The following is a 72,089-nucleotide window of genomic DNA, read 5'->3' as shown; positions in this document are numbered from 1 at the left end:
GCCCATGTTGACCCAAATGCTTCCCACGGTTTTGTCAAGTTGGCTGGATGTCCTTTGGGGTGGTGGGTCATTCTTGATACACACGGGAAACTGTTGAGTGTGAAAACCAAACCCCGTTCAAAGGCACTTCAATCTTTTGTCTTGCCCATTCACCCTCTGAATGGCACACATACACAATCCATGTCTCAATTGTCTCAAGGCTTAAAAATCCTTCTACAACCTGTCTCTTCCCCTTCATCTACGCTGATTTTGAAGTGGATTTAACAAGTGTCATCAATAAGGGATCATTGCTTTCACCTGGATTCACCTGTGTCAGTCTATGTCATTGAAAGACACTCAGTGTGTGATTGGGATCTAAAGTTGTCTTGTTATTTTACCTCGCAGGTCCCAAAGTTGTGTCTCCATACAGCGGCTATAGTGGTCAGATCCACCGTTCTGTCTACCAGCCGACTGAGCTGGCTCTCATCAGCAGGGGAATGGGGAATGTGAGTACTGGCCGTCAATTGTTTGTCCATGCACACACACGCACACACACACACGCACACACACACGCACACGCACACACACACACACTGCCACAGATTGTTGTCGTTGTGTTTTTCTGTTATTTCATTAAAAGAAAGAGGAACCTTTATTCATATCCATTGTGTTTAAATATTCTTCCATTCTCTTCTGTATGGATCATGATGAGCATGTTGTGTTCCTTGTGTATCTCTGGTTGCAGCAGGAAATGTCTCACATCCCCCGAGCCTCCACCAACAACAGCTCCGTGGCCCACAGCGGGGGCAGTATCCTGTCGGTACGCACCGACCAGACAGCAAACGCAGAGACGCAGCAGGGCCACAGTGTAGGTGGAGATAGAAAGACCCTGTGATGCGTTCCAAAAATGGCACCCTATTCCCTTTGTAGTGCACTACTTTTCACCAGAGCCCTGGACAAAAGTAGTGCACTAAATAGGGAATAGGGTGCCATTTGGGACTCGCACCCGCTGTCCTCTGACATATTCTCCTCACCTCTCTCTGTCCATTCTCCTCTTCTCCTCTGAGAATGGTGGAAAATACAGTCCTCGTCTCACTCTCTTAGTATGGGGGGTATTTTGGTTACAAAGGTGGATACTGTTTACAGTAAACACACACAATCACAATGCATTCCTTCTCGGTCTACGTTTCACCTTGACAAGCCTGTCACCTAAGTTTCTTCCTGGTCTTGTACTGTCGTCTTGTCTTATTGGACGGTTTCTATCTCTACATTCCTAGGAAATATGTTGTTGTTTTTTGTCCATCCATCTGTTTCTCTTATTGCTTTGGATCAGTCGCCTCTTTCGCTTCATTCGTCCTGTGGGTTTCTGACTTTTTTCCGGTGTTAACGGTCTTTCCTTTGACCTTCTTTCAGCTCAGTTTTTTTCTTCACACGCATATTGCGTTAGCGCTGTCATTACACTATGCCTATTTATATGACATTAGGTCTATATCGTTTTTTTAACAATATCTCTCCATCTTTTTCTGTTTTCAGGGGAATGGACTGCAGAAGATGTCCCAGTGGTGAACATAGACGACTTTACACCTCTCTCCTCAAGACATTTTTATTGATACAGTTTCCTCATGTTGACTCTATTTTGCTGTTGTCCATTGCATCCTTGATATGAGCTGGTTTTAACGGGACCCATCATAATGAGGCCTACCTGAACTCTGACCTATCAGCCAATCAGACTCCAGAGGTGATGTTTAGGTGAATGACACAAACAGTTTGCCCTTTGTAAAACCCCTAAAGATGGACAGTCCTGTGTACGACATAACCCTCTATCGATAGATGGACTGTGCCTACAGGTCTGTCTGTCCCTGTTCCAGTCCCTGCCCATCTGTCTGTCTGACAGAAGTCAAAGCAACCCACAGAGTGGAGAGCAGGCCCATGGCGTTGAGAGAGAACAATACCTTTTGTAGAGGTCACCTCTGACTATGAGCTGAGCTCTCCGCTGGACACACTGTGACAGATGAAATGTGAGCATGCTAACAGCATGGAATGCTACTCTCACTCTCTCTTAGCATGTGGGGGTGTATTTAGGCTACAAAGATAGATATATATATATACACACACACACACACTCACTCACTCACAATAGTGACATACACAGTAGTCACGTGGAAGTGCAGCCAACAACAGGATCAGTCAAGCGAGGGGGCAACTGATGTAGTGGGATAAACCTGTCATCCCAGTGTTCTCAGAAGAGGACCCCTTAACAGTGGAACATTCCATACCTGGTTCCATGGAATCTTGGAAAAGGACTCGTCTGTCACGGGGGGATACCTACCTAACACTAAGGCACTCAGTTATAGGTTTAGCATACTGAAAGCTTGCACTTTCGAGCTTTCGATTGAAGTAAGTGTCGATATTATTATGTCCATGTTTAGCGCCTGGCTTGTGAATAGGTATCACTTTCAGAAAGTTGAAATTGCTATTTAAATTTGTAGCTAAAGGTTGTTGAATGACTTAATGTTAATACCATGTCAATGAATGGCTTCTCACTACATATGTAACGAAGCACTTGTTGTATGAATTGTTGTATGAATTTGGAAATATGATATTTAAAACATAGCTATTTACAGTAATTACTTTTCTTGTAGTCAGTTTTGAGCCAACGCCTGTAATTGCAATCCTGAATGTTCAATCTAATATGAAGTTGTAAAGCAACAGTGAGTGAATTGATTGGTTGAACATACTCTATCAACAGCCATCAATGGCTGTTATGGAATGGAATGGAATGGAGAAAAAATAAATAACATCTAAATAAACATTTAATGGTGAAGTACATACAGTCCAGAGAATCTGTCATAATAAATCAATAGTATACCTAATACTGTTAATACCTAATACTGTTAATACCTAATATTGTTATTTACACTAATACTGTTATTTACCCTAATACTGTTAATACCTAATACTGTTATTTACACTAATACTGTTAATACCTAATACTGTTATTTACACTAATACTGTTAATACCTAATACTGTTATTTACCCTAATACTGTTATTTACCCTAATACTGGTATACTGTTATAACCCAAATCAGATAACACATAATATAACATAATATATAACACATTTATTTTATAGTTGTCAACAGGGCTGTTAGTTACGGTGTGTGGCGTGCAAATGAGAAGTAATGGGACAGCAAGGCTGTGACCCAGGCCTGTAAGTTCACTGGTCTGTTGCCACTGTGTGAAGATAGATACAGAGCATTCAGAAAGTATTCAGACCCCTTGACTTTTTCCACATTTTGTTACGTTACAGCCTTGTTCTAAAATGGATGAAAGTGTTTTTTTCCCCTCAAACTACACACAATACCACATAATGACAAAGCAAAAACAGATTTTACAAGCTACAAGCTTGCCACACCTGTATTTGGGGAGTTTCTCCCATTCTTCTCTGCATATCCTCTCAAGCTCTGTCAGTTTGGCCGAGCAGCCAGCTCTAGGAAGAGTCTTGGGTGTTTGAAACTTCTTCTATTTAAGAATGATGGAGGCCACTGTTTTCTTGGGTACCTTCAATGCTGCAGAAATGTTTTGGTCCCCTCTCCCCACATCTGTGCCTTGACACAGTCCTGTCTTGGAGCTCCACAGACAATTCCTTCAACCGCATGGCTTGGTTTTTATTCTGACATGCACTGTCAACTGTGGGACCTTATACAGACAGGTGTGTGCCTTTCCAAATCCTGTCCAATCAATTGAATTTACCACAGGTAGACTCCAACCAAGTTGTAGAAACATCTCAAGGATGATCAATGGAAACAGGATGCACCGGAGCTCAATTTCAAGTCTCATAGCAAAGGGTCTGAATAAGGGACTGTAAATAAGGTATCTTTTTTTTAATATATATACATTTGAAAAAATATCTAAAACCTGTTCTTGCTTTTTCATTGTGGGGTATTGTGTATAGATTGCTGAGTTTCTTATTTTATTTAATCAAATTTAGAATAAGGCTGTATCGTAACAAAATATGGAAAAAGTCAAGGGGTCTGAATACTTTCCGAAAACACTGTATATGCTAGTCTGCCTATGCAGATGGGTTGCCTCTCATGTTAACAATGTTCCAACATACTGTTGCCCTAGGTATGGGATTTACCAGACTAGATACAGGTACAGTATCTGCCAAAATAAAAGGAAACCCCAACATAAAGCGTCTTGATAGGGCGTTGGGTCACCACGAGCCAGAACAGCTTCAATGCACCTGGCATATATTCTACAAGTGTCTGGAAATCTATTGGACGGATGTGACACCATTCATCCACAACAAATTCCATAATTTGGTGTTTTGTGGATGGTGGTGGAAAACGCTGTCTCTTAAGCCACTTCAGAATCTCCCATAAGTGTTCAATTCGGTTGAGATCTGGTGACTGAGACGGCCATGGTATATGGTTTACATCGTTGTCATGCTCATCAAATCATTCAGTGACCACTCGTGCCCTGTGAATGGGGGCATTGTCATCCTGGAAGAGAACACTCCCATCTGGATAGAAAATGATTCACCATAGATTAAAGGCGATCACTCAGACTGACTGTGTATTTATTGGCATTTACCTTGCCCTGTAAGGGGTTGAATGGACCTAAACCATACCAGGAAAACACACCCCACACTATAACAGCCGTCAGAACACTAACTCATCATTTCCATAGCCACCTGTGATAAGGGCCTCTGTGGAACTCCCCTCCGGGTCTCTGCTTCAGACTGAGTATGCCTTCTAAATGGCCCCCTATTCCCTATATAGTGCACTTCTTTTGACCAGAGTCTTCATGTGCTAGAAGGCTCCAACATCAGGTCAGTTAAGGCAGAACAGAGAGAGAGTCCAAAATAAACACGACCTGTTTTTTAAGTTATGTTTAAAGGGAGAGTGATATAGTGAGATTGCTAAAAGGATGTAGGGCAGTGTGTTGCGTTCACAGCCAAGAATGTGCTTTTGTTTGTAAGAGAGCCTCTGTTGACTTTCGCTCCCCTCATTTGTTTTGCCAGTAATTTTACTAAACCATAAATCTCCCATGAAGAGTCGGTGTGTATTTGAATAGAACAGATAAGTTCCTATACTGCACAGTCAGTGAGTTGCTAGTCTCTTGTTATAGACTGTTAATATTATCGAGTAGCTGGGACAGCGGCATGGGAAATGTGGTTATGTTAGGTTAGGTTGTTGTGGAAAAGGATAACACAAAAGGTCATTTTGGGAGAAGGTCATTTCTGCAACATTATTTTCCAGGTGTGTATTACCGATACCCAGACGGTCTGATCCACCGGTGGAGAGAGAGAATTGGAAAAGCAGTCGTGGTTATTTTCATAATAGCGTGTCATTACATAATGTACCGTACCATACGTGGTCATAGCAATGTGTCAGTTAAACTGACTGGTATTAGATGGATGGAACGATACCAGTCATCAAAGGGGATGGAAATAATTCATCTAGGTTTGTATAATCCTTTTTCTGCCTTTGATATGAAAGATACCATACATCTATCCATAGTTCTCTCCCTGGTTGTATTATGACAACATAAGAGCCGCCTAAAGTAAGACAGGATATAGTAAAGTACTGGTTTAAGGTCCAGAATATCCACTTGTGTGTTGATATACTCTGTGGAGGGATAGGGTTCTACCAAGAACCATTTTCATCTGAAAAACCTTTTTGGAAAACGAGGGTTCTTTAAAAGGCAAAGGGTTCTACCTAGAATCTTTAACATCCTAAGAACCCTTTTTTGGAATGAATGGGTTCTTTGATAATTCTTTGGAAGGCAAGAATGGTTCTACGTATTTTCTTCTTCTTTTAAATAGTGCCTGAACATTTAGTGTTTACCTCAGTGTTTCAACTTTAACATCAGGAGTTGAGTACTCTGATCAGTTTAAAAAGATACGTGTGAGAAAACTGTATCTGTATGGGAATATTTGTGCATGTATCTAGTACTCCCTTAATACTTTTACATATTCAGCACTGACAGTACTAGTTGATATAGTTGATTTCTTTGCATGATTTCTGTTTTTTAAATTTGTATTTTCTGGGATTTTATTGAGCAGTGTAGGAGAATAGAAGGGCGTATGAGTGAACCAGAAATGTACACAGCAAATTGACAAGTTTTACAGTGTTGATTTTTCAGTGTAACATTTTTTGTGTTGATTTAGGAGTTAAATTAACACTCAGTGGTGTAAAAGAACCCCAGTGTTGATGTTAATAATCAGAGTTGAGAGTGATTGAGTAAAACACAAAGCCATGCCCCAGTTGTTTATCTGTTATCCTTGGCAGTGTCAGTGGAGATATTTCTGTATCTGGGCTACTTATGTCTGTTATGCTGGCACCACCCTATACAGGGCTATAGTCTCAGGTCTATAAAGGATAGGGATCGACTGAGAGGAGGGTATGAATGAGTTTGAATGTGTTGTCTGTCCTCTATCTTCGTCCCCATGTCAACGTGGCATAAACTGACTTTTACTCTGCTGCCTCCTCATTCTTGAAACCATGGAAACTAAAACGAATCAACACAAGCCTTAAAGTATGGTAGCACCTTCACTCACTCACACACACACACACACACACACCCCTCACACAAACTCTCACACTCACACCACTCCGACTTGACAAGCACTTTCACCCCACCCCAGCCCCCTTAAAACCAAGGCTTGTATTTCACTGTCCCTCAATTATCCCTGGTTTACTGTGCACCTCTTATTGGCAAGAATGCATTTTCGCACTTTGCTAAAAGCTGCCTAGAATCAAGTAAATAATTGTCCAATTATCACCATCAACGTAAAACTAGCTGTGCTCAAGGGCACTTGAAGTAAAGTATGCAGTGTCACCAGCGTCATTCTAATTGCTTGGAACATATTAACACACTCTCATACAATAAGGGTATGGTTAGGGTACATTACAGTGTTGTTCCCCGCGGTACACAAAGGTCAAATGGTACACTTCACATGAACACACATGGTACAGTTTGGTACCTTGTAGTTAGAATGAGACATTTTTATACCCAGAGTATCATATGCCAGCTGAGTATAAATGCTTCAATTGTGGTGGTGAACATGTGCCCCTGTCAGGGTGAAGGAGACGGTTCATTGCATTGGTTATCAACTGCACAGCGCAAACAGAGAGGAAATCTGAGAAACAGGCATCGTTGTGAGTGAGGCTGAGTGTTTTTTGGGACTGTGTTCCGTCACCTCAGACTGTCGATAAAGGCTCTGTCCTCACAGGCACCTGAGACTGTCGATAAAGGCTCTGTCCTCACAAGGTACCTGAGACTGTCGATAAAGGCTCTGTCCTCACAGGCACCTGAGACTGTCGATAAAGGCTCTGTCCTCACAGGTACCTGAGACTGTCGATAAAGGCTCTGTCCTCACAGGTACCTGAGACTGTCGATAAAGGCTCTGTCCTCACAGGTACCTGAGACTGTCGATAAAGGCTCTGTCCTCACAGGTACCTGCGACTGTCGATAAAGGCTCTGTCCTCACAGGTACCTGAGACTGTCGATAAAGGCTCTGTCCTCACAGGTACCTGAGACTGTCGATAAAGGCTCTGTCCTCACAGGTACCTGAGACTGTCGATAAAGGCTCTGTCCTCACAGGTACCTGAGACTGTCGATAAAGGCTCTGTCCTCACAGGTACCTGAGACTGTCGATAAAGGCTCTGTCCTCACAGGTACCTGAGACTGTCGATAAATGTTCCGTCCTCACAAGGTACCTGAGACTGTGTAGTGATGTGATTTGAACTGTGATGGAAAGAGTGGGATGTATATATTTCATTTTTTTATTCCAAAAGAAGTTAAATGTCACATGTGACTTTCCGTAAGGGAATATAACGTGATAAGCTTTGTCATTCTCATCTTTGATGGGCAGAGAGGATGGAAAACCAAATATTTCAAGGAGGATCCAATGTCAGGTTATAAAAACCCATTCTGTGACACATGTACAGACACGGAGTTTTAACAATAGCTGATATAGCTGATATATCATGTAAGAGCAGGGAGGTTAAATAGAGAGATGTGGTTCTTTGTCTCAGCGCCGCCCACACACGATGACTCTGTTACACAATGGATACATCTCAAATGATACCATATTCACTACAGAGTGGAGTGCACTACATAGGTAATAGAGTTCCATTTGGAATGCTATCAGTGCTCTCTTTCTGAGGCCAAGAGGAGTCTCCTACATATTGTCAAGAGGAGTCTCCTACATATTGTCAAGAGGAGTCTCCTACATATTGTAAAGAGGAGTCTCCTACATATTGCCAAGAGGAGTCTCCTACATATTGTAAAGAGGAGTCTCCTATGTATTGTCAAGAGGAGTCTCCTACATATTGTAAAGAGGAGTCTCCTACGTATTGTCAAGAGGAGTCTCCTACATATTGTAAAGAGGAGTCTCCTACATATTGCCAAGAGGAGTCTCCTACATATTGTAAAGAGGAGTCTCCTACATATTGCCAAGAGGAGTCTCCTACATATTGTCAAGAGGAGTCTCCTACATATTGTAAAGAGGAGTCTCCTACATATTGTCAAGAGGAGTCTCCTACATATTGCCAAGAGGAGTCTCCTACATATTGCCAAGAGGAGTCTCCTACATATTGTCAAGAGGAGTCTCCTACATATTGTAAAGAGGAGTCTCCTACATATTGTCAAGAGGAGTCTCCTACATATTGTAAAGAGGAGTCTCCTACATATTGTAAAGAGGAGTCTCCTACATATTGTCAAGAGGAGTCTCCTACAAGAGGAGTCTCCTACATATTGCCAAGAGGAGTCTCCTACATATTGTAAAGAGGAGTCTCCTACGTATTGTCAAGAGGAGTCTCCTACATATTGCCAAGAGGAGTCTCCTACAAGAGGAGTCTCCTACGTATTGTCAAGAGGAGTCTCCTACATATTGTCAAGAGGATTTACACATTTGTAGTAAAAAATCTACACTTGAGATCAGACCATAAACTCAGAGGAAGAGAGAGGGAACCTTCCGATCAATGTGAAAACCCCTGTCTGTGAACACAAGGTCACAGGAGCCATATCGATGCAGTAGTGTTCCATTCTGTGGTCATTCCGTGGTCAGAGTATTCAGAAAGGCATCTCTACCCTCATTTCATCTGTGTTCTATGTCCATTGAGGTTGCATTGATGTCACACGATTGTTTGCCCTTCCCGAACAGAGCATTGTTGGATGTATTAACAACATCTTAAAGCGGCAATCAGCAGGTGAAACAATAACAAAGCCCATCTTTCGGTAAAAATGTAACCACTCTAAAATTCATAGATAGAGCTATGGATACAAGGACTAACCGTCTATGAAATCAAAATGATAGTTTTAACCTTGTTGAAGTTATATAGTATTTGTTTACATTTACTTTGTGTACACACATTGGAGTAAAACATGCATATCTTGAGCTCTGATGGGGTACAACAGTTCAACTAAGCTAATGAGGAATTTCTAAGTTATATTCTTAAAGAATCAATGGGTTCAAAAATGGATGTAGAAACTGCAGATTGCCCCTTCAAGGCTGTGTCATACACCTTTAACTGCACCTTCAAGGCTTTGTCATACACCTTTAACTGCACCTTCAAGGCTTTGTCATACACCTTTAACTGCACCTTTAAGGCTGTGTCATACACCTTGAATTGCCCCTTTAATGCTGTGTCATACACCTTTAACTGCACCTTTAAGGCTGTGTCATACACCTTGATTGATTTGTGTTATGACCTTGTCTGTGTCCTGCTGACATCTGGGTCTGTATCTGACTAGTCGTGGGAAATGTTGTCCTTGTTTTTGTACTCAGTCGGAGTCATCTGAATCATAGGTAACTACTGTAACTACTGGTCAATAGGTAACTACTGGTCCGTATGTAAATACTGGTCCGTAGGTAAATACTGGTCCGTAGGTAACTACTGGTCCATAGGTAACTACTGGTCCATAGGTAACTACTGGTCCATAGGTAACTACTGGTCCATAGATAACTACTGGTCCATAGGTAACTACTGGTCCATAGATAACTACTGGTCCATAGATAACTACTGGTCCATAGATAACTACTGGTCCATAGGTAACTACTGGTCCGTAGGTAAATACTGGTCCATAGGTAAATACTGGTCCGTAGATAACTACTGGTCCATGGGTAACTACTGGTCCATAGGTAACTACTGGTCCGTAGGTAAATACTGGTCCTATCGACTGAGCTGAGAAATAGAACAACATAATGCCTTACTGGTCAGTAATACCACGTCAGTGAAAAAAAGCAACACCATTTCCGGATATGCTTGTATTACTAGGAAGAAGAAGTGACTGTGTGTATTCTGGTCACTGAAGCCTTAGTTTCGCTCACATCAACAGAAACAATATGCAAATGTCTGTGTTCCCATGAAAGGTAAGGTGTCAGTCTACTGTATTACATCACAGCTCACTGTACCACATGCAAAGGGATAAATGGCTTGCTAAACAACTTTTGTCTATGTTAATGATATCCTCATTTGAATCCACAATCACTTGATACCGTTTGAACACAGACTTTGATTGAAAACATTTGCGATATGAGCTCAAACACTTGGACACCATATCACACACCACATTGGACACACTTTGGATAAAAGCAGCTGCAAAATGACTTCAAATAGGGTACATTTATTTGTAGCCTAGGCCTACGTGAGAGAGGACATAAGCATTAGCCTCTGCAGAGCTTTGTTCTCTCTCTGACAGACTGAGATGAGAGTAAGACAGGTACAACACTCACACACACACACACACACACACACACACACACACACACACACACACACACACACACACACACACACACACACACACACACACACACACACACACACACACACACACACACGCACTTGCACAAACAGGCAAACGCACACAAATACACACACAAATACACACACAAATACACACATACACACACACACACACACACACACACACACACACACACACACACACACACACACAATCTCTGGCAGTGCAAGGCCAGACTTCCTATCAAAGGCCCTCTGTCCCAGTGCAATAACAGTCCCTTCTAGGCCAGCCTCCCTTCAGCCAGCCTCAAGCCCACCTCTCGTCCTCTGCCACAGGCTTAACACCAGTGCCGAGGTCCCCTCAGCAAGCAAACTGAGAAACACCCGCAGCCAGGACAAACTCCAGCCATTGATGAGTGTGGTCACATCAGTAGCTAGCTGGCTAACACATTTCCGGAGCTTTTTGGAAGGACAGACAGTCCTACCCTGCAACTTTAAACATGGGCATAATGGACTGAATACATGGGCATAATGGACTACAAACATGGGCATAATGGATTACAAAGATGGCCATAATGAACTACAAAGACGGCCATAATGAACTACAAACATGGGCATAATGGACTACAAACATGGACATAATGGATCTATCAAATAAAGCCAGGCAATAAACTAAGTGGCACAATCTGGACATATAAATCACTGATTACGAGAAATTGATTGTAGTGTTTTTGTTATTGTTTATTGAAGCTATAACTCTCTCCCTGCTTTTCTATGACATTCATTAACATTTAAAGTGGTGTTTGACAGATTGTCTTCCTGAACCTCAGCTACGTGGTTCAGGAAGCCTCTCATTTTGGACTCATGAACCTGTGCTGAACCTCTGTCATGTTAACCAACGAGCTTACACCCCTACTGCTAGCAGATCCACTGGGCCCCTGCCCTGCCAGAGGCCCCTTCTAACTGACTGACAGCGTTGCCATGCAGCGTCACTATGCGGTCACCGGTCAGTAAGGTTATACAGTCCATAACAGGAGAAACATAGGCTGCTTGCCAAATGGCATCATATTCCCTACAGTATATAGTGCACAAGTTTTGACCAGAGCCATTGGCCCATGAGCTACATCATAGGGAATAGGGTATCGTTTAGAATACACGTTTACAGTGAGTTTTAGCCACTCTCAGTGCAAGTTACTATATCAACATGGGGATCGGTTTAGAATTCAGTTATGACCTAGATCATGGGGTGGGCAACTCCAGTCCTCGAGGGCCTGATTGGTGTCACACTTTCCCCCATTCCTAGCTAACACAGCTGATTAATCTAATTGCATTCTAAACTGAAGATCATGATTAGGTGATTATTGGAGTCAGGTGTGTTAGCTGGGGCAAAACTGTGACACCAATCAGGCCCTCATGGACTGGAATTGCCCCCCCCCCGACCTAGAGGGAAGGTGACCTCTCTCACTCAGGAATGATTTACCAGCAGTTTGCAAAAAGCTGGGGACAGTTACATCTCTTTTTTATTTATTTTTATTCACCTTTACTTAACCAGGTAGGCCAGTTGAGAACATGTTCTCATTTACAACTGCGACCTGGCCAAGATAAAGTAAAGCAGTTCGACACAAACAACAACACAGAGTTACACATGGAATAAACAAACATACAGTCAATAACACAATAGAAAAGTCTGTATACAGTGTGTGCAAATGAGGTAAGATAGGGGACGTAAGGCAAAAAATAGGTCACAGTGGCAAAATAATTACAATTTAGCAATTAAACACTGGAGTGATAGATGTGCAGAAGATGAACGTGCAAGTTGAGATACTGGGGTGCAGAGGAGCAAAAAATAAACAACAGTTTGGGGATAAGGTAGTTGGATGGGCTATTTACAGATGGGCTATGTACAGGTGCAGTGATCTGTGAGCTGCACTGATAGCTGATGCTTAAAGTTAGTGAGGGAGATATGAGTCTCCAGCTTCAGTGATTTTTGCAATTTGTTCCAGTCATTGGCAGCAGAGAACTGGAAGGAAAGATATGCTGGAGCGCGTGCTGCGGGTGGGTGTTGCTATGGTGACCAGTGAGCTTTACCTAGCAAAGACTTATAGATGACCTGGAGCCAGTGGTCAAAGCAAACAGAGAGAGACCTGTTGAGTGGTGCAGCGGTCTAAGGCACTGCATCTCAGTGCTTGAGGCGTCACTACAGACACCTTGGTTTGATTGGTTTGTTTCACAACTGGCCGTAATTGGGAGTCCCATAGGGCGGCGCACAATTGGCCCAGTGTTGTCCGAGTTTGGCCGGTGTAGGCAGTCATTGTAAATAAGAATCTGTTCTTAATTGACTTGCCTAGTTAAAATAAAGGTTAAATAAATTAAATTAAATAAAATACAGTACAGACTCGCCTCACAACTACAGTCATTAATGGTCCATATCAGAGCCCTGTTGTATACTGCAAACAAATCTATACGGCTGTTTCTGTGTACATCTACGTGGCATTATGTATTGTGTTGATTGTATGGTAGGGTTATGTCAAGGGCACTCCATTCACTGTATCAGTAAACATTAGCACTGTGAGGAACAGTTAATTCCCTGAGGAAACATTAGCAGCAGTTAATTCACTGAGGAAACCATAGCAACATTAGCAGCAGTTAATTCACTGAGGAAACCATTCCTCAGTTAATTCACTGAGGAAACCATAGCAACATTAGCAACAGGTAATTCACTGAGGAAACCATAGCAACATTAGCAACTGTGATACTGATTAATTCGGTATAGATGACAGTGAAGGCAAATGTTTGACATGAGTAAAAATAGAGACCAAATAAACATGGTCTATTTTCATTCATCTCTGAACCCAGAACCAAATCTCACGTGTGAGACTACTTTTTCATAAGTGAACTCTTCATTATCCACCGGATGCTTTTCCACATAGATATTCTGGGGAATAGAACACCTATCACTGAGGGTTACTTGGCTGTCTACTACCTATCCCTGAGGGTTACTTGGCTGTCTACTACCTATCCCTGAGGGTTACTTGGCTGTCTACTACCTATCCCTGAGGGTTACTTGGCTGTCTACTACCTATCACTGAGGGTTACTTGGCTGTCTACTACCTATCACTGAGGGTTACTTGGCTGTCTACTACCTATCCCTGAGGGTTACTTGGCTGTCTACTACCTATCACTGAGGGTTACTTGGCTGTCTACTACCTATCACTGATGGTTACTTGGCTGTCTACTACCTATCACTGAGGGTTACTTGGCTGTCTACTACCTATCCCTGAGGGTTACTTGGCTGTCTACTACCTATCACTGAAGGTTACTTGGCTGTCTACTACCTATCCCTGAGGGTTACTTGGCTGTCTACTACCTATCCCTGAGGGTTACTTGGCTGTCTACTACCTATCACTGAGGGTTACTTGGCTGTCTACTACCTATCCCTGAGGGTTACTTGGCTGTCTACTACCTATGACTGAGGGTTACTTGGCTGTCTACTACCTATCACTGAGGGTTACTTGGCTGTCTACTACCTATCACTGATGGTTACTTGGCTGTCTACTACCTATCACTGAGGGTTACTTGGCTGTCTACTACCTATCACTGAGGGTTACTTGGCTGTCTACTACCTATCACTGAGGGTTACTTGGCTGTCTACTACCTATCACTGAGGGTTACTTGGCTGTCTACTACCTATCACTGAGGGTTACTTGGCTGTCTACTACCTATCACTGAGGGTTACTTGGCTGTCTACTACCTATCACTGAGGGTTACTTGGCTGTCTACTACCTATCACTGAGGGTTACTTGGCTGTCTACTACCTATCACTGAGGGTTACTTGGCTGTCTACTACCTATCACTGAGGGTTACTTGGCTGTCTACTACCTATCACTGAGGGTTACTTGGCTGTCTACTACCTATCACTGAGGGTTACTTGGCTGTCTACTACCTATCACTGAGGGTTACTTGGCTGTCTACTACCTATCACTGAGGGTTACTTGGCTCTCTACGACTTAGGGTTGTCTCTCTACTCATGTGCTTAATTGGAGTGTTCTGACGACTCCCTCCTTTGTTTACCTCATCTGCTCTGCGCACTACCTCCCTGTGGAGAAGGGCATTGTTGTTTCAGGTCATCACCGCCACAGTCATTAACATGACAGACAACAGCTTCACACTACTGATGTACAACTGTGGGGTGATAACCACAGAGTTATACCACATCAACATATCTATGGCATGGTCTTGAGGCATGAGAAGAATATAGTAGAAAAATCCAAACAGCGGCGCTAGATGCAAAAAAGTATGTTTTTGATGCACTTCTATAAATAAATAAGTCCAACTGCAGTAGGAACAGACATGCTCAAATGACCCTCTCAGGACAGGTCTCTGTCCTCCTCTTCCCCTAATTCTGTCTACCCTCCCTCTGCGTTCTCTTCACACTGTAGCATGTGGCCATCCAGATTCCTGTCAGGTGAGGAGTCTGGGGTGTCACTAAGATGTCATTTTGGATCCGTAGCGGTGGCTGCTGGACTGCCAGAGGAGATGAACAGTCTGGTCTTTGTGTGTCTGGGACAGAGCTGGTCCTGTGAGAGAGGAGAGTCAGAGGAAGGCAGGGCCAGGGAAGATATTCCACAACAGCCCCCTGTCCTGCGGACAACCACAGTGTCATCCCCTGAACAGATAATCTCGTAACCCAAAACCTTAGATGTTCAGCTTGTAGGCTACATCCTTTCAAAGCATCAACCAATGCCAATAGAAAAAGTCAGGTGACCTGAAGAGTCAGGTGATCTGAAGAGTCAGGTGATCTGAAGAGTCAGGTGATCTGAAGAGTCAGGTGAACTGAAGAGTCAGGTGATCTGAAGAGTCAGGTCATCTGAAGAGTCAGGTGAACTGAAGAGTCAGGTGATCTGAAGAGTCAGGTGATCTGAAGAGTCAGGTGATCTGAAGAGTCAGGTGAACTGAAGAGTCAGGTGATCTGAAGAGTCAGGTGATCTGAAGAGTCAGGTGAACTGAAGAGTCAGGTGATCTGAAGAGTCAGGTGATCTGAAGTGTCAGGTGATCTGAAGAGTCAGGTGAACTGAAGAGTCAGGTGAACTGAAGAGTCAGGTGATCTGAAGAGTCAGGTGATCTGAAGAGTCAGGTGAACTGAAGAGTCAGGTGAACTGAAGAGTCAGGTGATCTGAAGAGCCAGGTGATCTGAAGAGTCAGGTGAAGAACACATTTAGAGACATGGAAAACTCCTTGACAACAACCTTCGAATCACTCATTGTGATTCCTAGAAGTAGGTGGTATGAGTAGGAGTGAATAGAAGTAGGAGTGAGTGGGTAGGATTGAGTGGGTAGGAGTGGGTAGGTGTGAGTGGGTGGGTAGGAGTGGGTAGGAGTGAGTGGGTAGGAGTGGGTAGGAGTGAGTGGGTAGGAGTGAGTGGGTGGGTAGGAGTGGGTAGGGGTGAGTGGGTAGGAGTGAGTGGGTGGGTAGGAGTGGGTAGGGGTGAGTGGGTAGGAGTGAGTGGGTAGGAGTGAGTGGGTGGGTAGGGGTGAGTGGGTAGGAGTGAGTGGGTAGGTGTGAGTGGGTGGGTAGGAGTGGGTAGGAGTGAGTGGGTAGGAGTGGGTAGGAGTGAGTGGGTAGGAGTGAGTGGGTGGGTAGGAGTGGGTAGGGGTGAGTGGGTAGGAGTGAGTGGGTAGGAGTGAGTGGGTGGGTAGGAGTGGGTAGGAGTGAGTGGGTAGGAGTGAGTGGGTGGGTAGGAGTGGGTAGGGGTGAGTGGGTAGGAGTGAGTGGGTGGGTAGGAGTGGGTAGGAGTGAGTGGGTAGGAGTGAGTGGGTGGGTAGGGGTGAGTGGGTAGTAGTGAGTGGGTAGGAATAGGTGGGTAGGAGTGAGAGGGTAGGAGTGAGTGCAAGGGAAAGAGCTTGATGAGTCAGTAATACTGTGTTACCCAGTAATGTTCCTCTGACTATCCCGTTTGAGCGACCAGGAGAGCTCTGCAGGTGTTTTCCCAGCCTGTTGACACAGATGCAGTGGGCTACCCTCTTCCTTCAGGAACTACACTGTCAGACTGTCATGGGAAGGCTACATCAGAGTAGGTAGAACTACAGCTAATGCATGCCATGCGAACGCATAGAAGTACCCCTTGAACCTCTTTTGCCAGTCATAGAGGAACACAGCGGCTTCGCCAACTGTTGAAGGGGAGGGAAACTGAGATTTTCTCAGCCTCAGTTTAAGACCCTCTGTCTTTGGTCACGGCGTGCTCTATTGTCACTAGAGCGGGGATGTTTTCCCTCTGAAGAGGGACAGGGACATTGCAGAACGGCCACCAGGACAAAAGGAAATTGTCAGAAAGGCTGCCAGCCAGGCCCATTGTGTAGCCCACAGTCAGAAGGCTTCAAACACAAGGACAGCTAAAGCTCTTTATCCTGTAACTTGTAGCCACATGTGTAACATGATGGTCATGTGTATTGTAACAGACATATATTTTTTCTTTGTTAAAGTCCACTTCTAAATTTTTCTCGTGTTACCATGCATATGTCTCGGCCAATCAGACCCACATTCTGAGCCGAGAGCCCTAAGGAAATACCTGCCTGAGGTAAACTGAGGTTCCTTGGTTTCCAAGGGAACAGGTGTGGAGAGAAACTCTATCCAGCTGGGTGGAGGGGGGGGGGGGGGGGGGGGGGGCTATGGCAGTGTGAGAGAACGAGTACCCTTCTCCTCCCCCTTTTACTAGAGACATATCTGGCATTCTTACAGGGTTTCTCTCTCTCCCTCTCTCTCTGGAGTAACTCTCTGGACAGCACTTCACTGGAGTATGTCTGCTCACTTGAAAGTTATGGCTCTTTAAACACAGACATGTCCTGGGTTACTCTGTCCCAGAACCTGATCCTTTGTATCCAAATATAAATACTTTCATTACTAAGTTGACAGATTGTGGCAGATGTAGTAATCAAAAGTAATGGCTACCCCATCTCTGTTATTGTGCAACAGGTGGAGAGTTGTGGAACGCAACTGCATTACCATTCAGGTTGACCAGCCCATGATAAGTAACCTATCCTCTCTGACCAACCCATGATAAAGAACAACGTGAGGCGCCACCTCTAACTGATAAACCTAAATGACAGACCCCACCCGACAACAGATATCTGTCCGTACATTCCAGAGTCATTGTGACTGTACTACACTACTACTAATAACACTAAACGGTCAGTCCGCAGTCCACTTGTTATCTCCCACAGTCTGACAAGTGACTTCATCATGTGTTGACATTGACACTGTTACCGTCCCATGATACATTTGAGTACCTTTTAACCTGTGGAATGAATCAGGATAGAACATGTGAATCACAGACAGCCTCTCCCTAGATGAGTGGCTCCATCATGTCTCAAGACCTTTCCCAGGTAGGTGACACACCTGTAGGTGACACACCTGTAGCTGACACACCTGTAGGTCACCTGGTATCTCAGATAGAGGCCCAGTCAGGCATCTGACTAGAGTGTTTCCATGCTACAGAGTCTCCATGGAAGTGGCTTGCAAACATTAAGCCCCCCCCCCCCCCCCCCCCCCCCCCCCCCACACACACACACACACACACACACACACACACACACACACACACACACACACACACACACACACACACACACACAACACTACTAACATACTTCGTCATGCATCGCCGAAGTGGTCAAATAGAGTAACAAAGCATGGGCTGTGGCCACAGGCCTGCCTACAGTCACAGAGAATAAACACATCAAAGAAACATATTATCACACATGAACATTATGAAGCCATTTATTAGTGACCAAATCTGAACCAGTAAAACTCTAATGCTCTTAATAAAATGTATAAGATTAGCCAGTCAGCGAACTCCTCTCAGGGAGTTAAAAAAGAATGACTGACCTTTTGGTCTTGTCCCAAATGGCCTCCTATTACCCACACAGCATAGCCACGGGTAGTAGTTGGGTGGTGGGGGTGTGGGGTTATTTTCTGTGTGTGTGTGTGTGTGACAAAGTGAGAGAGAGAGAGAGAGAGAGAGAGAGAGAGAGAGTGAGAGTTTTAACATTAGTTAAATGTGAGCCTTCAGTCCCATGCAATGGATATGCAGGGGCAGAGGCTTCAATAAGTTTCACGTGACAACATGCCCCGAAATCATGACAAATTCCCCCTGCCCATAGCCGCGGGAAGTAGTTTGGGAGTGTGGGAGCTGTGATTTTTGTTCTCCAACAGGGGGCTGGACAAATGTCTTTGTCCACAATGGCCATTAATACAGGACTAGTAAAGGCCCTGTTCACTACTTTTGTGAAAAAAAAATATTTTTTCAAGATTTTTACATTTATTGAATATATATATTTTTTATCAGATTTTTCAGGTGGTGCTGCAGCACCCTCAGGTCACCTAATGCAATACTATTGACCTGGGCCCATTAAGGAAATAGAATGACATTTGGGATGCAACCTATGAGTAACGAAGAGTCTTGAGATTATTTCAGCAAGCCTCGAAGGCTACAGACACTATGACGAAATAACAGACATATCACCTTTGTGCAGAGACCCTGAACATATTTACTTCAGTCATGTCACACAGAGGTAATACCGGTCTACAGACCTCTCGGTGTGTGGCACAAATGTGCTTATGTTTGCCAACCATCCTTATCTCAGCTCACTGGTCACCATAGCAGCACCCACCCGTAGCACGCGCTCCAGCAGGTATATCTCACTGGTCACCCCCAAAGCCAATTCTTCCTTTGGCCGCCTTTCCTTCCAGTTCTCTGCTGCCAATGACTGGAACAAACTGCAAAAATCACTGAAGCTGGAGACTCATATCTCCCTCACTAGCTTTAAGCACCAGCTGTCAGAGCAGCTCACAGATCACTGCACCTGTACATAGCCCATCTAACTACCTCATCCCCATACTGTATTTATTTATTTATCTTGCTAATTTGCACCCCAGTATCTCAACTTGCACATTCATCTTCTGCACATCTACCATTCCAGTGTTTAATTGCTATATTTTAATTACTTCGCCACCATGGCCTATTTATTGCCTTACCTCCCTTATCCTACCTCATTTGCACACACTGTATACAGACTTTTCTACTGTATTATTGACTGTATGTTTGTTTATTCCATGTGTAACTCTGTGTTGTTTGTGTCGAACTGCTTTGCTTTATCTTGTCCAGGTCGCTGTTGCAAATGAGAACTTGTTCTCAACTAGCCTACCTGGTTAAATAAAGGTGAAATAAAAAAATTACAAAATTAAAAATCAGGTTGTTACTATATGCCGTAGTAGGTTAGGCTGTATGGAGAAATACCTGCACTTATTGTAGTCTTTAGGCTGGCTATACAGTGAGAGAGAATCCTGTTGGTGTAATATTGACTTCCATGATTCACGGTCACACACAGAAGTAGGCTAGTATTCTAATGCCAACAGACCTCTGGACAAGATGTACAATTGTGCTGCATATGTTTGCCAACCATTGTAACGCAGTCAAAGGAAATCATTTTCTTTTGGAGGTGTGAGTAATCGCAAGGAAGTGAATCAGTGAAGGGCTGGCATCAGGATATTAGGTTGTTGGCATACTTTAGAACAGAGGAGACTTGTTGGTGTGCTGCAACAAAATGTAATACTTAAATAACACCATCCCAGTGAGCACGAGACAAAAAAAATATGTATTTTACTCAGAAATAAATATTTTCAACGGCTTTTGCTCAAAGGGATATCCCTCTACATAAAGCATTATATATGACTTCGAACTGAAACTATTTTTTTTTACAAAGCTGAACCATACAGCTTATAATATGATGTTCTAATTATTTTAATCTAACACTTAAAAGTGGAATCAAATGATGTCATGGCGAAATGTTTTAGACTCCTTTCTCATTCACTAATGAGAGAATCCTGACAGGGCAGATGTACAGCTCTTCAACTCTCTGAGCAGGTAGTCCTTGGCAACAAGACGTCCATCGGGTAATATTCACACCCTCCATCCATCCTCAGCTTGATGTGGTAGTGATGAAACACGAATCTCTCTTTGTTGGAAGTACAAATGCATTGATGTAGCCTACAGCCAGCAGGGCATATAAAACATGTATCTAACATCTTCAATACAAATCTGTTGAAATATCCGTTGTTTATAAATGTACTTTTATGCTGTACATTCGTTTGCTCCGTTTTTTTTTTCTTTACAAAAATCAGACAGTGAGGGACGTTTTAACTGAATGACATGCTTTAATGACATCTGCTGGACACAAGATGACCATGCAGTAGGTTTTCTTTCAGCCAATCAGCAACGTTGCTTACAGCCACTGAAGGTCATAGTTCATTCCAACATGGCGGAAGCTCACGGCTAGCTAGTTAGCCAAGTAGCTGAAACACTTGTGGAGGAGGGGAAATAGATGTGTGGATTGTACTCTACATAGGAAATTAAGTCTTCAGATATGTAGTAACATATACATCAGAAAGATGTTTCGTTTGAGAGGAAATATCATGGGATCATCGTCGTCTTTACAGAAGGTTGGTTATCCGCAGAAGCACTGTCCCTTAGTCATGATTTTCAGTACCGTTATCCGTTAGCCGTTCGACGAAGGCGTCTTCATCCGCGTCGCTCGGTCTGAAGATTAAAACGCATCGCTTGCTGTACGGGTTTGGAACCATGAGGACCTTATCTTTTATATCAGCGAGAAAAAAAAAAATATATATATATATATATATATATATATATATATTTTTTAACTGTTTATTAAATTGATACAGACCGTTAACAGGGTTCGTGTTCCCCACGCGACCATATCTCCATGTTACAGCGTTTGTTTACGGAAACCCGATGACTACCTATCTGTATCTCCTAACACCTGTACACGGAAGAGGTGTTGTTGCTGTAAAATACTGCTAAAACTGGTTTAAAAGGTGTAGAGTAAGTGTGCATTTTGTTTTTATGAAATTATTTTGATGTGATATGAAAGTAGAGGACTTGTGTTTCTAGAACCGTAGCGCAATTGCGAATCGATTCACTTTTAGATGGACTATTTGGCTGTTTTGTCCAATATTGGACTAAAGGTACATAACATTACTCCTTATAGTCCAAGGATATTGGCTACGTGTTCTGTTTCCGGTTCTAGAAACATAAATCCTCTACTTTCATATCACATGAAAATAAGAGGCAGATGAGCATATCTCCCGAAGGGGGAAATGGAGTCCCTACATAAAGCAAGTACAATATGGGTGTCAGGGATGGAGCGGCAGTATAGTCATAAGGAGATGTGTACTTGGAGAAGAGGTCTAAGAGGGTGAGCTTGAGTCGGATAAAAATGGTGGTGGGGGGGAGATGGTTTGTTAAAGAAGAATGGTAGAAAGTGTAAGCAGAGTGAGCTGAAGACACAGGAGGAGAAATGGAAGGGAATGAGGGTGAAGTATCGGAGGTGGTAGGTGCGGTGAAGTTATTGGAGACCGAGGTATGTACCGAGGATCAGGATGAACAAGAGTCTGTGACAGTAGGAGTGAAGTTTATGGAAAAAGTGGACTCCTGCATTTTGGCTGATCCATTTGGTTTCACGGTGGGTGAAAAAAGAGTTGTGTCATGTGGAATCGGTGAGGGTAACTAGAAGTGGTCTAGTGATAACTGTTTGCTTCTGTTGGGCAGGGGAAGAATGCGCTCGAAGTAAAAACGAATGGGGGCAAGAAAAGTGAATGGTTTTGTTCTGAAGAAAAGGGCACCAATGAAAGTGGTGATAACTGGGGTAGCAGTAGATATAAACGTTGACCAGCTGAGGGGAAATTTTCCCGGTGTATGTGATGCTCGTCGTTTGATGCGACGCAGACAGTGGGGGAAACAGAAGAGTCATTGTCTGTTCTTTTGAGTTTTGAAGTTGAGTCTTTGCCCGACAAAGTGAAGTTAGGATATATAAGTTATCCTGTAGGAGCCGAATACATTACGTTGTTACAGGTGTCAAGGTTATGGGCTTGTGGCAGCAGTGTGTAGGAGGGAGGTTCCTAGGTGTGAGAAGTGTTTAGAAGGGCATGAGACAAAGGAATGTGTAGTATTGGGGAAAGTAGTGGTATGTGGTAATTGTAGCGGTGCCCATGTAGCTGGGGATCAGAAATGTCCCTTGTGAGAGAGGAAGGTTAAGGTTTAGCACAGATAATTAGCACAGGTAGTCAACTGTCTTCAGTCTGTTTTCCGTGAACTCACTGTAACATGGAGGTATGGCCATGTGGCAACACTAATCCTATAAAGGTGTGTATCAATTTAACATTTCACTTTTTTGTACATTTATTTCTTGCTGATATGAAAGATAAGTTCCTTATGCTTCCAAAACTGTGATTGGTGTTTATGTTCAGACCGAGTGTCGGGGCTCATAAGAAAACTCCCCCATACAGAAGATCACTCTTATATGTAATATAAAGGAACTGAGAGTCATGATCAAGGGATAGCTAGCTACTAGCTCTCATTCCCCAAGCCTACACTCCTTAACAGTACATTTTTTAACTAGCTAGCTACCTACCTACCACACCATCCCGTTTCTCTCTCACCCTTCTCTTTCATTATCACATGATGGTGATGAAATTAGGCCATATGTTTTGTATTTCTACCAGCTGTGTGTCCTGTACCTGGGTGGGCGGATCTCTCAACACTTTCAACTGCCGTGGGTAAAACCTTACCTCAGACTAGGAACTATCCGTAAAGTCACAACTGAGGTTGGATCAACCAGTCCAACTCCTCCTACTCTGAATACCTCAGCCACCACAGACAGTAGCCCTGAGTCTAGCCCTGACCCCCCTCCTGCCAAGGCCGTTGGCCCTCCACTCGCTCCCACCCACTGTTGTATGAGCGGTTGCCATAACTGTGTGTGGATTGAACACGCAGAGCAGCTCCTAGCGTACTACCGTAATGGAGAGTTTGGGAAAGAGAGTGCCCTGGCTGCTATTGAGGAGAATGTATCAGATGAGAACCTGAAAGCCTTCCTGAAGATGGAGATCAGGATGATGATGAAGAAGAAGTAGACTTTATTTATTTATTTGTGTCTTTGTGGCAGAGGGAATGGGGACATTGAGGGTCTGTTGACACTGTGCACTTTAAAACCACTCCCTCAGATTTGAATACTGGTATGCATTTTATCCTACGTATATATCAAACTGTCATTTCACTTAATCATGGGCATTTCAACTAGTTTTTGTCATCGCATAATCTTGCATATTCTTACCTCATCTATAGTATTTTACATGAGTAAATCATGTTTAATTTATAATTTCATTCATGCATAGATATAGCCTAGTGCCGTAGAAGCCTACTTTGTTGAGGCATTCAATAATTGTAGGCCTAATGATTTAAATGTTTACATAATCACAATACATTTGATGTTTAATGTATTTATGCCCTCTGACAGTGTGTTAGTTTCTGCTATGCTGTGACAAATGAACCTGAAAAATACATTTCCCTGACACTTGAAATAGAATACACACAGTTATGTTTGATGGATTTAAACATTTTTAGGTATATGGATTGATTTTATTTTCATATCAGTTGGTGGTGGATGAGTTGTTTATTTTTTAAATATAAATTGTAAGTGTAGGTTGATGATGGACAACATTTGTTTTGAAATAAATCTTTTATGACTGAATGAACTCATTTTCTTTGACCATTTTGCCTCTATGATATTGACCACTGTAGGGTGGTCTAGTTCAATAGTACAGAGTTATCATCTGTTGAATAACAAATACTTCTTGACACCTCTGACATTCAAGTTTTGTTTCCATGTGAGAATAAATGCACAGGAAAGGGGCATTGGGGACATGTAGCAGTGTGATGTAGCATTATGACATGGGCATTTAGCGGTAAGGGGCATTGTGAGGTAGCATTATGACTTGTAGCATTGTGACATGGGCACTTGGCAGTAAGGGCATTATGACATGTGGCATTGTGACGTAGCATTATGACATGTAGCATTGTGACATGGGCACTTTGCAGCAAATGACATTATGACGTAGCATTATGACATGTAGCATTGCGACATGGACACTTGGCAGTAAACTACATTACAACCAGCATAATCTTTCATTTTTTCCATGACATCATAGCCAACTGGATTGATCACCCTAAAGAATATCTTATAATGTATAATCCCCCCAAATAACCCAGATCAAACAATAACCTTTCTCAGAAAAAGCTTTAGAAAGATGCCAGAGTTTCTGACTTGGATAACTCTTTCAAAACAATTTTTCCCAGTCGGAGCTCGTTTTTGTTAGAGTTTCCAGTTGTCTTGATCGCACTGAAGTCGGAAACCAGAGATTTCCGATTTTACAGTTGTGAACGTGGCAGCACTCTACACTGCTGGACAACTACGGATTGACTACAGCTCAGATGAATGAAGTCAACTCAGGATCCTAGTAAAGTGCAGTGGTGTTTGGTGAGATCGATACCTGGGAGTTTACAATGCTATACACTGAAATCATTATGTATCCTTTCTTTCCATGTCACATGTCACTTAACTTATGCCTTGTATAGCAAACATAATGTTTAGCCACCTGATGTAATATTCATCTAGTCTATTGTATATATTTTACAGTAATGGCATTCACTTGAAAAATAGGATTGTAGTACAATACATGGAATGTGCTACGGACAACATGAAACAAAATATCTCAGGTCAGAAAGAACAATAGTCAATGCCATCGGCCTACTATTGTGCTCTGATGAATATCACATGCTGACATGGTTTTGATGCAGAGGAGATGGTATTGATGCAGAGGAGATGGTTTTGATGCAGAGGAGATGGTATTGATGCAGAGGAGATGGTATTGATGCAGAGGAGATTGTTTTACATTTACATTTAAGTCATTTAGCAGACGCTCTTATCCAGAGCGACTTACAAATTGGTGCATTCACCTTATGATATCCAGTGGAACAACCACTTTACAATAGTGCATCTAAATCTTTTAAGGGGGGGGGGGGGTTAGAAGGATTACTTTATGCTATCCTAGGTATTCCTTGAAGAGGTGGGGTTTCAGGTGTCTCCGGAAGGTGGTGATTGACTCCGCTGTCCTGGCGTCGTGAGGGAGCTTGTTCCACCATTGGGGTGCCAGAGCAGCGAACAGTTTTGACTGGGCTGAGCGGGATCTGTGCTTCCTCAGAGGTAGGGAGGCGAGCAGGCCGGAGGTGGATGAACGCAGTGCCCTTGTTTGGGTGTAGCGCCTGATCAGAGCCTGAAGGTACGGAGGTGCCGTTCCCCTCACAGCTCCGTAGGCAAGCACCATGGTCTTGTAGCGGATGCGAGCTTCAACTGGAAGCCAGTGGAGAGAGCGGAGGAGCGGGGTGACGTGAGAGAACTTGGGAAGGTTGAACACCAGATGGGCTGCGGCGTTCTGGATGAGTTGTAGGGGTTTAATGGCACAGGCAGGGAGCCCAGCCAACAGCGAGTTGCAGTAATCCAGATGGGAGATGACAAGTGCCTGGATTAGGACCTGCGCCGCTTCCTGTGTGAGGAAGGGTCGTACTCTGCGAATGTTGTAGAGCATGAACCTACAGGATCGGGTCACCGCCTTGATGTTAGTGGAGAACGACAGGGTGTTGTCCAGGGTCACGCCAAGGTTCTTAGCACTCTGGGAGGAGGACACAATGGAGTTGTCAACCGTGATGGCGAGATCATGGAACAGGCAGTCCTTCCCCGGGAGGAAGAGCAGCTCCGTCTTGCTGAGGTTCAGCTTGAGGTGGTGATCCGTCATCCACACTGATATGTCTGCCAGACATGCAGAGATGCGATTCGCCACCTGGTTATCAGAAGGGGGAAAGGAGAAGATTAATTGTGTGTCGTCTGCATAGCAATGATAGGAGAGACCATGTGAGGATATGACAGAGCCAAGTGACTTGGTGTATAGCGAGAATAGGAGAGGGCCTAGAACAGAGCCCTGGGGGACACCAGTGGTGAGAGCACGTGGTGCGGAGACAGATTCTCGTCACGCCACCTGGTAGGAGCGACCTGTCAGGTAGGATGCAATCCAAGCGTGGGCCGCGCCGGAGATGCCCAACTCGGAGAGGGTGGAGAGGAGGATCTGATGGTTCACAGTATCAAAGGCAGCAGATAGGTCTAGAAGGATGAGAGCAGAGGAGAGAGTGTTAGCTTTAGCAGTGTGGAGAGCCTCCGTGACACAGAGAAGAGCAGTCTCAGTTGAATGACCAGTCTTGAAACCTGACTGATTTGGATCAAGAAGGTCATTCTGAGAGAGACAGCAGGAGAGCTGGCGGCACCTTCAAGAGTTTTGGAGAGAAAAGAAAGAAGGGATACTGGTCTGTAGTTGTTGACATCGGAGGGATCGAGTGTAGGTTTTTTCAGAAGGTGTGCAACTCTCGCTCTCTTGAAGACGGAAGGGACGTAGCCAGCGGTCAAGGATGAGTTGATGAGCGAGGTGAGGTAAGGAAGAAGGTCTCCGGAAATGGCCTGGAGAAGAGAGGAGGGGATAGGGTCAAGCGGGCAGGTTGTTGGGCGGCCGGCCGTCACAAGACGCGAGATTTCATCTGGAGAGAGAGGGGAGAAAGAGGTCAAAGCACAGGGTAGGGCAGTGTGAGCAGGACCAGCGGTGTCGTTTGACTTAGCAAACGAGGATCGGATGTCGTCGACTTTCTTTTCAAAATGGTTGACGAAGTCATCCGCAGAGAGGGAGGAGGGGGAGGAGGATTCAGGAGGGAGGAGAAGGTGGCAAAGAGCTTCCTAGGGTTAGAGGCAGATGCTTGGAATTTAGAGTGGTAGAAAGTGGCTTTAGCAGCAGAGACAGAAGAGGAAAATGTAGAGAGGAGGGAGTGAAAGGATGCCAGGTCCGCAGGGAGGCGAGTTTTCCTCCATTTCCGCTCGGCTGCCCGGAGCCCTGTTCTGTGAGCTCGCAATGAGTCGTCGAGCCACGGAGCAGGAGGGGAGGACCGAGCCGGCCTGGAGGATAGGGGACATAGAGAGTCAAAGGATGCAGAAAGGGAGGAGAGGAGGGTTGAGGAGGCAGAATCAGGAGATAGGTTGGAGAAGGTTTGAGCAGAGGGAAGAGATGATAGCATGGAAGGGGAGAGAGAGAGCGACGGTTGGGACGGCGCAATACCATCCGAGTAGGGGCAGAGTGAGAAGTGTTGGATGAGAGCGAGAGGGAAAAGGATACAAGGTAGTGGTCGGAGACTTGGAGGGGAGTTGCAATGAGATTAGTGGAAGAACAGCATCTAGTAAAGATGAGGTCAAGCGTATTGCCTGCCTTGTGAGTAGGGGGGGAAGGTGAGAGGGTGAGGTCAAAAGAGGAGAGGAGTGGAAAGAAGGAGGCAGAGAGGAATGAGTCAAAGGTAGACGTGGGGAGGTTAAAGTCACCCAGAACTGTGAGAGGTGAGCCATCCTCAGGAAAGGAACTTATCAAGGCGTCAAGCTCATTTATGAACTCTCCACGGGAACCTGGAGGGCGATAAATGATAAGGATGTTAAGCTTGAAAGGGCTGGTAACTGTGACAGCATGGAATTCAAAGGAGGCGATAGACAGATGGGTCAGGGGAGAAAGAGAGAATGTCCACTTGGGAGAGATGAGGATCCCAGTGCCACCACCCCGCTGACCAGAAGCTCTCGGGGTGTGCGAGAACATGTGGGCAGACGAGGAGAGAGCAGTAGGAGTAGCAGTGTTATCTGTGGTAATCCATGTTTCCGTCAGCGCCAAGAAGTCGAGGGACTGGAAGGTAGCATAGGCTGAGATGAACTCTGCCTTGTTGGCCGCAGACCGGCAGTTCCAGAGGCTGCCGGAGACCTGGAACTCCACGTGGGTCGTGCGCGCTGGGACCACCAGGTTAGAGTGGCAGCGGCCACGCGGTGTGAAGCGTTTGAATGGCCTGTGCAGAGGGGAGAGAACAGGGATAGACAGACACATAGTTGACAGGCTACAGAAGAGGCTACGCTAATGCAAAGGAGATTGGAATGACAAGTGGACTACACGTCTCGAATGTTCAGAAAGTTAGCTTACGTTGCAAAAATCTTTTTGACTAAAGTGATTAAAATGATACAGTACTGCTGGCTGGTGAAGTAGGCTAGCTAGCAGTGGGTGCGTTGTTGACTTTGTTTGAAAGTGTAGCTGGCTAGGTAACCTCGATAGTTTCAGTGCTACACCTTATCATGATACAAAGGCAGCTATGTAGCTAGCTAACATAACACTAATCAAGACGTTCCTTTGTAATGTATTTAGTTTCTACAATGCTGCTCGTCGGTAATAGTTGGCTAGGTTTGGAAATGGCGTCGCGGGGGACGAAAATAGCTGGCCAGCTAACCTCGATAATTACTTTAAACTACACAATTATCAAACTATGACAAACTATAACAAAGACAACTTATTGACTAAAGTGACTAAAATGATACAGTACTGCTGGCTGTTAAAGTAGGCTAGCTAGCAGTGGCCGTGTTGTTGACTTTGTTTGAAAGTGTAGCTGGCCAGGTAACCTCGATAGCTTCAGTGCTACACCTTACAAGGCAACTATGTAGCTAGCTAACACTAGCTAACCTGGCTAGCTAACCTCGATAATTACTCTAAACTACACAATTATCTTAGATACAAAGACAGCAAAGACAACTATGTAGCTAGCTAACACTACACTAATCAAATCGTTCCGTTGTAATGTGTTAGTTTTGATGCAGAGGAGATGGTATTGATGCAGAGGAGACGGTATTGATGCAGAGCCACATGCAGTCTATTTGGTCTGTCATTCATTTAAAATCTAATGCATGTAGATGATGAGCAAAATTGAAAACCGATTGGCCAATAACTACTGAGGTGAAATAATCCCACTGAGGTGAAATAATCCCGGCCTCACTGTGGGTTTACCCAATGTAATTAATTAACCAGAGAACAGAAGCCAGCCACTATAATCCCCAACTCCAGTCAGAGTAATTGTTTTCTGTTTTTCAGAGTGAGGGAGGGGGGCTGCAGGCAGTCAAGTGAGCAACCATCCGAGAGCATATGGAGTGTCTTTAGAGTGAGGTACAAGTGAGTCATCTGGTGAGTAGCCTACCATGAAGACACTCACCATAGAGGATTAGCCTATTTGGTGCGTTGAGTAATAGATCAGTCAATCTGAGATACTCCTGAGGGATGGGCATTGAGGCTTTGGTGACACCCCTTGGCCAGCCCAGCCCAGAGAACCTGGCCCAGCAGATGGATGGAGAGAGGGTTACGTAGAAGGTGGGAGGGCTGGTCAGCAGGGATAGGACTGGAAGGTTCTGGTCAGTAGGGATAGGACTGGATGGTTCTGGTCAGTAGGGATAGGACTGGATGGTTCTGGTCAGTAGGGATAGGACTGGAAGGTTCTGGTCAGTAGGGATAGGACTGTAAGGTTCTGGTCAGTAGGGATAGGACTGGATGGTTCTGGTCAGTAGGGATAGGACTGGATGGTTCTGGTCAGTAGGGATAGGACTGGAAGGTTCTGGTCAGTAGGGATTGGACTGGAAGGTTCTGGTCAGTAGGGATTGGACTGGAAGGTTCTGGTCAGTAGGGATTGGACTGGATGGTTCTGGTCAGTAGGGATAGGACTGGAAGGTTCTGGTCAGTAGGGATAGGACTGGATGGTTCTGGTCAGTAGGGATTGGACTGGAAGGTTCTGGTCAGTAGGGATAGGACTGGAAGGTTCTGGTCAGTAGGGATAGGACTGGATGGTTCTGGTCAGTAGGGATAGGACTGGAAGGTTCTGGACATATGGAGAATCTTCATTACCATCCAAGTCAATAATGTATTATTAGCTACGTAATTCAGAATCTCTCGTGACAGTTTTCTCATTAAATCCAGGAACTGATTTGGTTCTGGGTGCCACGATGACATCATTCATCCAGTTGATTAATCCACACCTCCATGCAATGTGGTATACCTTATTATGTCTCCATTTAGTTTGAAGGATTTTGAAGACTGTAGATAAAAGACCATTGAAGGTGTCATCTTGGATTTCATGTATGGAAAACATGCTAGAATACAATCAACACTAAATGCATTCAAGTTATTGCTGCCTTAGCGCTCCAATTAACTTCCATCCATCTCCCTTCACCCCCTCTTCTGCTCTGCGAACCCTTCACAAGGGTCCCCCTGACTCCCACCCCCTGACCCCCACCCACTGAACCGCACCTCAGGCTAGAGCCGCGATAACAAGGGGTCAGTGATAGGAGGCGGGACATTCCTAATCTGCAGAGGGGCCATGAGGAATATAAGAAGTCCGATCAGCCCAGCCTGGCCCTCAGAGCCAACCTAGCATAGAGACCCACACATCTGCTAGAGAGAGCTGCGCTCAGCGCCCACGCCCACTCTTCTGGCTAGCCTTCACCCAAGCAGCAGGTGAGTACACCCACCATCCATTCAGACACATAGCCCATGATGACAGAAACGTGATGGATTTTGTAACTGTACTGTTAAACCTCGTAGAAAAGAGAGGAGGGGAGAGCAGTTTTTCAAGTAGTAAGAAAGTATACTACTTGCTGAATAGTTGGCACTTGAAGAGGGAATGCGTGTGGTTGAAGAGGGAATGTGTGAAGGGAGAGAGTTTTGAGCGGCTATATTGATATTGGGAGTTTCTTGAATGGATTTAGAGAGAACTGCTTTATGACTTTGTAGTGTGGATACATTTTTCAGTTTGAGATCTGTTTAATGTTTGAAATGTTCCTGATACACGTAGCAGTTTAAATTAGACAGACCCAGATCAATCACATTTCTGAACATTCTTGTATTGTCAATGAGAATGGAAATATGGCTGATTTTCATATTTAATTTTCTCAACTGCTGCTCAATGCATCATTGTGCATTGAAAGTGACCTCCTGTTGAGTTAAACATAATGTACAGCTGATCCCAGTAAGAAACATTCTAGAGCCTTGTTAGCTTTAGGAACACCATTGTATGAGGGGTAGATAATAGGATTGGTTCTTTTAGACCCTTTCTGCCTGCTCGGCATATTCTCTGTGTTGTCCTTGTACTAATAAGATTAGCCCAAGTGTAGATGGCTGGCCACTGGCTTGAAATGAGGAAGGAGGATGTGGTGGGAAAGGGAGGGGGGGTGCTTATTTACGTGAACTGGGGATTACATGATGAAATTGGGTCATTAGTTATTCGAGCTAGACATTCATTGGACATTAAATTACAAGGGCAATACAATCAGTAAGGGGATTAGGATGAGGTCTATTTGTCAGACAAAGTTAAGGGCCAGGGACTTGTCTTTTAATTATATTTTATTATTACGCTGAAATGCTTACTTACGAGCCCTTTCCCAACAATGCAATTAAAAAGTAAGAAAATGAACAAATAGATCAAAATAACATAGTAACACAATAAAATAACAATAACGAGGCTATAGACAGGCTTTTGACAGGCTATAAACAAGGAGTACCGGTACTGAGTCAGTGTACTGGGGTATGAAGTAGTTGGTGTGATTGATTGAGGTAATATGTACATGTAGGTAGGGGGTGAAATGCAGAAAGTCCAGGTAGCCGTTTAATGAACTGTTTAGCAGTCTTATTGCTTGGGGGTAGAAACTGTTCAGAAGCCGTTTGGTCCCAGACTTGGCGCTTCGGTACTGTTTGCCGTGCGGTAGCAGAGAGAACAGACTGTGACTTGGGTGGCTGGAGTCTTTGACAATATTTAGGGCCTTCCTCTGACACCTCCTGGTATAGAGGTCCTGGATGTCAGGGAGCTCAGCCCCAGTGATGTACTGGGCCGTACACACTACCCTCTGTAGCACCTTGTGGTCGGATGCCATACAGTTGCCATACCAAGAGGTGCCGCAGCCAGTCAATACTCCAAACGGTCAATACTGAATTTCTTACCTCAACTCCAAACAGTAAATACCGAAATTATAAAACACCAAGCTATGACAATGTGAGCTCTATCATGAAATGTGGGTGTAATACAATCTGTTTCTCTCCCCAGTTGATGAGATTTCATCAAGACGACTTTACTTCAGAGAGGGATTGAACACACAACCAGCTGCACACACCAATCAGCTAACTAATAACCATGAATCTCGAGGTCCCCAAGTTGGAGATCAAGTCTGCCACCCGTGTCACTGGAGGCCCTGCAACACCACGTAAGGGACCCCCTAAATTCAAGCAGAGGCAGACTCGCCAGTTCAAGAGCAAGCCCCCAAAGAAGGGAATCCAGGGGTAAGGCCACTTTCATTGTGTTTCTTAGTCTCAAACAGGCATTCGACAAGTGCATAATGACATTTTCATGAGGTCTGATTGTAAATAAATGATCTCTGTCTCCTTTACAGCTTTGGCGATGATATCCCTGGAATGGAGGGCTTAGGCACTGGTACGTTCATTATTACTGTCCATCTACTCTACCTGTGCCTTCCATAAAAACTGTAGAAAGCCATATTGTAGGGTTTGCTTGGCCTACTGACTTTTACTGAACGCAATGTGTGTTTCCTCTGCAGACATCACAGTAATCTGCCCCTGGGAGGCCTTCAACCACCTGGAGCTTAGCGAGCTGGCCAAATATGGTATCATCTAAGTCATCCAGACCTTCACCATCCATCCCACAGTCCTCTGCATCCACCTCCCATCTACTTCAAACCATGCATGTGCCTCGAGCACTCTCACTGCGTTTGATTAGAACTATCAAACATAAACCAAAGCAAAGAATTGTCTGCAAAAAAATACAAAAATAAAGAAAGCGTTACAGAAAAAGAACCGTCTACACTCTTATCTATAACCTAAAAGGGTTCTTCTGCTGTCCCCGCTGTAGAACCCTTTGTAGACCCCTTTTTGCTACTGGGTAAAACCCTTTTAGTTCCAGGTAGAACCCTTGGGCTTTTCATGTAGAACCCTTTCCATAGAGTATTCCACATGGAACCCAAAAGGGTTCTACTTCTGCCTGGAACCAAAAAGGGTTCTACCTGGAACCAAAAATGTTTCTCCTATGGGGACGGCTAAAGAACCCTTTTGCAACACTTTTTTTCTAAGATTGTATCCATCTTTCACTGGTTTCTTGTTTTGTTTCTGCAGCCAAAGTTCACATCATACAAAATGTCTGCTCATGATTAGGACTCTGTTCTGGTATCGCTGTCTATCTCAGCAACTGGCAGCCATTTTGCCCTTCTCTCCTCCACCATCGCCACGCGCTTCTCTTCTTCTATCCTCTCCTTTACACGGAACACAAACAAACGACACTTACGAAAGCAAAGCAGCCTCAACCTCGAGTTGTCAAACAAGTGACATACTCGTGAAATGGGTGTGTTCTCATTTCATGTGCCTCGGCACCTCTGCTACTCATCATAGACGCCTGCCCATCTATGCCGACTATTACACATATAAAACATGACTCCTGTAGAGATGAGACAGCTGCTGGTCATTGCTGAGCTGGAATCTGTCCCTGAGACAATGTGGGTGAAGCTACATCATCCTCATCACCCCACTCCCCTTTCCCCTCCCTCACCTATCCATTAGTGTTACACACACACACTTTAACAGAAGCACGATTATAACATTCTATCCTGTTTAACACTGGCATACTCTTTACTTCTCTTTTTCTTACACTGATTTTCTATATTTTTTATAATAAAGGATTTATGACTATCTTTATTATATGACATGTACAGTACCAACCAAAAGTTTGGACACAATTACTCATTCCAGGGTTTTTCTTTATTTTTACTATTTTCTACATTGTAGAATAATAGGGAAGACATCAAAACTATGAAATAACAAGAAAGTGCAAAGCTGTCATCAAGGCAAAGGGTGGCTATTTTGAAGAATCTCAAATATAAAATACATTTTGATTTAAAACTTTTTTGGTTACTACATGATTCCATATGTATAGTAAAAATAAAGAAAAACCCATGAATGAGTAGGTGTGTCCAAACTTTTGACTGGTACTGTATATTCTAACTAAGTATTTTCAGGGATAGAAGCTTGTTTAATAGCTTGGAAAAAACACCTTGCCATTGGGAATTTTGGCTTTTGCGGCCTTTAGTTTTACCCCAAGCAGCATGATATACATGGGACAGTGGAGGCTGGTGGGATGAGCTGTAGGAGGACGGGCTCATTGTCATGGCTGGAATGGAATAAATGAAACGGAGTCGAACATGTGGTTCCCGTATGTTTGATGTGGTTGATACCATTCCATTCATTTACAATGAGCCCATCTTCCTATAGCTCCTCCCGCCAGTCTCCACTGACATGGATTGGAGATTAATGTGTGTGCAACAATACTACAATGGATGTAGGTGGCACTGACAGTCACTGCGCAGATTACCCACAAATCTCAGATGTCAAACTCGATTCCAAATGTGATTGTCACCTGATAACGTACCATGCTGTGATTGGGCAGTAGTAGTTGGCGATGTCTTGTGTTGTTGTTGTGCTTCTTTTTTTGTAGGTTTCTCATCTTCCCCAATGCTCATGTTGATGTCTCTTTGACATATTATAGAGTTGGGCATGTCATCTCTATTTCATTCATCTCATTCTTTTTCATTATCACGCTTACCATCATTTTGTTTTCTTGTGTTTTCATAGTAGTTTCATATCAATTTCAATTGTATATTTCATTGAATCATATTTCCAGAGATCAATGTACCCGTATGGCCAGTTCCATTTTAATAGCATATATCGTTCATAGATGTATGTATTATATGATTGCATGTTCTCTGTCTTTTACTTTGTCCATCGTATGTTGGCATTGTGTCCTGTGTGTATTGTGTTTATGCTGCATGCTCGTCTTTTCATTATGTTCACTGTATTTTGTAGTTGTGCGCTGCAGTTTGTAGTTGTGTACTCATGTAGAAGACAATCTTTCCTCTTCGTTATCTCTGCATCATCTCATAATATAAATCATTCGTAGTGGGTAAAAAGGCCAAAAAGATAATCAAGGACAACAACCACCCGAGCCACTGCCTGTTCACCCCGCTATCATCCCACTGCATCTTAGTGCAAGAGGCATCACTGCAGTACCTGATTCGAATCCAGGCTGCACACATCTGGCCATGATTGGGAGTCCCATAGGGCGGCACACTATTGTCCCAGCGTCGTCCGAGTTTGGCCGGGGTAGGCCGCCATTGTAAATAGGAATTTATTCTTAACTGACTTGCCTAGTTAAATAAAAGTTAAATAAAATAAAAAATAATCCAGAAGGCGAGGTCAGTACAGGTGCATCGAAGCTGGGACAGAAAGACTGAAAAACAGCTTCTATTTCAAGGCCATCAGACTGTTAAATAGCCATCACTAGCACCTTAGAGGCTGCTGCCCTATATACATAGACTTGAAATCACTGGCCACTTAAGTAATTGGATCACTAGTCACTTTAATAATGTTTACATACTTTGAACAACTCATCTCATGTATATACTGTATTATATTCTATTCTACTGTATTTTAGTCTATGCCGCTCTGACATTGCTTGTCCAAATATTGATATATTCTTAACTCCATTCCTTTACTTTCAATTTGTGTGTATTGTTGTGAAATTGTTCGATATTACTGCACTGTTGGAGCTAGAAACACAAGCATTTCGCAACACCCGCAATAACATCTGCTAAACATGTGTATGTGACCAATAAAATTTAATTTGACATAATGTTAGCAGTGTGATAACGTTAAAGTTCAGGGTTAGTTTTAAAATCCGATTAAAAAAAGATACATTGTGGAAATAGGCGCGGTTTAGCCATAATTATGACTTTTTGTAAGTAGTGACGTCCCTCTCACTTCGCCGCTTCCTCTTTTCTCTAACGAGCACAGTAAAGCAGGCCGAAATGGCTCCTACAAAAAGTGTAGGGCTCGTCAATTTGAACAACAGGCAACAAATTACTCGTATTTTTTGTTATCCCTTCATTTAAATTAAAGGTGGTTACTTTATCGAGGGCATAATAAACGGGAAATCCTGCTAAAAATAAAGTGGCGGAAATATTTTATATTGATTGTTTCACTCGGGCAATTGATGAGGAGGGACACTCGGGTACGGACTTGTTAGCGTGTAACGCCCGGTGTTTGAATTGTGGGATGGAGTTTTGTTGACTCTGTCCAGTCAGTCAATTTTTAATCTCTGACATCGTTCTATTTTGTTACACAGCGAAATACATCGGGAGCACAAACCCGAACATCATGGCAGAAAATATTGTAAGTGTGACAACACATTGTAGTTACTGATAAAATATTGTGGATTGTTAGCCGGCTAGGTAGCTAACTTCGCTCGCTAACGTTACCGAAGTCTGATTATCGGAGTGATGAGGCAGCAGAATTAGCCACTTGCTAGCATCAGTACTAGAATGACAGGGCCTAGATAACTGCTAACTCACTGTTAAAATGTGCCCGTATGTACGGTCGTTTCAGTTAAACTATCTTGTTTAATAAGCAAGTACATAGTATATTGTTAACTTTAATAACGTTATCTTTGTAACGTTATTGGATTTAAAAAATGCGTGGACGTTCACTTTGAGAAAGGGGACATTGTTGACTTTGTTAACTAGCTATTTAGCTACATACAGTACCTGTGGTTAGCAAGCTAACTGGTTTTTATAAACATAACCCTGGCCTCTAGTTTTTTTTTGCAAGAAAGAAACAACAGTTGGCTAACTTTGGAACAATAAAATGAAGTCAGTGTTTATAGCTTGTATTCAACTTGTGGCAGAAAAATTGACTAGCAAACATTAGTTAGCCACAATATCGGCTAGCTAACTTTAGCTAGTGTTGTTATCTTCGCTCATTCGAGGTAAAACAATCCAACTAAGTTAGCTTATGACCTAAAAACCAGTCACTGGTATTTTAGCTGGCCCATGGCATGATATATGCTGCTCATGTCATTTAAAATTCCTAACTAACTAAACTAGCTACTGTAAATGTACTATCACAACCATGTTATTGCTTGTGAATTATGACCCCGTGTGTCATGATAAAGGTAAACGACAATGGTGTCAACGAGCCTCCACCCACATTTATGCACTGTCATCGACCTGACACTGAAAGAGACTCTAGCAGAACAATCTAACAAGCAGTGTCATGTTTTCAGTGGGTTGCAGTTAACAACAAATGTAGCCTAGCCAGCTCATGGTTCATCAAATTAGCTAATGAGTCATGACCGATATGGTTTCCCCAATGGATGTATTTGGTTTGGTAAAGCAATCTAAATTCAAGGAAACGACATACTATATCATGGTTTTTAGAATGTAATGTTTTTCCTAATTTACAGATCATCAGGGTTCAGTCCCCGAACGGGATGAAGAAGATCCCAGCCACCAAGAAGGAGACAGCAGCCGCTTTCCTCAATAAGGTATTAAAGTATGGATGCATGATATGAAGACAAACATGGACTCTCAGTGGTACTCTAGGCTATATGGTTGGGCCGTGTACAACAAACAGTACTTCCCACAAACACATGGGAAACTTGTGGTTCTTTCTGTCATTCTATTGTCATATTCATAGCACATTCTGTCCAACTGTGCTATTGGCCAGCTACTATCAGAAGATAGACATTTATATATCTTTATCTCCCTGTGCCTAGCCTGTGCTCAACCTCTGTTAATTTATGTATGAAGCAGGCAGCTCTGCAGGAAAGCGAAGGTGTTTCTGCAGTGTTTACCCCCCCTTGCCTGTGCAGTTAATGGGATCCACTGTTGATGGATCCGATGCATGGCTCAGCAGAGACGTGTGTGTGTGTGTGTGTGTGTGTGTGTGTGTGTGTGTGTGTGTGTGTGTGTGTGGGGAAAGCTGTGAGTTATGTGGGGAGAGAATGGTATGCAATGTTTTCAAACAACGCGCTATCAATAGATTAACCACAGCAGCTGCTTGCTATCCTGCCAGGATAAAACCACTTGGGAGTACCTAGCTACCTTCCAGTAAGGGTTTTCCATTCCAAATCCACTTCATCTAGCCAGATTGTGTTTGGATGAGATGGATATGAATGTCTAACTGTGGCTTAGCAGCATTTCGATAATGACAGTAAAATATGTGCAACGCCTTGGGCACAACTGGACCTCAGCGACTGCGAGACAGTATTGGGTGGCAGTCTAATTTCCACATCAATGGCTGAATCAGGAGTGGCCAACTGTTCGGTCACCGTGGAGAAGGGTTGCCTGCGGCAGTGCCCTATTAAAAATGCATGTCTTTCAGTTAAAAAAAGAAATGTGTTGCAGATCAATGAGGGTATTTTTTTTTTTTATTCCCTGGCCTCAGATGTACAGTCACTTAGTCAGTGATGGGGAGAGATGGAAATAGTTGCATGAAGAGCTCAGAGAAGCCTTTATTAACCCATAAGTCTAAGCTGAGTGGGGAAGGTGTGGGTCGAGGAAGCTATATGGAATTGTTTAAGAAGGTTATACCAAGGATCATTTTGCTATTTGATTTAGAGTTATATGACCCCTAGAGGTATCTTTTTGTTTGGTATTTTTCTGAATTTCTTGGGGGGGTCCTTTCTGCTATTAGCTCATTGAATAACGTATTCACTACACGGAACAACAGATAGTAGCCCCCCCCCCCCCCCCCCAAAACAAATCTAAAGGAAGTTGGTTCTGAAGTGTCTGTCCTCTATATCTGAGAGATGTATAAGAAAGATCAGGAAATATATATATATATCTCTCACACACACACAACCGGTCAAACATTTTAGAACACCTACTCATTAACACCTACTCATTATACACATTTTCTACATTGTATAATAATAGTGAATACATTAAAACTATGAATTAACACATGGAATCATGTAGTAACCAAAAAATGGTTAAACAAATCAAAATATATTTGAGATTCTTCAAAGTAGCCACCCTTTGCCTTGATGACATATGTACACGCTTGGCATTCTCTCAACCAGCTTCATGAGGTAGTCACCTGGAATGCATTTCAATTAACCGTTGTGCCTTCTTAAAAGTTAATTTGTGGAATTGCCACAAAGTTGGATGCACAGAATCGTCTAGAATGTCATTGTTTGCTGTAGCATTAAGATTTCCCTTCACTAGAACTAAGGGGCATAGCCCAAACCATGACAAACAGCCCCAGACTGGAATTCCTGCCCCACCAATTCACTGAGCACATCTGTTAGGCCATTCTACTGCCAATGTTTGTCTATGGCGATGTGTGTGGCTGAAATAGCTAAACCACTCATTTGAAGGGGTGTCCACATACTTTTGTGTGTGTACTTTACTCAAATTAAAAAGTTGGATTGAAACCTGCTTAGTGACACTTGCTTTAACCTTCCAGTTTGACAACATGGACATCCTCAGTCATTCATTTTTTACCTGCTGATCTCTTGGAATTATGACTTATCCTTTGTTGTTGAGATGTGACCTACAGAACAACAGTTGACTTTCTTTGCACCACTAAAGCATTATGGATTTGATTAAATGCAAGAAAGCTCACTTAGGCTCAGAGGACTCCTATTATTAGATCTTGGATGTCTCTATGATAATGACCATAGACCAGGCAACTCTGACAGTCTTACTTTCTCCTCTGTCAGCCTACTGTTTGGTTATCCACTTTGACAGTTTAATGGGTAGTGGAAATAAGTGGAGTGAACACTCTTTGTTAAACACACAGTTGATAGAAGGATTAGCGAGACATGAGCGTTCTACACAACCAGATTTCTTGCAGTCTTTATGTTGACCCTTTTTGTTCTTAGTTCATGGGCTATTAATAGACAATTAGACACTTTACTTTATACTACAGTCTGGATGTACCATGCTCCAGGAGACAAGTGGCCCTACTTAACCCTCAACTAAAGCTCATTGTTATCTAGTCTCTTCCCACAGCCGTGCCATGAGTCTGGCAAGCGAGACAGGACTAATCGTCATTACTCTGTTTCTACTGTCAGGTGGGCAAAGAGTTTGGCTTCCCCTCCAATGGCTTCACCATCTTCCTGAACCGTAACAAGACTGACGAGATCCAGTCCCAGAATAAGACCCTCAGCCTGCTGAAGATCAAGTGAGTTAGGAGCAACATTGAATTGTTACTATTAGACCTATTACACACATGGATCACTAGTCGTTAGACTGCCTCATTTAGCGAGCTACACATGTTGTCATCAATATCGTCACTTCAGCATTTTACCTTGGATTGTCATTATGCTCATTGTGTGTGTGTGTGGGTGAATTTAATGTGTCTAATTCTTCCCTCCCTCTAGACATGGAGACATGCTCTACCTGTACCCCTCGGGCTCCCCGGGACCAGCAGGAGAGACCATGGACGTGGCCACGCCTCACTCGTCATCACTACCCTCTACCTCCCATTCGTCCTCTTCTTCATCGTCCATGATGTCACGCTCTCACTCGGCTCCCCACATCTCCGAGGACGAGATCGACCAGTACCTGGCCAAGCAGGAGGGAAAGATCTACAGGAACAAAGATCCACAGCTGTAAGAGCTTTATTTACTTTCTATATGTTGTATTTAAGCAATGATCTAGAAGAACAGTGATCCACAGCTGTAAGATTTATATACAATACCAGTCACAAGTTTGGACACACCTACTCATTCCAGGGTTTTTCTTTATTTTTAATATTTTCTGCATTGTAGAATTATAGTGAAGACGTCACAACTATGAAATAACACATGGGATCATGTAGTAACCAAAAAGGGTTTAAAAAAAAATCTAAATATATTTGAGATTCTTCAAAGTAGCCACCCTTTGCCTTGATGACAGCTTTGGACACTTGGTATTCTCTCAACCAGCTTCATGAGGTAGTCACCTGGAATGCATTTCAATTAACAGATGTCCCTTGTTAATTTGTGGAATTTCTTTCCTTAATAATGCGTTATGAGCCAATCAGTTGTGGTATACAGAAGATAGCCCTATTTGGTAAAAGACCAAGTCCATATTATGGCAAGAACAGTCCATCATTACTTTAAAACATGAAGGTCAGTCAATCTGGAAAAGGTCAAGAACTTTGAAAGTTTCTTCAAGTGCAGTTGCAAAAACCATCACATCAAGTGTTATGATGACACTGGCTCTCATGAGGACCGCCATAGGAAAGGAAGACCCAGAGTTAACTCTGCTGCAAAGGATAAGTTCATTAGAGTTACCAGCCTCAGAAGTTGCAGGCCAAATAAATGCTTCAGATTTCAAGTAACACACATCTCAACATCAACTGTTCAGAGGAAACTGTGTACATCAGGCAATCATGGTCGAATTGCTGCAAAGAAACCACTACTAATCAAAAGATATGCATTTATATAGCCCTTCTTACATCAGCTGATATCTCAAAGTGCTGTACAGAAAGCCAGCCTAAAACCCCAAATAGCAAGCAATGCAGGTGTAGAAGCACAGTGGCTAGGAAAAACTCCCTAGAAAGCCCAAAATCTAGGAAGAAACCTAGAGAGGAACCAGGCTGAGGGGTGGCCAATCCTCTTCTGGCTGTGCCGGGTTGAGATTATAACAGTACATGGCGAAGATGTTCATAAATGACCAGAATGGTCAAATAATAATAATCACAGTAGTTGTCGAGGGTGCAACAAGTCAGCAACTCAAGAGTAAGTGTCAGTTGGCTTTTTCATAGCCGATCATTGAGAGTATCTCTACCGCTCCTGCTGTCTCTAGAGAGTTGAAAACAGCAGGTCTGGGACAGGTAGCACGTCCGGTGAACAGGTCAGGGTTCCATAGCCGCAGGCAGAACAGTTGAAACTGGAGCAGCAGCATGGCCAGGTGGACTGGGGAAAGCAAGGAGTCATCATGCCAGGTAGTCCTGAGGCATGGTCCTAGGGCTCAGGTCCTCCGAGAGAGAGAGAGAATTAGAGAGAGCATATTTAAATTCACACAGGACACTGGATAAGACGAGAAATACTCCAGATGTAACAGTGACCCTAGCCTCCCGACACAAACTACTGCAGCATAAATACTGGAGGCTGAGACAGGAGGGGTCAGGAGACACTGTGGCCCCATCTGATGATACCCCCAGACAGGGCCAAACAGGCAGGATATAACCCCACCCACTTTGCCAAAGCACAGCCCCCACACCACTAGAGGGTTTCTCCAACCACCAACTTACCATCCTGAGACAAGGCTGAGTATAGCCCACAAAGATCTCCGCCACGGCACAACCCAAGGTGGGGCGCCAACCCAGACAGGAAGACCACGTCAGTGACTCAACCCACTCAAGTGACGCACCCCTCCCAGGGAAGGCATGGAAGAACACCAGTAAGCCAGTGACTCAGCCCCTGTAATAGGGTTAGAGGCAGAGAATCCCAGTGGAGAGAGGGGAACCAGCCAGGCAGAGACAGCAAGGGCGCCAATAAAATACTTGCTTGGGCCAAGAAACACGAGCAATGGACAATAGACCGGTGGAAATCTGTCCTTTGGTCTGATGAGTCCAAATTTGAGATTTTTGGTTCCAACCGCCATGTCTTTGTGAGACACAGGGTAGGTGAACTGTGCATGTGTAGTTCCCACCGTGAAGCATGGAGGAGGAGGCGTGATGGTGTGGGGGGGGGGGGGAATTTGCTTTTATTTAGAATTCAAGGTCACACTTAACCAGCATGTCTACCACAGCATTCCGCAGTGATACGCCATCCCATCTGGTTTGCGCGTAGTGGGACAATCATTTGTTTTTCAATAGGACAATGATCCAACACAACTCCGGGCTGTGTAAGGGCTATTTGACCAAGATGGAGAGTGATGGAGTGCTGCATCAGATGACCTGGCCTCCACAATCATCCGACCTCAACCCAATTAAGATGGAAAAGCAGCCAACAAGTGCTCAGCATATGTGGGAACTCCAAGACTTTTGGAAAAGCATTCCAGGTGAAGTTGGTTAAGAGAATGCCAAGAGTGTGCGAAGCTGTCAATGCCAAGGGTGGCTATTTTGAAGTATCTCAAATATAAAATATAGCAGGTGCTATTTGATGCACCAAACTATTTTAAGCAACAGGGATTTTAATCCAGGATGGGGGTCTCTGCTGTAACCAAGAAGATCTTGATCTTGACATCTAGCCACTTATCATGAGCTGGATATGATTTAGGTATACTTATAGTTAAAAGCAGTGGCCGTCGGTATTTCAAAATGCCCCGGTATAAGCGGTATTTCGCCCAAGCCTACCACAGTCATATATATATATATATATATAGAAGCCTTAGGCATCTGGAATCTGCTTTGGGCGAGTGACATTTTTGTCCCGAAGACGACTGTTAATTCACATTTGACTCGAGTGTTACTTGTGTATTGCAGTTTAGGGACTCAAAACAAAAAAAGATACCTAGCCATGTGATCACAGTTCTTCTCCTTACATTTCTCCTTTTCCCTCCGTTACGTGTCTCTCACTCATCTTCAATCTGACGCTCCTTCTACACATCCACGCTCCACTCTCATTAGGCATACAGAAATGATTGCCTATCTAACTGATGGGATACACTAACATAATCTGTAGAAGAGGTTCATTCCTTGCCAAATAAAGTCCGCTTGATCACAAATTCAAAATGGTCTGGTTGGTTAAAGTAGGGAAGTGTGTGTTCCAACCACAAGCTGCAGTTTTGGAGTAATAGATTAGGCTTTTTTTTGCGAACTGCTAAGAGACTGCATAAGAGACTGTTGCCAGCTAGTTATGTAATTGTATTAAGCCATTCAATTGTATCAGTGTAATGGTTGTTGTTTCAGGTGTCGACATGGATCTATGGGAAAGTGCGTGCACTGTGTGCCCCTAGAGGTAAGTGCTCTTTCCTCCTTCATTCATCCAACAATTTGCTCTTCTTTCAAATTGTTTTACGTGTCAACTTTGCTGTGAGTTTAATTGTTTTCTATCTGCCAGCCTTTTGACGAAGAGTACCTGAGTCACCTAGAGCCACCTGTCAAACACATGTCATTCCATGCCTACATCCGCAAGCTGACAGGAGGCGCTGACAAGTGAGTGGCACCAGGTTCCAGATCTGTCGGTATTGTCTTGGCAACGTGTTTGTCATGACAACATCAATAGAATATACACTCTGTATACTCTGCTCTTCTCTAGCAGGAGGATTGGCCACATCTACAAGCTCTTTGTCTTTATTCAAATCTTATTTTCCTCTACAGAGGGAAGTTTGTGGCCCTGGAGAACATCAGCTGTAAGATCAAGTCGGGCTGCGAGGGTCACCCTCCCTGGCCAGAGGGTATCTGCACAAAGTGCCAGCCCAGCGCCATCACCCTCAATAGACAAGTACACCCTATAACTATCTCCACTTTACTGCCAAGGGTCCATCTCAATACTCCTCTTTACTGCTAAGGGTCCATCTCGGGAAGTCTCAAGCAGGGTTTCCCAAACTCGGTCCTGCCCCCCCCCCCCCCCCCGGGCGCATGTTTCATTTTTAATTTGTTTTGCACTAGCACTACACTGCTGATTTTTAAAAGAACCAACTCATCGAGCTTTGATTATTTGAATGCTCTGTGTAGTGCTAGGGCAAAAACCAAACTGTGTACCTGGAGAGGGGGGTGGGGCAGGACTGAGTTTGGCAAACCCTTTTCTAGAGTAGCTCCTCCTTGTTTCCTTGGCTTCATTTAGTCATTGGGTCTAACAGGATGGGGGATAACAAGGCAATATGGTGGATTGGTACTTAGAAGGCTTTTTGTTTTCACTTTTTCACCTCTCTACTTCTGTCACATCAGTTCAGATTAGAAAAGGACACGAGGAGAGGAACCTATTGAAATGCACCTCAAGAGGTTTCTCAACCTCTACTCATTCCTAGTGGAGATGTTGATTTAATAACCTGCCTCATCCCTGCCAACAGAAATACAGACATATAGACAACATCATGTTTGAGAACCACACCATCGCAGACCGTTTCCTGGACTTCTGGAGGAAGACGGGCAGCCAGAGGATGGGCTACCTGTACGGCAGGTACACGGAGCACAAAGACATCCCTCTGGCCATCAGAGCTGAGGTCGCTGCCATCTACGAACCCCCGCAGGTGAGTGTTCTGCACTCTGGAGTCAGTCCAATGGTTTGTTAGTGAGTTGTAGATGTAGTAAGATTAGGTAACCACAGGATGGCAGTAGGTTCACTTCCAATGGGGAATGGGTATTGATGAAGTGCTGCCATTGCAGGAGCAGTATTTTTATCAGACTTAATCAGATCATTGTATCTACACTGAACAAAAATGCATACACCACATGTAAAGTGTTGGTCCCATGTTTCATGAGCTAAAATAAAAGTTTACAGAAATGTTCCATACACACAAAAAGCTTATTTCTCTCAAATGTTGTACACAAATGTGTTTACATCCCTGTTAGTGAGCATTTCTCCTTTGCCAAGATAATCCATCCACCTGACAGGTGTGGCATATCAAGAAGCTGATTAAACAGCACGATCATTACACAGGTGCACCTTGTGCCGGTTACAATAAAAGGCCACTAAAATGTGCAGTTTTGTCACATAACACAATGCCACAGATGTCTGAAGTTGTGAGGGAGCGTGCAATTGGCATGATGACTGCAGGAATATCCACCAGAGCTGTTGCCAGATAATTGAATTCATTTCTCTACCATAAGCCCCCTGCAACATGGCAGTTCGTCAAACCGGCCTCACAACCGCTGACCACGTGTATGGCGTTGTGTGGGCGAGTGGTCAAAGTTGTGAACAGAGTGCCCCTTGGTGGGGTTATGGCAGAGTTGCAATGAAAAAGCCATACCTCAGTCTGGCCAATAAAAAAAGATTAAGATGGGCAAAAGAACAGACAGTGGACAGAGGAACTCTGCCTAGAAGGCCAGCATCCCGGAGTCACCTCGTCACTGTTGAAGTTGAGACTGGTGTTTTGTGGGTACTATTTAGGACTTGTGAGGCATCTGTTTCTCAAACGAGACACTCTAATATACTTGTCCTCTTGCTCAGTTGTGCACCGGGACCTCCCACTTTTTTTCTTTTTTTTTTTCCTGGTTAGAGCAAGTTTGCACTGTTCTGTGAAGGGAGTAGTACACAGTGTTGTATGAGATATTCAGTTTATTGGCAATTTCTCGCATGGAATAGCCTTCATTTCTCAGAACAAGAATAGACTGACAAGTTTCAGAAGAAAGGTCTTTGTTTCTGGCCATTTTGAGCATGTAATCGAACCCACAAATGCTGATACTCAACTAGTCTAAAGAAAGCCAGTTTTATTGCTTCTTTAATCAGAACAACAGTTTTCAGTTGTGCTAACGTAATTGCAAAAGGGTTTTCTAATGATCAGTTAGCTAATCCAAGTTTCTAATTTTAAAAGTCTAACACAACGTGACATTGGAACACAGGAGTGATGGTTGCTGATAATGGGCCTCTGTACGCCTATGTAGATATTCCATAAAAAATCAGCCGTTTCCAGCTACAATAGTCATTTACATCATTAACAATGTCTACACTGTATTGCTGATCAATTTGATGTTATTTTAAATGGACAAATGTCCTTTTTTTTTTAAGAAAAGCACATTTTCTAATTGACTCCACACTTTTGAACGTGTGTGTGTGTTTTATATATTTATATTTATTTATATATATATATTTCTTAGGCTATTGGCAACAACTTTAAGGTTGTGTACTTTTTTTAGAATTTTTTTTATCCTACATGTTTTATTTAGTTTGTTGAATTTGAGCTCTTGTGAATTCCTCTGTCCATCAGATTGCCACCCAGAACAGTCTTGAGCTGGTAGAGGACCCTAAAGCTGCAGCCGTGGAGGAGATCGCAGCCAAACTGGGCCTGCGCAAGGTTAGACCACGCCACTAGCTAAAACTATGGACTTTATTTTTCCCATGTCCCTGATCCAGATTTTGAACCTGCCTAGTACCCTACATACCTCTAATCTATTGTGCTCTTCAATATGTGTCCAGCTGACTTAGTACCACATTTGTATTTTGATGTCACAATTTATCACAGCATTGGAGGGGTAGTATCCTTTTCCATGTACAACCCTTCATCTGGTTCACTAGTCACTTTAAAAAAAATGCCACTTTAAATAATTCCATTTTAATAATGTGTATTAACTATATCTTACATTACTCATGTGTTAACTGTATTTTATACCATCTATTGCACCTTACCTATGCCGCTCGGCCATCGCTCATCAATATATTTATATGTACATATTCTCATTCACCCCTTTTCTTTTAAATTTTTATTTTTTTCGATTTGTGTGTATTAGGTAGTTGTTGGGAAATTGTTCGATTACTTGTTAGATATTTCTGCACTGTCGGAACCAGAAGCACAAGCATTTCGCTACACTCTCATTAACATATGCAAACCATGTCTGTGACAAATACAATTTGATTTGAGGAGAACATCTGGGTTCAAGCCCAGGAGGCTGTAGACAGAACAGCTACTGTCCAGTCTGACTGGCCTATCATTATAGACCACTGGGGCCATGAGGCACTAATCAATATGGGGCATTCCCTAGATTCCTCAGTCTTTACAGGATAGTGGCTTTAAACAGCTTCCATATGCCCTGAGGCCATAGTGTATGTAATGTGTAGAAAGTTTATGTAACCATCATGGATTTTAAGAAAGAAACCCAATCAGTGTTCTTTCTGTTGTCCATACAGTGCATTCGGAAAGTATTCAGACCCTTTCCCATTTTCCACATTTTATGATATATATTTATATATATATATATATATATATTTTTTTTTTAATTATTATTTATTTATTTATTCAAAGAAAAACATTTCAACAGTTTAATTGAACTTAGTGCGTTATGTTTAAGTGCCTTGTCAATGTTTCAACTCCAGGAAGTTCCTCCATAGAAATGATTACCCAAGCCAGAGAACACAGTAGACTAAATGTAACACACTAGCAGCTTGCCAGCCCTGTCTTGGTCCGTGAGGGGTATGCAAGAACATATATATATATATCTTTTGGTATTCTAAAAGGGATAAAAAAAAAGTTATTCCCTCATCAATCTACACATAATACCCCATAATGACATCACAATACCCCATAATGACATCACAATACCCCATAATGACAAAGCGAAAACAGGTTACTAGAAATGTTTGCTAATTTATTAAAAGTGAAAAACCGTAATACCTTATTTACATAAGTATTCAGAGTCTCTGCTATGAGACTCAAAATTGAGTTCCGGTGCATCCTGTTTCCATTGATCAGCCTTGAGATGTTTCTACAACTTGATTGGAGTCCCCCTGTGGTAAATTAAATTGATTGGACATGATTTGGAAAGGTACACACCTGTCTATATAATGTCCCACAGTTGACAGTGCATGCCAGAGCAAAAACCAAGCTGTGAGATCTTAGGAGTTGTCCGTAGAGCTCTGAGACAGGATTGTGTCGAGACACAGATCTGGGGAAGGCTACCATAACATTTCTGCAGCAGTGAAGTTCTGCAATAACACAGCTGCCTGGCCAAACTGAGCAATCGTGAGAGAAAGACCTTGGTCAGGGAGGTGACCAAGAACCCGATGGTCACTCTGACATAGCTCCGGAGTTTGTCTGTGGAGATGGGAGAACCTTCCAGAAGGGCAACCATCTCTGCAGCGCTCCACCAATCAGGCCTTTATGGTAGAGTGGCCAGACAGAGGAAGGAAACCTGGAAACGTCTGGAGGAAACCTGGCATCATCCCTACGGTGAAGCGTGGTAGTGGCAGCATCATGCATGTTTTTCAGGGACTGGGAGACTAGTCAGAATCAAGGCAAAGATTAACAGAGCAAAGTACAGAGATCCTTGATGAAAACCTGCTCCAGAGCAGGTTCACCTTCCAACAGGACAACGACCCTAAGCACACAGCCAAGACAACGCAGGAGTGGCCTTGGACAAGTCTCTGAATGTCCTTGAGTGGCCCAGCCAGAGCCCGGACTTGAACCTGATCGAACATCTCTGGAGAGACCTGAAAATAGCTCTGTGGCGACGCTCCCCATCCAACCTGACAGAGCTTGAGAGAATCTGCAGAGAACAATGGGAGAAACTCCCAATATACAGGCGTGCCAAGCTTTTAGGGTCATACCCAAGAAGACTCGAGGCTGTACTTACCAAAGGTGCTTCAACAAAGTACTGAGTAAAGGGTCTGAATACTTATGTAAATGTGATATTTCTATTTTGTATTTTATAAATTGGCAAAAATTAATAAATAAAACATTTTGCTTTGTCATTATAGTGTATTATCTAATGATTGTCGGGGGGAAACAATTTTTTTAATCCATTTTAGAATAAGGCTGTAACAAAATGTGGAAAATCAAGGGGTCTAAATACTTCCTGAATGCACACCGTTTGTTACTATAGCTGTCCACACCAGAGAATTATCTTATGAATATAGGTTACTCGAACAAAGGTATAATATATTCTTGGTCCAACGATGTGGAGTTTGATGAGCTGTGGTGAGCTTCACTTTGCTGATCATAGTTTTCCTATGTGGTCTCTTCTATAGGTGGGGTGGATCTTCACTGACCTTCTCTCTGAAGACACCAGGATAGGCACAGTCAAATACACCAGGAACAAGGACTCGTACTTCCTAAGTGCGGAGGAGTGCATCACGGCTGGACACTTCCAGAACCAACAGTGTAACCCCTGTAGACTCTCACCCGACGGACACTTTGGGTCCAAGTTCATCACTGTGGTGGCCACAGGTACACGGACCTAACAAGGCCATTTAATGACTTCTACAACAGAATCCTACCAGACCAGAAGCAGGTGTAGATGTGTCCTTGTTGTCTGACTCACTCTAAAGCAGTAGGTACAGTTGAAGTCGGAAGTTTACATAAACTTAGGTTGTAGTCATTAAAACTTCTTTTTCAACCACTCCACAAATTTCTTGTTAACAAACTATAGTTTTGGCAAGTCAGTTAGGACATCTACTTTGTGCACGACACAAGTAATTTTTCCAGCAATTGTTTACAGACAGATTATTTCACTTATAGTTCACTGTATCGCAATTCCAGTGTGTGAGAAGTTTACATACACTAAGTTGACTGTGCCTTTAAACAGCTTGGAAAATTCCAGAAAATGTCATAGCTTTAGAAGCTTCTGATAGGCTAATTGACATCATTTGAGTCAATTGGAGGTGTACCTGTGGATGTATTTCAAGGCCTACCTTCAAACTCTGTGCCTCTTTGCTTGACATCATGAAAATCAAAAGAAATCAGCCAAGACCACAGAAAAAAATATTTTAGACCTCCACAAGTCTGGTTCATCCTTGGGAGCAATTTCCAAACGCCTGAAGGTACCACCTTCATCTGAACGAACAATGGTACACAAGTATAAACACCATGGGACCACGCAGCCGTCATACCGCTCAGGAAGGAGACGCGTTCTGTATCCTAGAGATTAACGTATTTTGGTGTAATAAGTGCAAATCAATCCCAGAACAACAGCAAAGGACCTTGTGAAGATGCTGGAGGAAACAGGTACAAAAGTATCTATATCCACAGTAAAACGAGTCCTATATCGACATAACCTGAAAGGACGCTCAGCAAGGAAGAACCCACTGCTCCAAAACCGCCATAAAAAAGCCAGACTACGGTTTGCAACTGCACATGGGGACAAAGATCGTACTTTTTGGAGAAATGTCCTCTGGTCTGATGAAACAAAAATAGAACTGTTTGGCCATAATGACCATCGTTATGTTTGGAGGAAAAAGAGGGAAGCTTGCAAGCCGAAGAATACCATCCCAACCATGAAGCACGGGGGTGGCAGCATCATGTTGTGGGGGTGCTTTGCTGCAGGAGGGACTGGTGCACTTCACAAAATGGGTGGCATCATGAGGAGGAAAGTTGTGGTTATATTGAAGCAACATCTCAAGACATCAGTCAGGAAGTTAAAGCTTGGTCGCAAATGGGTCTTCCAAATGGATAATGACCCCAAGCATACTTCCAAAGTTGTGGAAAAACGGCTTAAGGACAACAAAGTCAAGGTACTGGAGTGGCCATCACAAAGCCCTGACCTCAATCCTATAGAAAATTTGTGGGCAGAACTGAAAAGCGTTTCTGAGCCTACAAACCTGACTCGGTTACACCAGCTCTGTCAGGAAGAATGGGAGAAATTCACCCAACTTATTGTGGGAAGCTTGTGGAAGGCTAGCCTAAACGTTTGACCCAAGTTAAACAATTTAAAGGCAATGCTACCAAATACTAATTGAGTGTATGTGAACTTCTGACCCACTGTGAATATGATGAAAGAAATAAAAGCTAAAATGAATCATTCTCTATGCTCTTATTCTGACATTTCACATTCTTAAAATAAAGTGGTGATCCTAACTGACCTAAGACGGAATTTTTACTAGGATTACATGTCAGGAATTGTGAAGCTGAGTTTTAAATGTATTTGGCTAAGGTGTATGTAAACTTCCCACTTCAACTGTATATGTTGGACTTTGCTTTGAGGATAGTAAAGCAGAACGTTGTTACAATACATTTCTTTTTTTATTTAACTTTTTTTATTTAACTAGGCAAGTCAGTTAAGAACAAATTCTTAATTTACAATGACGGCCAAACCCTAGCCCGGACGACGCTGGGCCAATTGTGCGCCACCCTATGGGACTCGAACCAGGGTCTGTAGTAACGCCTCTAGCTCTGTGATGCAGTGCCTTAGACCGCTGTGCCCCTCGGGAGCGCGAGTGTTTGCACCGACTGACTCATTTTGTTAATGTTTACGTGTAATAAGAACAAACCTGTAGCCTGCATTCTCCTGACGGCTCACTTCAAGTTTTGGACGTGAACTTGGGTGTGAATGAAATGTTGTCCCAAGGACCAATGAGATGTGGAAATTTCAGCACAGCCATGGCTGTGATTCTATGAATATAATGTGGCTATCCTGGGCCTGCGCTATTGTATAACGGAGCAATCATGCTTACATGATGATGATGATGATGATGATGACTTCCTGTTCTTGTGATATTCAAGATGTTCAGTGAGGGTGACTGTGTGCCTCACTTCCTCTCCCTGCAGGTGGTCCTGATAACCAGGTGCACTTTGAGGGTTACCAGGTGTCTAACCAGTGCATGGCCCTGGTCAGAGATGAGTGTCTACTGCCCTGCCGAGACGCCCCTGAGCTGGGCTACGCTAAAGAGTCCAGCACGGAGCAGTACGTACCAGACGTCTTCTACAAGGTACAGTTACTTGGTAAACACGGGAGCTGGGGGAAGTCTGCAGCACTCATACAGCATTCTGAGACACACTAAACTCACAAGGAGACAGTCACGAAAATCTCTCACTAGTCAGTCATTTTACTGCTCCTAATGTTTCTTTTTAGGCTAAAATGGCAGGAACAAATGTTTGGTTTTTAATATGTCATCCGGTAGATTGAGTTAGCCTAAAGGGAAATCTGTGTGAATAAATGGTGCTAGCTTGGACCTGAGGTAAACCTAATGGATTACTGCTTTATGGAACTAACAAAACGTTTTCATCACATGACATCTTTCCAAGAATGTGAGAATGACCGAATTAATGTAACCCAAAGTTCTTAATGTCTATCTAGATCAGGGGTGGGCAACTCCAGTCCTCGAGGGCCTGCTTGGTGTCACACTTTTCCTCCATCTCTATTGCAAACACAGCTGATTAAACTAATTGCATTCTAAATTGAAGATCATGATTAGGTGATTATTGGAGTCAGGTGTGTTAGCTGGGGCAGAATTGTGGTACCAATCAGGCCCTGGAGGATTGGAATTGCCAACCCCTGGTCTAGGGCATAAGCACCTCCCTCATCTGCTCTCTGCCTAGGGCATAAGCACCTCTCTCATCCTGTATGTGAATCCATGATAACAGTGGATGGAATTGCAGGATCTCAACATGAGACCTGGATGAAGTCTGAGGATAAGGTGAAGGAAATGATCTCTGAGAAATTGAAGATGGACCACAGGAAGATTTGAGGTGGAGCGTGCCATGAGGACTGGAAATCCCACCACCGGCCCAGGTGACAGGCCCAGGACAATAGTGGTAAAGTTCCTGAGGTTCAAGGACAAGGTAGCTGTTTTGGAAAGCGTCAAGAACTTGTACGTTCCTCTCATCTTCCTCAACAAGGACTATCCTGAAAATGTGCGCCGGAAGAGAAAATAACTTATCTCGGCCATGAAAGTTGCCAGAGCGTGTGGGGACATTGCTTACATCCGCTATGTCAGGCTCATTGTCCACCCTTGGCCTTGAGGCCGATACGTAAAGCTTAATAAAGAGCTGATACTAGCAAGAGCAGTGTGCAGGTGGCTTCTTTTTTTCACCCAAGGGATGGGAGCCAAACCTATGGGTTTGTAGCTTCAACCGCACACGCACACCAACTGATTTAATGGACTGCTGATTTAAATTTTTCCTCTTGATTTGTTTGTTGTTTTCCATATTATGTCTATCTCTGATAAGCTACCCAGGAAAGGGCTGAAAATAGCCCATATTAATATATGTAGCCTTAGAAATAAGGTTCATGAAATCAATAACTTCCTAACATCAGATAACAATAATATGTTAACCATTTCTGAGACTTACTTGGATCATTCCTTTTGATACAGCAGTAGCAATACCAGGATATAACATATTTGAAAGGGACAGGAATACTTATGGTGTTGCTATATATCCTGAACTAAAATATAGATGCAACAATTTCAATGATTTTTTTTTTTTTTACTGAGTTACAGTTCATATAAGAAAATCAGTCAATTGAAAATAAATTCATTATGCCCTAATCTATGGATTTCACATGACTGGGCAGGGGAGCAGCCATGGGTGGACCTGGGAGGGCTTAGGCCCACCCACTGGGGAGCCAGGCCCAGCTGATCAGATTTAGTTTTAACCCACAAATGGGCTTTATTACAGACAGCAATACTTCTCAATTCCATCAGCTGCTGGGTGGCTGGTCTTAGACGATCCCGCAGGTGAAGAAGCCGGATGTGGAGGTCCTGGGCTGGCGTTGTTACACGTGGTCTGCAGTTGAGGCCTGTTGGGCGTGCTGACATTTTCTAAAACGACGGAGGCAGCTTATGGTAGAGAAATGGGTTAAATTCTCTAACAACAGTTCTGGTGGACATTCCTACAGTCAGCATGTCAATTGCACGCTCCCTCAACTTGAGACATCTGTGGCATTGTGTCGCGTGAGACAACTGCACGTTTTAGTGGCCTTTTATTGTCCCCAGGACAAAGTGCACCTGTGTAATGATCATGCTGTTTAATCAGCTTCTTGATATGCCACACCTGTCAGGTGGATGGATTATCTTGGCAAAGGAGAAATGCTCACTAACAGGGATGGAACCAAATTTGTGTACAACATTTGTGCGAAATAAGTTTTTCGTGCATATGGGACATTTCTTGGTCCCTTTTTTTTTCAGCTCATGAAACGTGGCACTAACACTTAACATGTTACGTTCATATTTTTGTTCAGTATATATTCAGAGCCAAATCCCTGTAATGCTTAGAGAAGATCTTATGTCAAGTGTTATTGAAGTGTTGTGGTTGCAGGTTCACCTGGCACATCTGAAGCCTTTAATTATGAGGTGTTACTATAGGCCGAGTGCTAACAGTCAGTATCTAAATAATATGTGAAATGCTTGATGGTGTATGTGATGCAATTTGTAAGTCGCTCTGGATAATAGCGTCTGCTAAATGACGTAAATGTAAATGGGGAGGTCTACTTTCTTGGGAACCAGAATATTGATTCATCAAACTGTCTGCTCAAGAGGAAGAATATTATTTTGTACCTATTAGATGCAGTGATCTATCTAGGAGAGCCAATGTTCCAAAAGCTGGGCCTAAAATGGTGTTTAAGAGATCATACAAAAGGTTCTGCTGTGACTTGTATGTGTGTTAGTCTGTGATACATAAGGAGTTTCTAGACGCTGCACTTGACAAATTTGCATCTTCTAATTATTGATAAACGTTCACCTGTTAAGAAACTGACTGTTAAGGGTCTGTGGATTAATGGGAAATTGAGACGCCTATGTATGAAAGAGATTGGGGGGCTGCACATCTGACTGGCTGACTTACTGCAAATTGAGAAATTATGACAACTCAACAAAAACAACTGTATTATGACGCCAAGATGAATGATGGGAAAAAATCTTATGAGCACTTTTAAAATTATGGGCAGAAAAACGAATTCATCTTTCATTGAATCATCTATTCCTCACACAGCCATTTGGTGTTATTTTGATTCCTTCATTGATTCCTTCATTTTGATTCCTTCATTGGCGAAGGTGACAAACTTAGGCAGGAAATGCCAACAACTGACAGTGAGCGATCGTATTCATGCATCAAAAGAAAAGCGTTGTAAGTTAGAATTTTGTTAAGTTAGTGTAGCAGAGGTGAGAATTATTATTGATCAATACTTAACCTGGCATTGACTACTTGGAAAGCTACTGAAGATGGTAGCTGACTTTATGGCCTTTCCTATCTGTCATATCTTTAATCTGAGTCTACAAGAAGGTGTTCGTTATCTGGCCTGGAGGGAAGCCAAAGTCATTCCGCTACCCAAGAGTGGCAGTGGTTTTTACCGGTTCTAACAGCAGACCGATCAGCTTGCTGCCAGCTCTTTTAAAAAAAACTGTAGGATTTTTGTTATTGACCAAATACAATGCTATTTCTCTGTAAACAAATTGACAACAGACTTTCAGCATGCTTATAGAGAAGGGCACTCAACATGTACTGCACTGACACAAATGACTGATTTGGTTGAAATAAGTAGATCTTTAGAAGGTTGTGGGAGTTGTACTGTTTGATTTTAAGTGATGCCTTCGATATTATTGACCGTAACCTGTTGAAAACGTGTGTTTTTATGGCTTTTCAACCAATGCCATATTGTGTCTTCAGATCTATCCATCGAATAGAACTTTTCTTTAATGGAAGCTTCTCTAATGTCAAACATGTGGTGTACCACGGCAGCTCTCTTGGCCCTCTACTTTTTATTATTTCTATCAATGACCTGCCACTGGTATTAAACAAAGCCTGTGTGTCCATGTATGCTGATTCAACCTTATACGTGTCAGCAACCACAGCTAATGAAGTCACTGAAACCATTAACGAGGAGTTGCAGTCAGTTTTGGAATGGTTGGCCAGTAATTAACTGGTCCGGAACATCTCTAAAACTAAGAGCCTTATATTTGGTACAAATCATTCCTGACGCTGTAGACCTCAGCTGAATCTGGTAATGAATGGTGTTGCTGTTGAACAAGTTGAGGAGACTAAATTACTTGGCGTTACCTTAGATTGTAAACTGTCATGGTCAAAACATATACAGTACCAGTCAAGTTTGGACACACCTACTCATTCAAGGGTTTTTATTTTCACTATTTTCTACATTGTAGGATAATAGTGAAGACATCAAAACTATGAAATAACTCATGGAATCATGTAGTAACGAAAAAGGGTTAACCAATCAAAATGTTATTTGAGGTTCTTCAGAGTAAGCCACCCTATGCCTTGACAGTTTTCACACTCTTGGCATTCTCTCAACCAGCTTCATGAGGAATGGTTTTCCAACAGTCTTGAAGGAGTTCCCACATGCTGAGCGCTTGTTGGCTGCTTTTCCTTCACTCTGCGGTCCAACTCATCCCAAACCATCTCAATTGGGTTGAGGTCGAGTAATTGTGGAGGCCAGGTCATCTGATGCAGCACTCAATCACTCTCTTTGGTCAAATAGCCCTTACACAGCCTGGAGTTGTTGGGTCATTGTCCTGTTGAAAAACAAATGATTGTCCCACTAAGCGCAAACCAGATAGGATGGAGTATCGCTGCTGAATGCTGTGGTAGACATGCTGGTTAAGTGTGCCTTGAATTCTAAATAAATCACAGACCGTGTCATCAACAAAGCCCCCCCCCACACAATCACTCCTTCTCCTCCATGCTTCACGGTGGGAACCACAGATCGTCCGTTCGCCTACTCTGCGTCTCACATAGACACGGCAGTTGGAACCAAAAATCTAAAATTTGGACTCATCAGACCAAAGGAGAGATTTCCACCGGTCTAATGTCCATTGCTCATGTTTCTTGGCCCAAGCAAGTCTCTTCTTATTATTGGTGTCCTTTAGTAGTGATTTCTTTGCAGAAATCTGACCATGAAGGCCTGATTCACAGTCTCCTCTGAACAGTTGATGTGTCTGTTACTTGAACTCTGAAGCATTTACTTGGGGTGCAGTTAACTCTAATGAACTTGACCTCTGCAGCAGAGGTAACTCTGTGTCTTCCTTTCCTGTTCTTCATGAGAGAAAGCTTCATCATAGCGCTTGATTGTTTTTGCTACTGCACTTAATCTTAAGTTCTTGAAATATTCTGTATTGTCTGACCTTCATGTCTTAAAGTAATGATGGACTGTCATTTCTCTTTGCCTATTTGAGCTGTTTTTGCCTTAATATGGACTTTTAAGAAATAGGGTCAGGGTCATCTTCTGTATACCACCCCTACCTTGTCACAAGACAACTGATTTTCTCAAACGCATTAAGAAAGAAAGAAATTCCACTAAATAACTTTGAAAAATGCACACCTGTTAATCGAAATGCATTCCAGGTGAAGCTGGTTGAGAGAAGGCCAAATGTGCAAAGCTGTCATCAAGGCAAAGGGTGCCTACTTTGAAGAATCTCAAACATATCAACATATATTTTATATTTAACACTTTTTTTTTTGTTTTGTTGACTACCTGATTCCATATGTTATTTCATAGTTTTGATGTCTTCACTATTATTCTACAATGTAGAAAATAGTACAAATAAGAAACTCTGTAATGAGTGGCTGTGTCCAAACTTTTGACTGGTACTGTAGATTCAATAGTTGTAAAGATGGGGAGAGGTCTGATGCTGTTTTTTTTGACACCACACTTCAAAAAGCAAGTCCTGCAGGTTCTAGTTTTGTCTTACCAGTCGTGTGGTCAAGTGGTGCAAGGAAAGATCTAGTTAAGCTGCAGCTGCCCAGAACAGAGCGGCACATCTTTGCTCTTCATTGTAATCAGAAGGCTAATTTGAAATACTATGCATGCCAGTCTCTCTTGGCTATGAGTTGAGAAACTGACTGTATCACTTATTTTTATGAGAAACAATGTGTTAAATTCCAAATGGTTTGCGTAGTCAACTTACACCACCAGACATGCCACCAGGGGTCTTTTCACTGTCCTCATCCAAAACAAATTCAAGGAAGCAGTAGGTATTATATAGAGCCATGGAACTCCCTTCCGTCTCCTATTGCTCAAATGAACAGCAAACCTGGTTTCAAAAAACAAAGCAACGCCTCGCAGCACAACGTCTCTCCCCTATTTAACCTAGATATTATGTGTATGTATTGATGTGCCGTTGTATGTAGTTCTGTCCTTGTCTATTAATGTTCTGTATCATGTCATGTTTCATGTACTCTGTGGACCACAGAAACAGCTAATGGGGATCCTAATAAAATACCAAATAACTATTGAACAGTTACAGCTGTCGTATTTCTCTCCATTGATTGTCATTTTTCTTCATCCCCCCTCAACAGGACAAAGATAAATTTGGCAATGACATCACATATTTAGCCCGGCCCCTTCCTGTGGAGTACCTTATCATAGATGTAAGTATGAAAGAATGTGGGTGTGTACATTGCCGTTTTATGCAGGTTAAAGAAGGGAATCAACCAATGACATGAGGAGTGGTAGGGCAGGTTTGAGTTTAAGATGCATAGCAGGGCCAGTCAACTGAAATACGCTTCTGTCCGCTTAATATTAGTTAATTTACATTCTCCATCTAACTAGCGTTTCACATTTCTACTTGCTATGTGTGTTTTACGAACAACTAAATTGTCCAACTGAAGCTTTGCCCGACGCTGTAAAGATGTCTTTCTCCTTCCACAATAATGTGGTAAAATATTGGCAGCTCCACGCCGTACAGAAAGATCCAAATCACCATAACTCTACCAACCCATCATGAGGTTGTTCTGTCCAATGATTAGCCAAAGAAAATAAAGAACTAGATGGACTCGCCAAATATTTACTGGCACCAGCTGAGAGCACTTTGTTACTTCTCTTGTGTTCCCCTCTGTCGTCGTCTCGTGGTCCCCTCTGTCGTCGTCTCGTGGTCCCCTCTGTCGTCGTCTCGTGGTCCCCTCTGTCGTCGTCTCGTGGTCCCCTCTGTCGTCGTCTCGTGGTCCCCTCTGTCGTCGTCTCGTGGTCCTCTCTGTTTTCATATTCAACTGACATCTGTTGTCTTGGCTCTACATCTCGCTGATGTCAAAGGGACTCTCCAAGATGGAACTGTCTTCCAGTCAACTCTTCTCTAACAAGCAGACTGCGCTATGGGATTCATTTAAGATATTCTTTGAGATATGGTTTCAAATGTTTTCGGAAAATGAGCAGAGGGACTCGGCTATCCTAGCTTCAAGGGGATGCTGGTTCCACCATTGTGGTGCCAGGACAGAAGTTTTAACTTGGCGCAGCGGGAGAGGTGGGAGGGCCAAAAGACAAGAGGATCCAGTCAGTTAACTTTGTTTCTCACTCCTTCTTTCCATCTCTATCCAGATAACCACCACCTTCCCCAAGGACCCCCAGTACACCTTCAGCTCCACACCACGCTTTCCCATAGAGAACAGAGATATCCTGGGAGAGACACAGGTACACATTGACACACACACACACACACACACACACACACACACGATAACAGCTAAAATGGTTGTTCTGACGTGTGAGGTTTGATATTTTGTTTTCTTTCAGTGGTCAAAGAATGACCTACATACAGAAGGCTCCCAAATGTGTTTTTCTGACCTTTTTAACCTACTTTGGCAACAGCCATTATTTCTCTGTTTTCGATCTGACCTGATCACATGATTGTCTGCCAATTCATCCTTAGAGTCCCTGGGCTATGGGGGTCATAGGAAGTTATTATTCTTGATCATATTCCATGTTGTCTCCTTCCTGTGTGTGACAGGATTTCCACAGTTTAGCTACGTACCTGTCCCAGTGCACCTCCACTGTATTCCTGGACATGGTGTCTGACTTCCACCTGCTCCTCTTCCTGGTCACCAACGAGGTCATGCCTCTCAGAGTAAGTTCTGTACAGACACAATACCCCCCTCCCCCCCCAACACACACACACCCATACTCTCACTCGCGTACAGATTTGTACCCTAGGGTTGGGCGAATTTACAATTGCGTTTTTGTTGACGAGAGATAAGAAAACAATTGCAAAATATACTAAAGGAATAGGAAGTTCAAACAAACCTTATGTTTCTGCTTGACCAAAAGTGTAGGTAATGTAAATTGGGCTACAATCATAAAGTAAAAGGATAATTTATAACACTTAGAAACAAATGAACAGTGGCAAATGTTAAACGAATAGGCCTATTAGGATATGCCTTTTACCTATCAAACTGTACAAATCCTAAATATAGGCCTACAAGTCACATTTTAAGGAATTAGTGTTAATCAAGTAAGTAAATCACCTAGAGTAGTGAGTGGAGGGGGGAAGAACACGTGAAAATAAGTCTCATGGTTTGACAGAATATTTTAGTCTGTCCTATACTCATGTTTTAGGTCTATTTGAGAAGGTTCGGTCACACACATGTCCTAGGTGGCAAAGGTCCGGATGGATATTGTCATTTTTTGGGGGTAGGAACAATAGCCTACACTTGATAGGTCTATAATATTCATTTTTAAAAGGTAAGGAAATACTAAGTGATGTCTGGGTATTTTTATGGACAAGAGAAACACAGCCCTACCAATTTGATCATCTTTCTGCAGTCTAGACTAGATACAAAAAAAATTATTAGCAATGTATCCATTATATTGCTTTCTTCCCGCCAATTGACCCTTCCATGCACAACACCCATTCTCCTCCAGAGGGGGAAAAAAATACATGGTATTTGGACAATCGTATGTCAACGATGTTTTGTTAGTGTTGTCACGATATCAGAATTTTGACTTTAATACCAATAACAAGATTAGGGTCACTTTATTCGGAAGCGATACTCGATACAGAAACGATACACACGTTTTTTGACGTAGTATCACAGATACCTTTTTTAAAAAAAAATGTTGCAGGGGGCTTATGGTAGATAAATGAACCTTAAATTATCTGGCAACAGCTCTGGTGGACATTCCTGCAGTCAGCATGCCAATTGCACGCTCCCTCAACTTGAAACATCTGTGGCATTGTGTTGTGTGAGACAGCTGCGCATTTTAGTGGCCTTTTATTATCCCCAGCACAAGGTGCACCTGTGTAATGATCATGCTGTTTAATCAGCTTCTTGATATACCACACCTGTCAGGTGGATGGATTATCTTGGCAAAGGAGAAATACTCACTAACAGGGATGTAAACAAATTTGTGCACAAAATTTGAAAGAAGTAAGCTTTTTGTGCGTATGGTGAAATTCCTGGGATCTATTTCAGCTCATGAAACACAGGACCAACACTTGATTGCGTTTTTATATTTTTGTTCAGTGTATATTGCTGTCATAGCAAGTTGAGTGCATTTCACACACTTCGGAGTTGGAAAAGTACTGAAGTTTCGGTATATATTGGGCAAAACTAATGTTTGTACAGGAAGATGGAACGATGTGTCATTCCAGACATCGCCCAACCGTATTGTGAATACCTTCACTCTCTCACACTCTCTCAAACCAAATACGTTCAAGCACAATGTTTTGGTTTGTCACGCTGCAAAAGGTTCAGATTATCACCACGTTTGTCCAATGTGGAAATGATTTAGTGTCTTAACTAGTCAGTAAGTTTTTCCTTACGATCTCTTTGTTCACAGAAAAGCTTCTATATTGCAATAGTCTACACACCAGTGAGATGCAATGGATTTTACACCGCCTACTATGATTCCCAGAGTGCATTTCAACTCCCAGGGTGCATTTCAACTCCCAGGGTGCAATGCTTCGCCCATGACTGCTGGCTGGCTAGTGACTACTTCTAGCAAGCCCAGATAAATGTGATGTAGTCTAAGTACATTGTCATAGTGAAGTTATGAGTGCATTTCACATTTACTTTTTGGGTTGTAATCATATAATGCTCACATAAATGTCATGAATACTTTGCCTTCAGAAAGTATTCATACCACTGGACTGATTCCACATTTTTGTTGTTACAGCATTAATAAGAAATGTATTTGAGGTTTTCTCAGCCATCTACACACATTACCCCATGATGACAAAGTGAAAAGATGTTTTTAGACATTTTTGCAAATGTATTGACTCAGCCTTGAGTCGATACGTGCTAGAAGCACTTTGACAGCGATTACATCTGGTCTCTTAGAGCTTTGCACACCTGCATTGTACAATATTTGCACATTCAAGTTTTTTGTTGATCATTGCTACAGACATTTTAAAGTCTTGTCATAGGTTAACTATATGGAACAATACTATAAACGCAACATGCAAAAAAAATGTTAAATTATTTTACTGAGTTATGTCAGCTTAGCACCCTCCCCAAACGTCTTAGACTCTAAATAATTAATCCGCTTCTTGATATGACACACTTGTCAGGTACATGGATTATCTTGGCAAAGGAGAAATACTCACAAACAGAGATGTAAACACATTTGTGCAAAACATTTGAGAGAATTAAGCTTTTTTGTGCTTATGGGACATTTCTTGGATCTTTTATTTCAGCTCATGAAACATCGGACCAACACTTTACATGTTGCGTTTTTATATTTTTGTTCAATATAGATTTAAGTCAACTGTATCTAGGCCACTCAATGTCATCTTGGAAAGCAACTCCAGTGTATATTTGACCTTGTGTTTTAGGTTATTGTCCTGCTGAAAGGTGAATTTGTCACCCAGTGTCTGTTGGAAAGCAGACTGAACCAGGGTTCCATTAGGATTTTGTCTGTGCTTAGCTCTGTTCCGTTTATTTTTATCCCCCAAAAAACTCCCTTGTCCTTGCCGATGACAAGCATACCCATAACATGATACAGCCACCACCATGCTTGAACATATGAACTGTTACTCAGTGATGTTTTCTTGGATTTTTTCCCAAACATTATGCTTTGTATTCAGGACATACATTTAATTTCTTTGGCACATTTTACTTTAGTGCCTTGTTGCAAACAGGATGCATGTTTTGGAATATTTGTTTTCTGTACAGGCTTCCTTTTCACTTTCATTTAAGTTAGTATTGTGGAGCATCTACAATGTTGATTCATCCTCAGTTTTCTCCAGTCACAGCCATTAAACTCTGTGACTTTTAAAGTCACCATTGGCCTCATGGTGAAATCCCAGAACTGTTTCCTTCCCCTCTGGCAAATGAGTTAGGAAGGACGCCTGTATCTTTGTAGTGACTTGGTTTATTCATACAGCACCCAAAGTGTAAGTAATAACGTCACCATGCTCAAAGGGATATTCAATGTTTTTTTGTTTTTTTTTACCCATCTACCAATAGGTGCCCTTACTTGTGAGGCATTGGAAAACCTCCCTGGTCTTTTGTGGTTGAATCTGTGTTTTGCAAATCACTGCTCGACTTATCAATTATCTGTATGTGTGGGGTACAGCGATTTTGAGGTAGTCATTCAAAAATGTCACAATATTGCATAGTGAGTCCATGCAATTTGTGACTTGTAAAGCACATTTTTACTCCTGAACTTATTTAGGCTTTCCATAAAAGGGGTTGAATACTTATTGACTCAAAACATTTTAAGCTTTATATTTTTAATTCCACTTTGACATTATGGGGTGTGGTGTGTAGGCCAGTGACACAATCTCAATTTAATCCATTTTAAATCCAAGCTGTAAAATAATGTCTCAGGGTGTGAATACTTTCTGAAGACACTATGTTCAGGTCATTGTCTCCTAAAAAAATGGAATGTAGTTGCTAGTAGAATGTTACAATACAAATGTCACGTGTAAAATAGTTTGTCGTTTTGCAACTAAACCTCCATTGCACTGCTTTGTTACACATTTTGCATAGTTGTCGTTATCTGCTCTTAAGTTCATAGTTCACTTCTAGAGACAGTTTTGTCAACAAGCTGTGGGCGTGGAGGTATGGTGTTTCTGTTAGAAGCCATGTTGTGGACATTTTTCTCCTCTCGCTTGCTTCTCAAAAGCGGCTTGCACTGTCAGCTGCATGGGCGCAAGTAACCTGGCTAGCCATCTACTGCTCCCTTGAAGATTGACATATTACTAGATAGACTTGATCCTCTCAATCTGTATATGACGTGAGACACATTTTGATATCGAAGTAACAAAAATGTGTTCTAGTATTGAAAAAAACGACCAAAGTTTCAGTAAACCGTGAAACTGTTTGTACAGGAAGATGGAACGATGTATCCTTCCAGACATTGCTCAACCGTATTGTGTACACACACACACACACACACACCCCCACACACACACACACTCTCAAACCAAACACGTTCAAGCACTATGTTTTGTTTTGTTGTCACGCTACAAAAGGTTCAGATTATCACCCCATGTTTGTTCAATGTGGAAATGATTGTGTGTTTGTCAACAGTACCCCCCCCTCCCCCCTCTCTAAATCTCTTTGTTTATGGCAACTTGGCTCTAAATCCTTGATTGATGTAATCTATTGTTAAAAATCACAATATTTCCCTGCATTTGATTGGGCTTATCTTGACGTGGCCAGAAAATAGTTACATAATGTTTTTTTTTACCCAAATATATGTTCTAATTATCTGTTCCCAGGACAGCATTGGTCTGCTGTTGGACGCTGTGAAGACGAAAGACGAGGAGCTGGCTCAGACCTGGAAGAAGTCTGAGCAGTGGGCCACCATGGAGCAGCTGTGCAGTAAGTACCGCTGGCCATCCAGGTAGGGCACTGACATGTCTTAGTTGAAATGATTACATTTCTGTCACTGTTGAAGAGTAATGGATTGTTACTTATTTCTTAATTCCATTATTTTACTTTTAGATTAGTGTGTTTTGTTGTGTTTTGTTAGATATTACTGCACTGTTGGAGTTAGGAACACGAGCATTTCGCTACACCCACAATAGCGTCTGCTGAATATGTATGCGACCAATAAAATTTGATTTGATTTTGGATCTGATTTTAAAGTGATTGCGTTAAACTTGTCTTGCATTCAATTCAGTAGAACTTTATTGACCACAAAGATACATTTGGTTGGAGCTCATTACATGTATCATTCCTACATATAAAAAGTAAGTCTGAAAAGTCCTTCCTGGTAAGAGTCACCGCCACTCTTATGTCCCTGACCCCTCTCTCCCTCCTCAGGCACGGTGGGTGGGCAGTCATCGGGCCCTCAGGAGTACGGGGCCATGGGTGGGGGCCCCTCTACACCAGCATCCTCCTCAGCGATGTGGTCCTGCCTCCACTGCACCTTTATGAACCAGCCAGGCACAGAGCTCTGCGAGATGTGCAGCCTGCCGAGGGGTTAAACCCCATCCCTGCCCTGGCCCCCTAACCCCTCTACCCACCCGCTTCCCTTATCCACCAACGACTTCGCACTGGGATTGGATACTGCAAACAGCTGCGTGATTGGATGTCTCCTCTTGGCCCCTGGCCCCCCCTGTCCATCCAATCTCAGACTGCTATGGGGTTGACAAGCGCAAAACGATGGCATTTGTTTACACCAAATCAAATGATTTAACAAATAATGACTGTGCTCTCATCTCTCTCACGCGCTCTCTGCCGTGGCCCCTGACTGTGACTGGCTGGGACATGTTTAGCTGAAAGCACTTTGGCAACAAGGCTTCTTCCCTCTTCCTCCCCATGGTTCCTCATGTTCCTCCATGACCTGGCTCCAATAAATGCTGCTGTGCTTCAGGACAACAGCGAAGGAAAGACTCAATCATTTTAAGTTATATCTCACTCACACCAACCAGTGCCCCTTTTCGCTCTCGCGACTTATTCTGGAAAGTCTGTGTAAATAATATACATTACTTGAGGAAGGATTGATTTCTGTTTATTTAATTGCACATGAAGCATTTTTTCCCCCTGATTGTAGTTACAGTATATATCGGGTTTGTTTTTCTCATTTCTCCAAGAGTTATCAGACACTGACGGTCTATCCAGAAGATCTCTTGATTGGCCCAAACCTCTTCACAGAGTTATTCAATTAAACTATCAGGCACTATCATAAACCTAGCTGCTTTATTTTAGTGTTTTGTATTGCAGGAGTGATGTGTTCTCGGTTGCTCAGGCACTTCCCTTAAGTTGATGCCCTGCCCTCAGGAGTGAGTTGAGTGATGGTCCTAGCATTAATGAAACCATTCGATTTTGGGTTATTTGTTAACTTTGATAATGTTTTGAAGCTCCAGTTGAAGCTTATAGTACGCCATGTTTGTTTTGTTGGCAGATGCTTGCTTACTGGGTTAGCTACCAACACTGCATCTTTCTCTTTCTCTCCTTCCCTGTCTTGCATCAGTTCTCCTCTTTCGACTGGCTCCCGTCCAGAGGGGCCAGAGTATGGAATGTGTTTTTTTTCCCCCCCCCCGACAGTCCCTATGGATCTCCATCACTCTGCCTTCAAAGACTCTATATGTCACGGGTCAACATAGCGGAGAGAGAGAAAGATGCCTTAATGGTCCATGCCTTTTAGCAGGCCAATGTGCTGTGCACCTGGGATGGAGAGAGGAAGAAAGATGGCAAGGGAAGCAGGGAGGGGGGAAAAGAGGGATTGTGAAGGAACGGGGAAAGATGGTGGCCAGGCAGGGTTAAAGAGCTCAGGGTGTGTTTTGTTTCTGTTCTTAATATTTTCTCTCCACACTATAAAAGCTGTAAAACTGAACTCATTCCAACGGTAAACATTTGACGTCAAATAACTGATGTCCACAGCACAATCAATTCAGTAGGGAATGTTTTCTCTTATGTCCCCTTTTTAGATACAGATTACAATGATCTAGGTACACCATTTAATGTCTGATAATATGAATGGGTTAGTGGTTAGCATGAACAACTACCTATTCCACAGTATCTCTTCGTCAGCACAGGGGAGGTGTCAGTTAATTCAATTCATTCAGCTTTATATTCTTATAAAGTGCCCAAACCTTGACACTGCTATTTTGATGGCATTCAATGAAGTCTTTGGTTTGAATTGTTTTATTTTATTTTTACTCCCTGATTTGACACTGTAGCAGTCAGATTTAGTCTAACAGATACCTCAACTTTTTTCCAGCCTTCAAGTATTTCCTGGAGAGGGATATATGTAGCGAGCGCATGTCCAAGCGGTTGAGCCTGTCGTCACTTGAGGTTTTCCTCCATTTTGGGGCTGATATCAGTAAATGATCCTTGTCAGTTGAATGGAGAGGTGGGGTCATGGGTATCAAATTATGCTTTTTATCCCAGATTAGCTTTTTTTTGTAAGGGCTCTGGAGTAATTTCCATTGAAAAAGTTTCGTTTTTTTTATTTTGTAGATTTAATTTGAGAATGGTTTAAAGTTATTTTGCCCATTTTTCTATCCACTTCCCCCTGTGTGAGTTGCTGAGAACGATGATCTTAAAATGCATAAAATAAGTCCCAGCTCTGGTCCAGGGTGTGCAGCTTGTTGATGCTGAGTTTCAGCCACACGTAACGCCCTGGACCAGAGCTACATACATCCTAACTTCCCACTCTGAGCTGAAGAATTGGACCCTGAAAGAAAGTTGTATGATGCTGTAGACCTGGATTTTAATTTAATATCAGAAATACCAGTAAAACAATAAACAATTCCTATCAATGAAGCACCGTGTTTGTTTTGTACTTTTAGGCTGATTTTTGTCCTCTTAACGGAGTGGTTAAAGTCGGGCCTCCAACTGCGGCAGGTAGCCTAGCGGTTAGGAGCGTTGGGCCAGTAACTGAAAGGTTGATGGTTCAAATCCCCAAGCTGACTAGGTGAAAAATCTCTGTGCCCTTGAGCGAGGCACTTAACCCTAATTGTTCCTGTAAGTCACTCTGGATAAGAGCATCTGCTAAATTACTAAAATGTAAACGCATATTGCATGTGTACTCTGCATTTTCTACTGTGTGATCACGACTACTGTGTGATCACGCTCTCTGTAGCCGATGCGAGTAAGACCTTTTCAACAGGTCAACATTCACAAGGTCACAGGGCCAGACGGATTACCAGGACGTGTACAACAAGCATGTGCTGACCAACTGGCAAGTGTCTTCACTGACATTTTCAACCAGTCCCTGACTGAGTCTTTAATAACATGTTTAAAGCAGACCACCATAATCCCTGTGCCCAAGAACACTAAGGTAACCTGCCTAAATGACTACCGACCCGTAGCACTCACATCTGTAGCCATGAAGTGCTTTGAAAGGCTGGTCATGGCTCACAACACCATTATCCCAGAAACCCTAGACCCACTCCACTTTGCATCCCGCCCCAACACATCCACAGACGACGCAATCTCTATTGCACTCAACACTGCCCTTTCCCACCTGGACAAAAAGAATACCCATGTGAGAATGCTATTCATTGACTACAGCTCAGCGTTTAACACCATAGTGCCCTCAAGGCTCATCACTAAGCTAAGGACCCTGGGACTAAACTCCTCCCTCTTCAACTGGATCCTGGACTTCCTGACGGGCCGCCCCCAGGTGGTAAGGGTAGGGAACAGCACATCCGCCATGCTGATCCTCAACACGGAGGCCCCTCAGGGGTGTGTGCTCAGTCCCCTCCTGTACTCCCTGTTCAATCATGACTGCGTGGCCAGGCACGACTCCAATGCCATCATCAAGTTTACCGATGACACCAACAGTGGTAGGCCTGATCACCGACAACGATGAGACAGCCTGTAGGGAGGTCAGAGACCTGTCCGTGTGGTGCCAGGAGAATTACCTCTCCCTCAACGGGATCAAGACAAAGATTATCGTGGACTACAGGAAAAGGAGGACCGATCAGGAGCAGGTTGAGAGCTTCAAGTTCCTTGGTGTCCACATCACCAACAAACTAACATTGTCCACGCACACCAAGAGTCGTGAAGAGGGCATAACAAAGCCTATTCCCCTACAGGAGACTGAAAAGATTTGGCATTGGCCCTCAGATCCTCAAAAGGTTCTACAGCTGCACCATTGAGAGCATCCTGACTGGTTGCATCAGTGCCTGGTATGGCAACTGCTCGGCCACCGACCGCAAGGCACTACAGAGGGTAGTGCGTACGGCCCAGTACATCACTTGGGCCAAGCTTCCTGCCATCCAGGACCTCTATACCAGGCGGTGTCAGGGGAAGGCCCTAAATTGTCATACTCTAGCCACCGTAGCCATAGACTGTTCTCTCTGCTACCGCAAGGCAAGCTGTCCCGGAGCGCCAAGTCTAGTTCCAATCGGCTTCTAAACAGCTTCTACCCCCAAGCCATAAGACTGCTGAACATCTAATCAAATAGCTACCCAGACGCCTTTTTTACGCTGCTGCTACTCTGTTTATAATCTATGCATAGTCACTTTAACTCTACCTTCATGTACATATTACCTCAAGTACCTCGACTAACCGGTACACCCTCACATTGACTCTGTACCGGTACCCCACTTGTTATTTTACTGCTGCTATTTAATTATTTGTTACTTTTGTCTTTTTTACTTAACACTTATTTATATAGACAGAATTTTTTTCTTTTTGTTTTACTTCTTAAAGCATTGTTGGTTAAGGACTTGTAAGTAAGCATTTCACTGTAAGGTCTACACCTGTTGTTTTTGGCGCATGTGACAAATCAAATTTGATTTGATAAAGCCCAGATTTGTGAAGTGCTGTAGAGACTGTTGTCCTTCTGGCAGGTTCTCCCATCTCAGCCAAGGAACTCTGTAGTTCTGTCAGAGTGGTCACCTCCCTGACCAAGGTCCTTCTTGCCCGGTTGATCAGTTTGGTAGGCAGTCTGGGTATTTTTTTTACCATTTCCCAATGATGGAGACCACTGTGCTCTAGAACTAGTTTTATACCCTTCTCCAGATATATGCCTCACCACAGTTCAGTTCTCAGAGATCTACAGACAGTTCCTTGGACTTCAAGGTATAATTTCTTCTCTGTCCACTGTTATTGAAAGGTGTGTTTCTTTCTAAATCATGTCCGAACAATTGAATTGGCCACATGTTGACTTCAATCAAGTTGCAGTGACATCTCAAGGATGATCAAAAGATACACCTGAGCTCAATTTGGAGTGTTATAGCAAAAGGGTGTGAATACTTATGTAAATTACAGATTTCTATTTAATTTTCAATACATTTGTGAAAATGTCTAAAAACGTGTGTTCACTTTGTCATTATGGGGTATTGTGTGTGTGTGTGTGTGTGTAGAGAGAGATGGGTGAGAATGTTTGTAAATCAATTTTGAATTCAGGCTGTGAGTAAGTGAAATACATTAAGGGGTATGAATACTTTCTGAATGCTCTAGCAGCTGTTTCTACTACGCATGGAACCCAACCTGGAGCAAATTAGGGTTACGTGCTTTGCCCAAGGACAGATTGTTTTACCTTGTCGGCTTGGGTATTTGAATCAGCAACCTTTCGGTTACTGGCCCAACGCTCCTAACCACTAGGCTACCTGCTGCCCTGTTATGAGCAATGGACAATGAAAAATAATAACGTGGGTGGCTGTGCAAGCCTTTTTTTCTTAGTGGGTGGAGGAGACATCGGAGAAACCTCAGTGGGATGTCATAGTGACTGTATATCAGCAGGTCCCTCTGTCGGCACTCTACATCGTTGCACTACGGTGGGATTATCAAACACACTGACGGACTATTCAGGAGCTTTTGAGTGAGAGCAGGTAAGTACGCCTACTTAAGTTTACCACCACATGTATTCTCGGCAAACGCAGTGAAAAAGTAATTGGTGAACAACACTGAGAAAATAATCAGGTTATTAGACATTCCTTATAATAGAATGGATGCCTGCAGAGCAAATTAAACTATGATTATATCATGTGACTTCAGGTGTCATGTTTAGTATAAACTGCATGGCTCAAGCCCTGAATGCTGATTGGCTGACAAAACATTTATTTTTACTGCTCTAATTACTTTAGTAACCAGTTTATAATAGCAATAAGGCACCTCGGGGTTTTGTGATATATGGCCAATATACCACAGCTAATGGCTGTATCCAGGCACTCCACGATGTGTCATGCCTAAGCTAAGCTCTTAGCCATGGTATATTGGCCATATACCACACCCCCTTGTGTCTTTTTTGCTTAAGTATAATGTATTTGTTCTGACTTAAGGATGAGGACTGCGGTGGCTTTGCTGTGCCTGGCGGCTCTGTGTGCAGCGCAGAAAAGGACAGAATGGGACTACAGAATGAAGGGTGAGTTGCTTCCCTGGGCTGTTTACATTTCAGAATGACATTTATTAACAAAGTACATTTTTAGGTAGGTAAACTCTGATTTGCGGTTCACGGTGAATAAAGTAACGCTCCCTATACTTTCAATGCATTTTTCAGCAAAAAGTGGGTGAACCCTTGTTCAACATAAAAAAAAGGTGCATAAACTGCAATTACTTTGCAGGTGTGTGTGTGTGTGGCTTAGTTGGTAGAGCATGGCACTTGCAAAGCCAGGGTTGTGGATTGATTCCCCTCAGGGCACCAGTACAAACAAATATGAAATGTATGCACTCACTACTCGAAGTCGCTCTGGATAAGAGTGTCTTCTAACATGTAAAAACATTTACTTGCGTTTACCCTCCACTACATCACTGGGAATCATCCTCAGTCAGGATTTGCTCTTGCATTCCTGAGGT

At 43.0% G+C, this 72,089-nt stretch overlaps 3 protein-coding genes across 6 annotated transcripts in view; all 3 read left to right on the top strand.

The window, feature by feature from the left end:
- Positions 1 to 2,808, top strand: part of LOC115201692 (G-protein coupled receptor family C group 5 member C) — a 13,392-nt gene extending 10,584 nt beyond the window's left edge. The window contains exons 3-5 of one of the 2 annotated variants that reach the window (XM_029765519.1): positions 385 to 485; positions 728 to 847; positions 1,513 to 2,808. In XM_029765519.1, the coding sequence (XP_029621379.1) occupies positions 385 to 485; positions 728 to 847; positions 1,513 to 1,545 (254 nt within the window). In that variant the 3' untranslated portion in view covers positions 1,546 to 2,808. Of the gene's footprint in view, positions 1 to 384; positions 486 to 724; positions 848 to 1,512 lie in introns of both variants that reach the window. The other variant, XM_029765518.1, reaches the window with a different exon arrangement.
- Positions 2,809 to 21,032: 18,224 nt separating this feature from the next.
- On the top strand, positions 21,033 to 33,381 carry LOC115201691 (retinal rod rhodopsin-sensitive cGMP 3',5'-cyclic phosphodiesterase subunit gamma). Of its 3 annotated transcripts, XM_029765516.1 has the most exons (5): positions 21,039 to 21,234; positions 30,786 to 31,038; positions 32,621 to 32,853; positions 32,964 to 33,004; positions 33,129 to 33,381. In XM_029765516.1, exons 3-5 carry the CDS (start codon positions 32,708 to 32,710, stop codon positions 33,203 to 33,205), a joined length of 264 nt encoding a protein of 87 aa, XP_029621376.1. In that variant the 5' UTR covers positions 21,039 to 21,234; positions 30,786 to 31,038; positions 32,621 to 32,707; the 3' UTR covers positions 33,206 to 33,381. The 3 variants fall into 3 exon arrangements, with proteins under 3 accessions (XP_029621375.1, XP_029621376.1, XP_029621377.1); XM_029765517.1 differs by lacking the exon at positions 30,786 to 31,038; XM_029765515.1 differs by lacking the exons at positions 30,786 to 31,038; positions 32,621 to 32,853; positions 32,964 to 33,004; positions 33,129 to 33,381 and adding an exon at positions 23,314 to 24,342 and having other exon boundaries at positions 21,033 to 21,234.
- Positions 33,382 to 36,456: 3,075 nt separating this feature from the next.
- LOC115201690 (nuclear protein localization protein 4 homolog) lies at positions 36,457 to 68,105 on the top strand. Its single transcript, XM_029765514.1, has 16 exons — positions 36,457 to 36,804; positions 37,874 to 37,954; positions 40,490 to 40,599; positions 40,799 to 41,029; positions 44,260 to 44,308; positions 44,411 to 44,505; positions 44,671 to 44,794; positions 45,363 to 45,542; positions 47,220 to 47,306; positions 49,973 to 50,171; positions 52,488 to 52,648; positions 58,971 to 59,042; positions 59,986 to 60,078; positions 60,395 to 60,511; positions 65,111 to 65,213; positions 65,658 to 68,105. Exons 1-16 carry the CDS (start codon positions 36,790 to 36,792, stop codon positions 65,819 to 65,821), a joined length of 1,881 nt encoding a protein of 626 aa, XP_029621374.1. The 5' UTR covers positions 36,457 to 36,789; the 3' UTR covers positions 65,822 to 68,105.
- The last annotated feature ends 3,984 nt before the right edge of the window (positions 68,106 to 72,089 follow it).

Source organism: Salmo trutta, chromosome 10 (genome assembly GCF_901001165.1).
Source record: "Salmo trutta chromosome 10, fSalTru1.1, whole genome shotgun sequence".
In the NCBI taxonomy this organism is placed as follows: domain Eukaryota; kingdom Metazoa; phylum Chordata; class Actinopteri; order Salmoniformes; family Salmonidae; genus Salmo; species Salmo trutta.
This window is presented reverse-complemented; position numbering and strand designations above follow the sequence as displayed.

What these genes read in the sequence shown, in the direction of transcription:
- LOC115201691 (XM_029765515.1), top strand. Translation starts at nt 21,184, where the DNA reads ATGTTTCGTTTGAGAGGAAATATCATGGGATCATCGTCGTCTTTACAG. An exon ending in CATCGTCGTCTTTACAGAAG is followed by an intron (nt 21,235 to 23,313) that starts GTTGGTTATCCG and finishes TATTTCTACCAG; the next exon opens with CTGTGTGTCCTGTACCTGGG.
- LOC115201690 (XM_029765514.1), top strand. An exon ending in CAGCCGCTTTCCTCAATAAG is followed by an intron (nt 37,955 to 40,489) that starts GTATTAAAGTAT and finishes TTCTACTGTCAG; the next exon opens with GTGGGCAAAGAGTTTGGCTT. An exon ending in CATCACTGTGGTGGCCACAG is followed by an intron (nt 50,172 to 52,487) that starts GTACACGGACCT and finishes CTCTCCCTGCAG; the next exon opens with GTGGTCCTGATAACCAGGTG.